General features: G+C 38.2%; 2 protein-coding genes across 2 annotated transcripts in view; both read left to right on the top strand.

The window, feature by feature from the left end:
- The window catches only part of LOC145994281 (protein takeout-like), a 10,274-nt gene extending 726 nt beyond the window's left edge, over positions 1-9,548 (top strand). Inside the window, exons 2-6 of the mRNA XM_083130385.1 lie at positions 3,684-3,779; positions 4,795-4,942; positions 6,637-6,770; positions 7,206-7,355; positions 9,273-9,548. Coding sequence (XP_082986511.1) covers positions 3,684-3,779; positions 4,795-4,942; positions 6,637-6,770; positions 7,206-7,355; positions 9,273-9,439 — 695 coding nt within the window. The 3' untranslated portion in view covers positions 9,440-9,548. The remainder of the gene's footprint in view (positions 1-3,683; positions 3,780-4,794; positions 4,943-6,636; positions 6,771-7,205; positions 7,356-9,272) is intronic.
- A 3,606-nt stretch (positions 9,549-13,154) lies between these two features.
- On the top strand, positions 13,155-71,826 carry LOC145994039 (protein takeout-like). Its single transcript, XM_083130122.1, has 6 exons — positions 13,155-13,356; positions 31,443-31,538; positions 59,514-59,661; positions 64,291-64,424; positions 69,420-69,566; positions 71,660-71,826. Exons 1-6 carry the CDS (start codon positions 13,155-13,157, stop codon positions 71,824-71,826), a joined length of 894 nt encoding a protein of 297 aa, XP_082986248.1.
- The last annotated feature ends 263 nt before the right edge of the window (positions 71,827-72,089 follow it).

Raw genomic sequence — 72,089 nt, 5'->3', positions numbered from 1 at the left:
ATCCGTGAGTGGTATGTGGCTCTACCCCACAAACCATTGACGGATAACCCCAAAAACCATTCACGGATAGCCCCACGAACCATTTCCGGTAAGGTTAGGTTAGGTTCAGTTAGGTTAGGCAAGCATAGTTTAAAAATCTTGTTCCAAAACAACGGAAACAACGGCGTGGTTGGAAACACTGACAGGGAGTTACGTCATGAAACGTACGCAACATCCGGTACACATAGAGGAAGCAAATAAAAAGAACGTCTATTGTGCGTCTGAGACATATTTTTCTTGAAAAACATGAATTCCCGGTTACATAGATTCCACGACGAAAGAGAACACCTCCATGAACTTTCAACATGCTACAGAAACTCATTTCCGTAAGTAGTTTCTTCTGTAAAAATGATGGAATACGTTGTGCCCATACAATACTGTTACCAAAAATAAATATCTTCGTGAGAGTTTCTTTTCTCAAAATATCAGTTTATTACAGATACTGTTTTTGAACGAACTTCCCGAATATGTAGTGGTAAAGCTATAATTTTGTAATAAAGAGGTCCCGGAATCGATTCCCACTTTAAACTCTATATCGCCGACCTCCGTGACAGAGTGATTAGCACAGCGCGCTACGAAGCCAGGGGACCCGAGTTCGAATCCCGGTCTGGTCATGGTCGTTCTTTATGAGTGTCTCTTCATCATATTATCAAAGTGTTAGAAAAGTAAAATGAACCAATCAATCAGTAAATCAACCACAAAAACTCTATGTCCAGTCTTCCTATTAGCTAATCTCTGTACAAAGTGGACTTACAACAAACGTTTGCTCTTTTTGAAATGTACGTAACTCGATTAACGTTGCAATACTTTCAAAGTAAGCTTTAAAGTTATTTCATTCTAGATCAGCAATAACTCGTAGAACGGTGTTCCATGCATGAACTTAAATTATGTTAATCCTTATTACCTTACAATTAACCTCATATGTTTAAATATGAAAAGAAAAACACTATCAACGTTGAAAACAAATTATTTTTGTGCCACAGGCTTATGAGGGGCAAGACCTGCCAAGGGTCTTTTTCACTGAGCGATCAAGTCTAGAAAGAAATACTGCAGATTAAATTGAAGAGTTCCATTTTCCTTTACATTATCTCTGGTCAAAGTCAGATATGAGCCCCATCTAGTTCGCAGCACTTTTTGACTCTCTTTGCACCGAAGCGTCTTGTTGGTTACACGGTCCAACACCGAGTCGTTTAGTTCGTTGATTTGATGCCAAGTTGTGTATTTGGTGTCTGCTCCGTTTGCACTACGTTCTGGGTCGGTGTATGTGGTCACGTGGTGAGTGCTAACTAATGAAATGACCGTTTCAAGCAGCAGACAGGCATTTGTAGAATATTCTGAACTTCAACACCGCTTTCCGTCTACTTGCTTGAACGTCATTTCCTTGCACCACCATGACACTGGAATACACCTGCACTACACCGAGTGTCAAAAGGTGCAGCGAGGTAGATGGGGCTATAGTGATGGGCATAATCGAATTAAAATAAACGATTAATTAGATTATTTTAATATTTCGAGATATTCGATCTTTTTTTTCTTATCAATAATCGATTATTCAAAAAACCTTTCGAACTGTCCGTAACGATTCGGTTCATCGGTTGATCCGAATCTGTTACAGACATCGATCACAAATTCATTCAGTTGCAATCGCAGCCGAATCGATTTGCATACATTTCGAGCGATGATTGTATTGCGATTATTCATATAATTCGATTATGCCCATCACTAAGCTACGCGTCAAGTTAACTTTGCAGCAGGTTTTCGCGTATGTAGATCCAAACGTTCGCGCAGAATATAGTTCCACTGAGATGGGTTCTATTCCGACACAACTGCACACTTGCAACTTGCAAGAAAACAGTTATTTAATTTGTAATATACAGACAAAGTAATACATCCATTATCAGATATGGACTTGATCGGTTGCAATCACTGTGCAAACGAACTTGGAACCGCAGATTCGCCAACTGGGATGTCTATTGCGTTCAAGAGACATTGAAACTCCAGAGCGAGTCGAGAGAGACTGAATACGTTGCAGAGGGCGTGGAATCGGTAATACCAGTGTTGCACATCCCACTATTTTAACCCTTTTATCCTGATTCATTGCTAATCGTGCTATACAGCGGCGAGAATGGCTGAATCGAGGTCTCCTGTTCAGGGCGCGGTTTTGCCCGAGTGTTATTTTGGGCATCATCCGAAGAAAAAAGGCTGAAAGCAACCGACGGGAAGGGGGGTGGGAGGCCTATTGTTTCACCCACTAGCGGCAACGAAGGCTTTGTTGAAGACGCATGTTTACTGTTCCGTGCAATGAAAGGAAGGGTGATTATCACCAAGAAATGGATGGACAGACCAAGATTTGAATCCTGGTTTAGTGAAGTGATTCATAAATTGAAACCAAACAGAGTAAGGTAATAGTAGCAGACAATGCACTCCATTGTATATGTCAATCACCAATAACAAATCATGCTTTTTTGGTGGTATAAACTTGAAGTGCGTGTGTCTTACAGAAACGAATCTATGGCGAACGAAGCAACAAAGTTTTTCATAGATTTATTTCTTTCGAAACCAAAAACAAGAACTCGTCATTAAATATAAAAGGGACCCGTCGTTTACTTTTATCTTTGTTTTTCTTTTCTGCGTGCTCGAAATATACACACATGCCCTTGTGTTTCGAAGATATTTCGCGATTTATATTAAGTAATGACACATTTATTACATAATCTATGCGCAGAAAGTACTTTAAAAACTGTATGGTTCAGGAGATATAAAGGAGACAAAAATACATTCCGCTTTACATGCATGTGAGGGTTTTGATGTGTTGTGGGGTTGGCAATACTGCCGATTTTCTCAGACAGCTCGGCGGTTGAGGCAAGACTTTCACGAATGATTCTGAGCTCAGATCTCGCGCGGATTCATACATAAAACAGGCTGCAAACTTAACCTGCCGCGGGGTTTTGACGAACATATAGGAAGGCGTAAACTCGCAACACGCAACTCGCAGTTTCATTAAATTGAAGAACTGATTATGTGAATTTGTGAATTTGAGTTAAATATAAACTGCGAATTATCATTACCATGTAAATTACACAGTATATTCCTCATATGTTTTTGGGATCGATTATCTTGTATTAAAATGTATAAAGTATTTACCAACTTTTTAGCACTGCTTGACTTTCTGCACCAGGAGAAAATTAACATTAAGTCCTGCCATCTATGAACGAAAAATACAACCTTGTAACCAAGTAATGTTATTGTCAATCAAGAGCGGATTAATGGAGAGAAACAAAACATGCATTAAGATAATAGTATGATCTAGGGCTGCTCTAATGAAGTGGTGTCTCCAATGGGGGATGGTGGAGGTCATAAACCCCCTTTTGGCCCAGTATTCCTTTAAAAAGAGAGAAAGAAGAACGTCCAAGGCAGGAAAGGCCTGCAAAATGAGGATCGATTACTAAAAGAATATACATAACCCTCCTTTTCGAAAAGCATGAGCACGCCACTGCTGTAATGTCAAGAGTGCCTAACGAAGACAAGGCACATCGTGATTTTGTCGGTGTCCCGTTGTAGCAGCCCGCCCTAATTGACATGCTGCTTACTCATGGGATGAGGTTACTCGAAATGCAGTGTTTAATCTCTTGCTCCTATTTCAGCTGAATTCATTCAGATTTGCGACGCCAGCGACAAAGAGATCAACGAGTGTGCCCGGGCTGCCTTGCAGGGGATCTTTCACACTCTGTCCAACAAAGGTATGTTCATTATTAATTTCAATTGTTACCGGTTAAAAAAGATACCCTGATCACAACTCGTATACCCTTTCTATTTTTTTAAAAGTTTATACATTAATTAATATGTATCCTTGATACTAAAATATTGTCAAACAAATTACATCATACTTGTACGCAGAGGCGTCTCGTGAACGCATGCGGTACATGCTGCGCATATGTCAATTGTGGGAAAGAGGACAGCTTGCTCTGCGACGACATTTATGAGCATTTCTACATTCTAATTTCTTCATATAGGAGAAGTATTTATTTTACACGTGAGCGCTGAACTAAGCTTATGTTACATTTCTTGTATCTGAAGTGAAAGAAAGTAATAATTATTTTCCCACAATTGACGCATGCGTCACTTCAGATCCAAGAAATGTATAATAATATAAACTTAGTTCAGCGCTCTCGTGTAAAAGAAATACTTCTCCTATATGAAGAAATTAGAACGTAGAAATGCTCATGAATGTCGTCTCAGAGCAAGCTGTCCTTTTCCCCACAATTGACGCATGCGCAGTATGCACCGCATGCATTCACGAGACGCCTCTGTTTGTACCTAGTAATAGATCGATTATGTCTAGAGCTTTCGCCACGAAAATAGTCCAGTCAAGGCCACACCACCCATCTACAGTGTTGCCAATGAGCAACAATTTCAACCAACGAAATCAACCTCATACGAACAACGCGTGAAGTGTCGACCGAGCAGCTTAGAAGAAGTGTGGCAACCCTGGAGGGCCAGGGGTGTGGAGGAGCCAAGGGGAAGCTCCAACCTTGACTGGACTGTTTTTGTGGCGAGAGCTTTAGGGTTGTTGACAAATATGAAGTTAGATATAAATTAGATGTCAACCACTGGTCCCATTGTAAGCTTGTAATTCCCTCAGGCCAACATCAGTAAATTAATTCGACAAGTGTTAATTTTCTTTATTAATAGCTCAGTCGTTAGGGCGTCTCACTACCATTCGATAAATGAGTGAAACCTTTTTTCTTATCACAGGACTTCCACAGTATAGACTTCCTCATCTTGAACCGCTACTCGTGGACCAAATGACGCTGGACCAAGGAATGGGGCTGAATGGATTTATCGCTAATTTGACAGACACTAAACACATTGGCTACAGCACAACAAAGGTTCTCTCTGCGAGGTAAGTCATAGGAACTTTATACTCTCTAGCTCATACCAAAGGAGGGGGGAAGGGAGCCTTGCTCCCATCGAACTATGATATAGTTTAATGCGAAGCTATGAAAAACCTAAGAAAATAACACTGCAATTTATCAGATTTTTCAAGAATTCGATTTTGTCCTTGCATATGTGAATGGGTTGTTTATGGTGAAAGAAGTCTGCAGTCTGGAATATTTAGTAATTTTAGTTTCGTAAATATTGATGCATGGCTACCAGACGTCCCAATTTAGTCGGGACAGTCCATTCTTTTTAATACCTGACAATTTTAGAACTGCAATTGTGATGTGAGAGTGTCTATTTTTTTGGTTATCTCGCATTCAGAGATATTTTTCAATCATTGCTAATACGTATAATATAATTTATAGTTATATATTTTATAAACATAGAATTAACATGGATATTCAGTTATACTGGCACAAGAAATTCAAAGAACATTTATAAAACCTTTCAAATTTGCGGAATACGACATTATTCGAATACTTTTGACAATAGATGCACACCTTGTGACAATCTTTGTCTGTAAGCGACTGTGTTGCTGAATGTCGACTCAGGAGAATGGAGGGGGTCTATTGGAGGATCGCATTTTTGCTGTAACTGTGGGCCATAATATTGCAACTCTACAATTGTATGTCTAGCTACAATACTACACAGCGTTGGTGGTCACATCTAATACTCCAACAGCATTTCGGACCCTTTTTTTTCTTTCTTTTTTTTTAACATTTTCGGATCTGCTAACTAACTCTGTAGCCTTCTTAAACCCGAAGATTTATGGCTGGAGCAACACAAATCTTCCATCTGTCCATATCCTGGCAAAATTAATCCTATCTTCTCCATCCTTACTGATTTCCTTTAGGTCCATCGCAACGTTATCCCTCAGTCTTCGTCTTGGCCTTCCTACAGGTATCTTACCATCAGGTTTCCCAACAAGAAAGAACTCTTCTTTCCTCTCCCATTCGTGCCTCATCGCCTTCCCACCTAAGTCTTCTTGATTTAATTATTCTAATAATATCTGGACGTGAATGCAAATTGTGCAGTTCTAAATTATGTAACCTTCTCCACTCACCTGTCTCCTCATCCCTTTTAGGTCCAAATATTTACCTAAGGATTTTATTTTCAAATACTATTAATTTGTGTTCCTCTTTTAATGTAAGGGACCAAGTTTCACATCCACATAATACTACAGGGCAAATTATTAGGGCTGAGCAGATACCGGTACCGATGTATCGATATTGGTCGATACCAGGGGTATCGGTTGATATTTATGCACAGATACTAGCCGATACCATTATTTTTGAGTCACTAGAAGCGCGGCCAAAACCAAAATTTGTTCCTTTTCAAAGGTTCGTTCAGCTTTCCCAATTACCTTTGCTTTGAAAAAAAACAAACGAAAAATAGTTGTGCATTTGTTAAATGAACCTGTCCATAAACAGCAAGTACGTGACACAAAGATCCATACGCAGATCAAACTCACACTTAAAGTGAAATTATCCCCATAGTTCTGTTTAGTTCTCTTCTAAGTCTACCAGGCTTTGTTCGTACAGATGAGGTCTCGTGTAACAATAACCCCGATGAGATCCCGAAAGCCAACGTAGTACTTAATCCTTCCACTGCGGACACTATTGTGAGAACTGACATAATTTTATCTTTATGTTGCAGAGTTCGACCCAAGAGTTACAGAATGGAATTTGAGTTGTTTATTCCGGAATACCACGTGCGTGGGACTTATGAGATCGACGGTAGAATTCTTCTGCTCCCCATATTTGGAAGTGGGCCGATTAACATCAGTGTCTGTAAGTATCTTATACAGGGCCATTCATGGTGAATGGTGAAAAAATTAAGCTGATTGAAACACCTGTGAATCAGTGTTTGAAAGTAACAGTTACTTTTTTGAGGAATTTTAACTGTAACTAGCTACTTTTAAAAGTAAGCAGTGAGTATCTCATACAGGGCCATTCATCATGAATGGTGCAAAAATTAGGCTTATTGAGACATCCGGGAATCAGTGTTTGGAAGTAACGGATACTTTTAAATGTAAGTGGCAGTAACTGTTACAGAGTTACTATTTGTTATGTGATCGTATGAAACGTGTATGTTTGAAAAACCAAGTGATTAAAAGTTCAAATAATTTACCAATTGCATAATTTTATTCTTTTCTTTCATTTGTTACAATGTATTCTAGATATGTTCACTATGGTTACTGTAAATAATATATACTTATGTTTCAGACGATTCGAAAGAGAAATGGATAATAGACGGAAGACCAGTAGTTAGAAATAATGTTACCTACATGGACTTGAAAAGGTTTCAGATTAGATGGAAATCTGAGAAGGCCAGCTTCTACCTTGGAAACTTGTTCAATGGAGGAACATACCTGGGTATGTAGATAATACCTCATTATATTCCATAGTAATTCTATAGTTTCAATGTTTCTACATGAAATCTTTGCCTGTGGATATTAATGAAGCAAGTTCACGTTTGACTGTTACAGAATTAAAAATGCATCAAATCAAAGTTGACTCACTTGTGATGCATTAATTGATACGGTTAAACGTGTAATTTTTGGCTTCTTTGAAATGATCGTGCTTCACCTTCTCAATTAATCCATTTTAGTGCAGCACACTACTCATGTGCTGATACAGCTAAGTGCCCTTTTGTGCACTTTCTGTGTATTTTGGTTCACTAAAAATACAGCGTCAGCAGTTGATGAATGTTATTATGTTTCTGGAGTCATCATATTTGCCAGTGGAGGCACATTGATCAAGTCCCGATTAGCTTCTATATGCTTAAACTGGACTTCAAACAAGAATTGTTGGCTATTGTTGCAATTGACACATTGTGGATTGATTTTAAAAGCTAACTCATTTTGTCACATGTTTTAAAAAAATGTTTGTTTTCAGTTAATTAATTCGAAAACAACTTGGTTATTTTATGGCAAAATTGCTCAGATACAATAACTTACTTAGGCCTTTTAAAAGCAATAACTACGGTAGCTTCTAGCCAATCTTTACAAAATGGAATTCAATCTCATCGATAAAAAAAGAACAACAATTTCATGCATAATGAACATTAATGCGTTGCAGGTTAAAAATAAACCAGATTATGAGATGTAGTGGTTAGCGTTACGAGTACTGAATTCAATTCCTGGCCAAGGTGTGAATGTTTCTTTGCGTTTTACTCTACTTTACTTTTATCATATCAAAATCATACTGATGTGAAAATGCAACAAGTTAAAAAAAAATAATTGAAAAAAGGTTAAATTAACACTAGCAGAGAACATAATGTCGATAAATAAAGCAATTCATACAGAGGTTGATATTTACAAGGAAAAAAAATCATGATGATAACGTTTAAAAACTGCAACCTGGAAAGTTTGATATCTTGCTAGCCTAATCCTGGTTCGAATCCAAATTTGGCTAAGGCATCGTCCCTTCATGTATCTCACCATCGTCATTAAGAGGTCATAAAGGCGTCGCAAATAAGAACACATACAAATATTACATAGAGCACAACTAGTACAAAACATAGCTATGTTGCTCCGCAAATAAACCAAAGTAATATTTGAATAAACCTTCGGGTTTAGGAATATCATAGACAACTCGTACATCACAATTTACTCGAATTAGAGTTTATTTGTACTTTTTTCAAAAATATTATTGTATTTTTCTATTTCAACAGTTTATTATTGTTTAAATGCAGCCCATAATTGATACACACGTTGCCTAAACTTAGGACAATAATGAATAATTATCAAATAAAATTACTTATGAGCCAAGGTGGCTCAAAACCCAAGTTTTTCAACAATAGCCCGTTAATGTTCCTTAATTTCTCTGAACTCTAATTAATTATATTTGTAACTTTCTCTGCTGGCTGAGAAAGGAAATAACGTTGTGATAATGCAGAAAAAAAAAAGTAAAGTGCTCCCCTGTGCATAGCACCACGCCATGAAGGCGTATAGGGGGTGTGGGGGTAACGCCCAACACTTTCTTGATCCGGTTATGAGTGGGGGTGATGTGATCAGCATCACGCCCCTGACAGCCTTTACCCCCCAGGGTTTCCCCCAGGTACCCATGTTATTCGACGCTGGGTGGACGCCGGGGCCGCTTCCAAATGCAGAAAACAAGCGAAACGAAAATATTAAAGCGAAACGAAAATGTTAAATTAATTTTTTAATGATTTATCATAATTGAATCTAAAATATAAGCATGTGCATGATGAAGAAATGCTTGAAGATTCTGAAATTAAATACTTTTTTTTTTTTTTTTTTTTTTTTTTTTTTTTTTTTTTTTTTGCAGGATACCTAAACGGGGACAGGATGAACAGTTACCTGAACAACAATCACAAATCCGTTATAGCCCAGATGTTGCCATCAGTTGAGACGGCATTTGGCAATATATTCTTCCGCGTAGCAAAGAAGTTCTTCGACACAGTTCCTTACAATCAGTTATTTTATGGATTATAGATATTGAAAAGGTTTAAAAATGGAAAGTTACTGTTTCAATTAAAATATGTTATACATTGTTGAACATTAACAATGTGTGATTAAATAAAAACATTAAAGAAACAATATCACTTCTCATGATTTCGAATATTTTGAATGAGAGACACGCAGTTTCGAACTAATTTTCACAAGCCATACAAATGATAATAAAGAATTACAATAAGTAATATTTTATTAAAATGTACTTTGACACTATGCTTGTGTTATTTGCAAACGTTTATTACTTTAATCTTTAAAATATATGCACGTTAAAAAATATTATCTTCCAGTGGTAGGTTGAAAACTAAATTTTTCTCTGTTTATCAATATCCCTTTTTTCTCAGGTGCGATCACCGAACCAATGTACCTCCATCGGGAATCGAATCCGGGACCACTTGAATATAAGGCGGTAATGGCATAGAACAAAGTTATGTGAACATTTGTACTATGTGCTTGCCACTTTCAGTATTCTTTCATAGGTTGATTCAATCTTAGAAGTATACAAGGTGAATATTTGCGCTTCAAGAAGGTTTCAGACCGAAGTGACAAGCGACAGCGAGTGTTCACACGGAAGAGACAAGCGACACATGTTCATTCAGTGTACAAGTAAAGCATTCACTGCACATGCGCGAACAACAGACCGAGGCGATACGATGAACGCTACTGAGAAAACTGCCCAGTCCGAGCGACACGCAAGCGACAAGCGACACGTGTAGCTTGTGTCGATTCGGATCAAAAGGCTTATTTGATTGCTGAAGGTTCGCTCCCAAGCGACTCTCCCTGTGGGAGTATTCAGACCGAAGTGGAAGCGACAAGCTACAGACGACACGTGTCGCTTGGAAACCAGCCAGTCAGCAGTAACGTTTCACACCATAGCGGCATGAGAGGCCTTACAAGCCTGCGCTCGATTGGTGAAATCCAAACAACAGACCAACGCGATACGATACACAGTAGTGAGAAGGCGGCAATCCCAGTGGCACCTGTAAAATGTCGCTTCGGTCTGAAAGCTCCCTTTGCTGTTTCACCGTTCAATAAATTATATATTGATTCCATTTCTCCGGGAGACAATTCTTTTACGTACTTCTATTTATTATAATTTTGGAATTTCTTTTGGTTCAATTTGTTGTTTTTTAAGTCCACTTTATGCACAGAAAGGCTAATGGAAACTGGACCTACAGTTTCAAGTGGAAGTGCCTTCATCAGGTATCGAACCCGTATAATTGAGGCGGTCCACAGTGTGGCATTTTCGTAATCTAGCTGGACAAAATTATTTATCCTTCAATATGTAAGTTATATATGCTGTAAAGTATTGTAGATGCAATTCAAATGCACTGCCAAGGGTTGAGACATATATTTCAAGATAATATCTCATACTAATAATAAAATATTTGACTGATTGGCGTTACATTGGTTAAGAATATCAATGAAACCAAAGCACAGAAGAAACGAAAAGTATTCAAGAGAATATATATAAACAAGAACCTACAAAGTCGTACAATATATAGAAGTACAACAAATAATAATAATAATAATAATAATAATAATATACAAAACTATAGAAAATTCAGAGAAAATATAGCAATTAGTCGGAATCACTATCAGATTCCGCGAAATCACTTTCGATATCTTCTGCAGATTCCTCTGAATCGCCATCAGATTCAACTGATTGGATTTCGTCCTCCTCCATAGCTGGAGCTCTCATTTCTAAGAGCTGGCATAGTTCTGGAGAAATTGTTCCACGTTTAGCTTTGGAAGGAGCACGTAAACTTCCAAGAAATGGATCTGAGGTAATGTCTTCTTATATGTCTTATAATGTCTTCCGAAATGGACGAGGAACCACATTCTTCCCTTATATAATTTAACAAAGCATCCGTTCTTTATTCTTTGGCGTTGGTTGGTATACCACACGTCGAAAATATTCCGCCGTGAAATTTGCGTAGTCATTCTGTAATTTTTAAAAAAATATGTATGAGTGTCTCAAACATTCGCAAACATATTAACTGTAGGAAACAAGTAACTCTTTCAGAAAACTAGGATAGCAGATCTGTATAATGCCATATAATATATTAAGATTCTAGTCCAAACTGACTTATACGTTTTCTCATACAGAAATAAACGTGACTTTTTCTGATGGTGCTCATGCTTAAACTAAAACATATAATAATACACCAACAAATGTAACCTTACGTTGAAACACGAAAGAAAATGAGAACATCACACAATCACCACTAGCACACCGAAACAGACCGTATTCATCGAGCAACTCAGACGAATGACGCGATCGCTTTCAGCACTTGGCAGGCGGAACTCAGGTGGTCGGCTAGTGAGACCCTTTTTTCTATTGTTCAGTGTGATTTCTTGGAATACAGAGCCTAGTTTCATGTAATATGGTTCAACTCCCTTGCAAATTAACAAGTATTTAACCCATGTAGCCAAATGCGAAAATTGACTTTTGTCCAGCTAGATTACGAAAATACCACACTGTGCGGTCTATGGAAAAAGGGCATATACGAGAGAATGGCATTTTCAGAATTCTAAAGGTATATATATATATATATATATATATATATATATATATATATATATATATATATATATATATATATATATATATATATATATTATTTGCTTGGTACGTTAGAAATCGAGTTTATACCTAGGTAATTATGTGCTGGAAGAAACATGTTATGTGCCCTTTTTCCATAGACACATTATGAAACTATAGAAGTAACGATATGTATTTGAATGTACGAAAATACACCTTATACTGCTTATTGTCTTGTATTTTCTTTTCTTCCTTGATTTGAAAATATTCTGCCAGAAAATAAATGACATGAAATGAAAGTATATGTAGCGGCATGACAATGAGATACACACACCGGACACTGATATTTCAGCGATCAAATCACTATTTTCACCACCGCTTCCACACTACATGATGTTGTTAACGTCTACGTGCTCCAACAAAAGCCAGGAACTCAAGTAACGAGCTTCTCCAACCGAACATCAACTCCGCAAGCGTGCAAACAAACAAATGTACCAACCCCTGTGTTTGACGTATCGTGTTCAAATTTTCAGCATTTCTTCTTCACACTTCTGGACATTAAGTAAACTGTTCTCCGGAAAATTTCCATAGACCGCCTCAATTTTGATATTGTTAGAGTCCTAAGGATCTAGGAATAATTACTGATTCAGACAAAGTTTCCTATCTTAAATACGTTAATGCATAATTTAAATAATGAAGAACTAATTGTAGAAATATTGGACGTGGTGCTGTATGTGGCCATTGTTGTTCTCAGCGTGAGATAACAATAAACGTTTATTATTATTATTACATCCAGCTACTTGAAAGAAGGTTAGAACTCATTAAAAGAAGTTCATACAGGTATTAACCAAATCAAAGAAACATCAAGGTATGTGGTGGTTAATATGCATGGATGAATTAATAAAAAATAATTTCGTAGGTCAGATTGAAGAACTAAATTGATTTATTTCATATCCTTAAAAGGATAGTAAACATCTATTTGGATACTTACTTCATATAACCTGGATATAACGAAGGTAAAATATTTATTGATTTTGATTTACCGTCACGCACCGTCTACCAATACACCAAGAGATATCACTGACGCAAAAGATTTATTTTTAAGCTTCTGATGACCGATGTTATAAGAAAAACTTGAAAGAATGTCGCGAAATGAAGCAACAGGGCGCTGGAATCGAAGAAGAAAAGTGCCTCGAAGGCAGAAGGTCTGGAGTTCTCCCAGAACCAGTTCCTGCCCCACTAAAACAGTTCATCACACAACTCAGATCCCAGCGGTTGGTCATGTGGCTGTTCCCAGTAACTGCCCTAGTGGTTCTGTCAGATATCGTGGCCTTCTGTTCACCGAGGAACATTTGTGAGTATTACACTGCGATGACTAAATCAGTAGATATGTTCTGTTTAGGTTATTGTTACGTAAGTGTTGGGAAATAACAGTTAGGCCTACTTTGTTTTCTCGAGTAACCGTTACTTTCTGAAACTAGTAACTGTAACTGAGTTTCTTTTTCAAGTACCAGTGAGCACAATTATGGTTTGGTAAAAAAGAATAATATAAATAAAAGTTTATCTTCATATCCACATTTGTTACTAGCAAATATTTTGGCCCACGTAATTTTTGCAGAGTAGAATGACAGCACTTCGTTCCTACGCGTCAGCAAAAATTCGATGCGACTGGTGTTATGTTACATCCGGTGTAGCGGGGTACGAGCTGTTTTATTGTTGAGTCAGCAGAACGTGTCTGATCACGTTGAAGACATCGGAAGCGGTGGGGGAGGGGGTCAATGGATTTGTCACGTTGTTTCTTGATGTATGCTAACCTAACACGTGCCGAAGGTGCTGTACCCCCGAAAGCTTAGCGGCTAAGGTTATTGCTCTGTAAAACAAGAGGCGTCGAGGGTTCGATTCCTGGTAGAGTCAATATTGATTGATTGATAGATTGAGTTAGTTTTTTTAAGTCCGTTTTATGCACGGCAAAACTAATCAGGATTGGAGCTTCAGTTGAAAAGTGGTGATTCGGACCACTATGTGCCTCCACCGAGTATCGAACCTGGGACCCCTTGATTGCAAAGCGACGATGTCAATATTGAATGGTCTCGATTAGCCTGTGTGTAAATAAAGGCAACAAAATGGTTGAGTTCGAAAATCGAGTTGGGTTAGTGGTTAATGTTGTCACCTGGCAATGAAGAGGTCGCGGGTTCGATTCTCTAGGTAGTTAAATTAGGCCAATTGTTTAGTCCCGCCATTATAGGTCCCCGATTAGTCCATCTGTGCATAAATATTGTTTGAATAAAATCAATATGGCGGCCTTGGGTTAGTGGTTAATGTTGTCGCCTGGTAATGAAGAGGTCGCGGGTTCGATTTTCTAGGTAGTTAAATGAGGCCAATTGTTTTGTCCCGCCATTATAGGTCCCGATTAGTCCATCTGTGCATAAATAGTATTTGAATAAAATCAATATGGCGGCCGCGTTTTGTGTTTAGCGGCGGCGGCGGCGGCGCGGCGCGGGGGGTGTTTTTTATTCCGCGAGATGTTTTAACCAAGTGGTTGAGGGTTCGATTCCCAATGTTGGTGAAAATTGGATATTCAATTGTATTTGTTTAAAAGTTCCGATTAGCTTTTTGTGCACAAAGAAAAAATGAACTAATTGGAAATAGGATGTTTATGCTGTAATGAAAAGGTCCCCGGGTTCGATTTACAATGTCAAATTGGCTGATAATGATGTTGTTTTTAAAATTAAAAAAAAGAAGTGTGTTGAGTCCCCATTAGTATTTATGCAGGAACAGATATTAAAAATCAAAACAAAATGGCTGTGACTGGTGTTTAGTATTCGAAAGGTTCCAGGTTCGAGTTCCTAGTTATAATTTTTTTTTTTTAGTTTACAGAATTAGTTCCCATTTATTGCATTTTGGCGAGCACGTCCTCCCCCTTTGTGGCATTTGGACATGTTGGAGATATACATAGAAATTGTTGTCAAAGTGCCTAATAATGATTTTCTGTTTAAATAAAAAAGAAGTGTGTTATCAGCCCCGATTAGCACGAACAGATATTCAAAAAGCAAAACAAAATAGTTGATATTGTTGTTTAGTATTCAAAAGGTTTTGGGTTCCAATGCTGGCAAATTTGCAGAATAACATTGATTTGTTTAAAAAGTGAGTTACTATCCCCGATTATTTTTGATACACAAATAGAAAATGGGGTGATTTTTGGAGTTTTGCAACCAAGGGGGGTCGAGGGTTCGAGTTTCACTAGGGGCTAATGTTGGCGTTTTTAACGCAGTCCCGATTAATCGTAATGCATGAAGCTGTTTCAACGAATATCGAACCTGGAACCTTTTGATTACAATGCAAAGACTTTACCACTAATGTATGCTATGTTTTAAAACCAAAAATAAATAATAGTATCGAATTTTTAAAAAAATGCGTTACCAGTCTCGATTAGCCATTATGCACAAAGAGATGTGTTTTGAAACCAAGGGGGGTCGAGGTTTCGATTACAACTGGGTATGTGTGTTGAGGAAACTAAAGGTCAACAGGCATGGAAAGTTTTTACTCGCCATCTCAAAATAAGTTTTTGGGCTTGGTACAGGTAGCTTTTTGTAGAAAGCCCCACAACGGCATCAACGTGGCTACCATCTGTGGGGGCCTCTTTTTTTTTAAGTTGGAGAGGGGCACAAAGCCGTTTGTACCATACAACGTTGCACCGAAGAACCAACTTGTCAACTAGTCACTCACTCCATCATTAAAGTGCACAACATAATATCAGATTTGCACTGATAATAAGCAAAAAATTATAGCGGCTGCATAATTATATTTCAATGACAGCAAATGGTTTCAAATGAATGTTTTTCTCACTCCATCATTAAAGTGCACAACATAATATCAGATTTGCACTGATAATAAGCAAAAAATTATAGCGGCTGCATAATTATATTTCAATGACAGCAAATGGTTTCAAATGAATGGTTTTCACTTTATTTTTTACTAAGTAACAGATTTGGTAATGAAAAGCTTTAACATTTGCATATAATATGAGATTTCTTTTGGTATCCAGTTTGTATGTTGACCAAATCACAGATATACTATTACTAAGGATAGCATTAACTTAATCTAATAAAAATATATTCCACTGCATTACAAAATTAACTCATTCTGTTTTCTGTTGTTTGAATCCATATGGTAAAGTCTCGAAACTTGATGCACATCTTTTTCTTTTGGTATATACCACCTGAAAAACCCTTATTTCCGGCTTACTAACAACGGAATGTGTTTTTGTGCGTACGATTTTGTTCGAGTTTAGTAAAGTTAAAGAGGAGGTGTTGTCGAGAATAGCATTGGTGAGTGATTCGAAATTGATTGTGCTGCTGTTTTTATGGTTTAGACATATGCCTTTCACCTTGCAAACAGTAGTAACATTAGTATTGTCTGGATTTACTACCTCAAATGCATTTATAGGTATAACTTGATGTACTTCAACATTGGGATTTTCTAGTTTATCGAAAAAATCCTTAGGATTGTTGATAATACTAACTTGACCAGGGTTTTATCTCTGTCCAAATTTACCCCAAAATGAATTCAGCAAAAGTTTTGCTAAGCTTCGTAATCCAGGATTAGCACATATTCTGTTTTCATCCAACAACACACCCTCCTTTTCAAAATAGTCAGCTATGTATTTTTTTTTTGGATTCTTCATCAATACACCACAATGGCCAGCCGCTTGCTTCAACTTTTGCTTTGAGAAATGTATTGATGTACTCTGCAAAAACACCACCTGATTTTTTTGCAGGATCATATTGTTCAACATTATATTCCCATACCTCATGTAATTCTAAAATTTTGTATTTCTTTTGAACTGCCTTCTGAACTTCATCCACAACCCAGGTTCCAGTTATAGCTCTTTCCCTAGCAGTATGGTTACATTCCGCCTGGTTTATTTCATCGGCACAAGTTCTACATAGAGGGAAAGTTAATTTTGAATTGGTTCGATATGGTAACACAGGATGGTACAGATCTCTCGGTAGAAGTATTGTTGCTTTGACAAGCCCTTCAAAAGAATAAATATCGGGGCATTCTTCCCCCACATAAATTTTCACCGGATGGCCAACTGGAAACTTTTTAACTTTGCAACAATAAGGGTACAGGCTACATACATCCTTATATTGAATTGTTTCATTTTCTTTCACAGTGTAATGTAGTTTGGTAGCATTAGTTCTACCACCATAAAACGCCTCCCGGGGAATTATGGGGGCTTTAATTGATAACGGATGTTTTTCAACATAATGTTTCATGGTTTTGTTATTTCTCAACTGCTGGTGAAATTCACACCCCCCCATCTCATGTACAATGTAGTTAAGTGCTTTTAATCTGGTAATTTTATTTTCTGTTCTTTCATACCGAAAAGACAAAGTATCATATGGGTCATCATGAAGAGGTTCTGTACGTGAAGTAGGGAAACATTTGACACAACCATGTGTTCTGCATCCTTGATATTCAAATACATGCTCTTGCCCCTTTTGATCTTTAAAATATCCATCTACTTTCAAATTTCCTCCAACTTGTAGTTCTGGTCCTCTGGCTGCATGTTGGATTTCGATTTTATGTTTTTTTTCCTCCCATACCAACCATTGAATAGCCTCTATAGACTGAATATCACACCATCTGTATCCGTTTTTAGGAATAATTCCTATATGTTCTGCTTTCAAAAATCTTTTATGGAATACTTTATTACAAGCTGAAGCGATGGTGATGGCTTCCAATAATGGGTTCACTGTTGTTTCTTTTTCAAAAGTGGTCATGAATTTCAAACAGGCAACACGTAGTACATTAACATCTTCTACACAGTATTTTCTCAACTCCTTCTGCATATCGAAAACTACCCCTGTTTTCTGTTGTTCACTATGCCATTCCAAAAAACTGGTTCTCTGATTCTCCATCATAGAATCAACAGCGTAAAATTCAGTACCAGGGATACATCCGACATATTCTTTATTTTTCAAAGTATTAAAAAATTGAGGAAAATACCCTTTGGACATTGGGAGATCAAATGCTTTCGGTAATTTGTTGAGCGCCATTGGAATAAAGTTGAGAGAATCTATGAAATGGATATTGTGCATCTTCAAAGATAATATTTTGGCTCCATTCATGATAACAGACGGTGTCCATTTCATTTTTTCGATCATAGTTTGCAGTACAAAGTGCGAATCATACCCTCTACTATTGTGTGCAATACACACAATTTCAGCGGTGAGCTGAAACAAATTGCAGAAAATTGTAAACAGGTTCTGTACTATCAAAAATGTGCTGTTTTTTCCCGCATACACTGCACCATTGAGACATATCTTTGTTCTCAATGCAATTATAGCATACATTTTGGCACACCAAAAGATTTGGAATATGCAGAAAATTGTTTTCAGTGCCTTCTAGTTTTGTGTCCTGCCTCGATTCAATATTGTAGAAAACAAGCATTGCTTTTTTTGATATAAGAGAAGATATTTGTTTGCTATAAATTTTTTGGATGTGACATAGATGTTCAGATGGTACCATATTTTTACAGCTGACACAGAATTTCTCCCCACATATATGAGGATTTCTGTTTGTACGGATAGCATACGCTTTCAGGCATTTTTCACAACATTTTACTGTCTGACAAAGAGAGTTTTTTCTATTGTAACATGTTTTTTGATTATTGTAACATTTTTTACTATAGAAAAATCTGTTACAATCAGTGCACTTTATTTTGGTTTCTGAAACAGTACATTTGGGCTTTTCTTGGCATTGTGAACAAACAGCTGTACAGGATCCTAGATGTCTAGAAACATGATCATATTTTTTATGGCAAGTTTCACAATAGAAATTAGCGGAGAATGCAGCTGTAAGAGATGTTATAACATTAAAATGATTGTTTATGTACACCAAATTTAAAGTTTCGCGCCTAGGTAATAAAGAACCTTCATATATCACATCACTCCCGGAAAATCCATTATATACGGTAATCTTGAAATCAGGCGCGTATATTCTAGGCTACCTAGGCTATCGCCGAAGCCCATATTAAAATACAGGAAATAATCGACTAGCATATTTAACCGATGCTTCACTCTCACGTAACGACCACGGGGTAAAGCGCTAGTGTAAGGTCGTCTTTATTTATCGCCTGGCTTCTTCGTCTGAGGGAAAAGTCTTTGAACCAGCAGGCGGTCCTTTCAACCCATGACGTATTTGTGCTGGCAGGGACGACCTTGGTGGTCCCTGGTGCTGGCTTCCAACCCCAAGCGCTGAAGAGTGAAGACTTCGCTGCATCCTGGCGATGTTTGTAGTGTTGCCAACAATGGAAATACGAAATTCGCTACATCGCTGGAAAAAAAATATATAGGCGGGGGTGCCAATGCAAATTATTCAAGCTAGGGGGATGCCTCATGAAAATTACATCACCTCCCCCCTCTCCATCCCTTCGAGCATTGCCCGTCTCTCTTCCAGTTCCATGAATTTCGTCACATACAAGAATTATAAATCCGCCAAATTTAGTGATTTTCCCCTGAAGGTGGCACTCTGCTTCTCCACGAAATTCGACTGTGGTCGCAGCCGATCGCAGCTATATGGGACATTCTGATGACGTCAGCCATGTTGCCATCCTGTTTACTTCTGTTTCAAGCAACCCCCCTCCCACCTCCCCCGCTGTCAAAATGTCAAAACCTTCGCCCTCGCGGAGGCGGTTTCGGCCCGAGTCATCCCATTACGTTTGGCAACATAAACAATCCATGTTGTCATAGCAACCATTCAAGCACGTGTTTTCAACCACGCGGGTCGGTGGTAGTTTCCGCAAGAGGAAGGGATATATGGTCAAACTTGTTGTGTCCGAGATCCGAGTTCTTTGTGTCGCCCGCGTATCGTGTTCATGGATGCAAATCCTTTTTAAAAAAAAAAATCAGTGACCGAGGCCCTTTTGTTGTGCTGTGTTGTTCTGTGTTTTTGTTCCGTGGGCGTGTGAAAATTGATTTAATCACCGAACTTGTCTCCAAGACGACATTCTTACGGCTTCCTTACGAGGATAGGATGCAAATAATAGAGACAGGTAGGCCTCTTCCACCTCTTCCGGATCTTACAGTCGTGCAGAAAGACAAAAACAAAGTATATATTAGGCGTTTTCACGAGACCAGTTACAAAAAATATCTTTGGTTGACTGGGTCGAGTGCACTTAATAAGTTGTATTGCTGGGCATGTTTGCTTTTTTCTACCGACAAAAGTCCTTAGAATACAACAGGATTTAGTAATTTAAACTATTTGGTAACTGCTTGCGATAAACACCAAAAATCACTTAGTCATATACGTGCGTTCAGTAACTTACAGACATTCGGTTCTCAAAGAATTGATCATTCCTTAAATTTGCAAAAGAAGATTGCTGACAGTTTGCATAATGAAAAATTGAAGGAAAACAGAATTATTATAAGAAGAGTAATTGATGCAATAGCATTTCTGGGGAAGCAAGAATGTGCATTTAGGGGCCACAATGAGCAACACAGGAACAAGCGCGGCTTAGCAATTTAGCTATAATGTCTATTGAGAAAGGGGTTCTAATCAACATCAGAAATTCATGTGAGGACACATTCTTCGATAAAGTGACAAAAAAAATTTACGGAAAAGGAGAGAGGAATGGAGTTTACCTTCAAGTAAGGTAAGAAGTTAATTATTATTTCATACTCGCATGTAGGTCCTACATATTGCATGTTATAGACCGCTCCTCTTTATAAATAAGCACGAAATAGTTTATATCCATTGCCTACTATTGTTGTTTTTAATGGCAAGATATCGATGTAAACAATAAAATCCAAAATGAATGAGGAAGAGCCCCCCCTCCCCTCTTTTTTGCCGGACACATTTTCATTTAAAATTCAAACACTACTATATTTGGAGATAGACCTGATCTTGGTCTCAGCATACGCCACTGCTTGAAATCAGATAAATAGTCCTGAAATTTTTGAATTTCGGTAGTTCCTCCACCACCATTCAAATTTTCCCCAGCTTCTCTGCACAGTTTATCCACTTCTTCTTCCATAACACATTTATGTTGTCTAACATACTGATAACGTTTTTTAGGTTCATTTTTGTAAACATTAATACCTCTTGCCACAACCAACGCATAAGCCAAACACCTGCTATCGGATTTTTTAATAGTTATAATTCCTTTTTTTAGTTTACAGAATTGTTCCCCATTCATTGCATTTTGGCGAACACGTCCTCCCCCTCGTGGCATTTGGACATGATGGAGATATACATAGAAATTGTTGTCAGAAAGAAATGTTGTATTGCTCTGCAATACTTTTTCCAATGCTGCCCACAATATCTCCATATTTATCGCCTGTGCTTCCCGAAAAGATAACCAAAAAGGGCGATCAGGGTGATCTTCATTTCTGATAGTAATACCAACTTGGTCATGCTCGGCCACATCACGTAGAACATGTTGGATCAGTTCTTGCAATCCCTCCTGAACCCATATCACCGGATTCTCATTGTGTGGTGCCCCCCGCAACCGAGCACGCACCATTCGTCCTTCCATATTGAATCTTTGGTAACGCCTTTTTGTCTCTTCTATAACTTCAACATGATGTAACACTGAATCATCGCCACCGCCTACCTGTCTGCACACTTCCGCTTCCTGAATACAATCCCGAAGAACCATTTGGTATAACGCTGGCGAAATATGATTTGTACATTGCTCCAATTCTCTAGTCTCTAAAACAGATTCTAAATGGAAAATATCTCCACATTTTTCATCGGTTGTTCCAATACACCCAAATATCCCTGTATCCTGGTTGTTATACTTGTTAGAAAAGATTTCAACATGTTGGTTGGTCTCACTAGAAATAGAGACAGAGGGTCTGGATTGATTGCTGTTAATAGCAGTAGAGGTAGAGGGGGTAGATTGGTTGAGGTCATGAACAGTACTATGAACAGTAGGAGAGACATTTTGTTTGTGCTTATTATGCTCTTGTGAATAATCAACCCCCGTTGATTTATTAGCATTATTTTCCCCCAATTCATTGGCAATAGCAACAAAAATATCCTGAGTATCAATGTTTACAGATTTGTCTATGTTGTCAATCGATTTATTTGCTCCATCTGTACCCAAGGCCAAATCCAGATCACTGAGCATACACTGAGTGGATATACAGCTACTCTGACTATATTCACCAATTTCATTTCTGATTGTATTCAAAACCTCTTGGGTGCTTATTTCAATACCCCTCTCAAAATTAGCAGTGCCTGCATTTTCCATTGAGGTGGAGGGCGTAGATTGGATGTAGTCACTATAACTACCATAACTGTAAACAGTAGAAGAGACATTTTGTTTGTGCTTATTATGCTTTTGTGAATAATCAACCCCAGTTGATTTATTAGCAATGTCTTCCCCCAATTCATTGGCAACAGCAACAAAAATATTCTGAGTATCAATGTTTACGGTTTTGTCTATGTTGTCAATCGAATTATTTCCCCCAGTTGTACCCAAGGCCAAATCCAGATCACTGAGCATACACTGAGTGGATATACAGCTACTCTGACTATATTCACCAATTCCATTTCTGATTGTATTCAAAACCTCTTGGGTGCTTATTTCAATACCCCTCTCAAAATTAGCAGTGCCTGCATTTTCCATTGAGGTGGAGGGCGTAGATTGGATGTAGTCACTATAACTACCATAACTGTAAACAGTAGAAGAGACATTTTGTTTGTGCTTATTATGCTTTTGTGAATAATCAACCCCAGTTGATTTATTAGCAATGTCTTCCCCCAATTCATTGGCCACAGCAACAAAAATATTCTGAGTATCAATGTTTACGGATTTGTCTATGTTGTCAATCGAATTATTTCCACCAGCTGTACCCAAGGCCAAATCCAAATCATTGAGCACACCCTGGGTGGATATACAGCTACTTTGACTAAATTCTCCGATTTCATTTCTGATTTTATTCAACACCTCTTGGGTGCTTATTTCAATAACCCTCTCAAAATTAGTAGTACTTCCAGTTTCCATTTTTCGAAGATATCTGAAAATTATAAAGTTCAAAATTACCTAACAACATGTGTTTTTATTTTCTATAAATACACAATAACTGTAGAGTCACCCCTTTATAGCTTATCTGTGAATAATATGTATTTACATAAAAAAAAACCCTCAAACTATATGGTTTACAGTTCAACAAGAATGCGTTGAAAACATACTTTAAACACACTTTAAACTGTAGGACCAACCCCAGTTTGCCTATTTGTGTATAATATGGCTTTTTTAAACAATCATTTATTTATTTATTATTTTTTTTGCACAAAGGCTGATTGGGGGGTGGAGACAATTTTACAAACACGGTTTTATATAGATAAATAGATAATATCGACCCCGCTTCAAACTGTAGTTCCAGTCCCAATTAACCTATCTGTGTATATTATGGCTTTTTAAACAAATACAGAAATCCAGTTCCGATTACCCCATCTGTGCAGAGAGCAGCCTTCTAAACAATTTTTTTTTCTGCATACAGCGGCTGATTGGAACTGGTGACATTTTTAAAAAAATATATAGATACATATAGCTCTGCTTCAAACTGTGGGGTTCAGTCCCGATTACCCCTTTTTGTGCATAAAACGGTCTACTAAACAGTTCATCTTTTTTGCGCACAATAGCTGATTGGGACTGGCCTTCTAAACAATTTCTTTTTTACGCACAGCGGCTGATTGGGACTGGTGACACAGTTTCTAAAAACTAATATAAATAGATACATATCACTTCGCTTCAAACTGTAGGTCCAGTCCCGATTACCCCATCTATGCATAAAACGGGGCTTCTAAACAATTTCTCTGTTTGCGCACTGCCGCTGATTGGGACTGGTGACACAGTTTCTAAAAACTAATATAAATAAATACATATCACTCCGCTTCAAATTGTAGGTCCAGTCCCGATTACACCATCTATGCATAAAGCGGCCTTCTAAACAATTTCTCATTTTGCGCACAGCGGCTGATTGGGATTAGTGACAGTTTTTAAAAACTAATTTAAATAGATAGATATGATTCCGCTTCAAACTGTAGGTCCACCCCCGATTACCCCATCTGGGCATAAGGCGGCCATCTAAACAATTTCTCTTTTTGCGCACTGCGGCTGATTGGGACTGGTAACACAGTTTTAAAAACTAATTTAAATAGATATATATAACTCCGCTTCAAACTGTAGGTCCAGCCCCGATTAACCCATCTGTGCATAAAGCGGCCATCTAAACAATTTCGCTGTTTGCGCACAGCGGTTGATTGGGGCTGGTGACACAGTTTTTAAAAACAAATTTATATAGATACATATAACCCCGCTTTGATTCGAACCCTAGAATTTTTTATTGCAGTGTTAATTTTATTCCATTTCAATTTGGTTTACATCTTATCGTTGGTGAATTCTACTGTTGGTTGAGCTACATTGGTCAAACTACATACCAGACACACACGCACTAGAGATTAAAATTAGTAACCATTAGAGAAGTAGGGTAAGCAGTTTGAAATAACAGTTAACTAGAAAAACAAATTTATATCACACACTTACCTCCAGTTGCATTGTGGGATTGCAGCAGAAATAAAAAGGTATAGCAGCGAAACAATCGGCTTAACTTTTTCTCACTACAGAGCACAGCAAACTGAGTTTTTAAAATTATTTTTGAACTTAAAAATACTGAATAATCACTTTCTGCTGCATGGGGGCAAAAGTTGGACTTTACTACCTGTGACTCGGGGAATTCTTAAATACGCCTTTTCTAACAAATGAACTAGAACTCTATGGGGAAAATGCTTATATCAGAGCATTTTCATCCAGTGGGCCGAAAAGTTATGCATTTGAGGTAGTAAATCCAGACAATACTAATGTTACTACTATTTGCAAGGTGAAAGGCATATGTCTAAACCATAAAAACAGCAGCACAATCAATTTCGAATCACTCACCAATGCTATTCTCGACAACACCTCCTCTTTAACTTTACTAAACTCGAACAAAATCGTACGCACAAAAACACATTCCGTTGTTAGTAAGCCGGAAATAAGGGTTTTTCAGGTGGTATATACCAAAAGAAAAAGATGTGCATCAAGTTTCGAGACTTTACCATATGGATTCAAACAACAGAAAACAGAATGAGTTAATTTTGTAATGCAGTGGAATATATTTTTATTAGATTAAGTTAATGCTATCCTTAGTAATAGTATATCTGTGATTTGGTCAACATACAAACTGGATACCAAAAGAAATCTCATATTATATGCAAATGTTAAAGCTTTTCATTACCAAATCTGTTACTTAGTAAAAAATAAAGTGAAAACCATTCATTTGAAACCATTTGCTGTCATTGAAATATAATTATGCAGCCGCTATAATTTTTTGCTTATTATCAGTGCAAATCTGATATTATGTTGTGCACTTTAATGATGGAGTGAGAAAAACATTCATTTGAAACCATTTGCTGTCATTGAAATATAATTAAGCAGCCGCTATAATTTTTTGCTTATTATCAGTGCAAATCTGATATCATGTTGTGCACTTTAATGATGGAGTGAGTGACTAGTTGACAAGTTGGTTCTTCGGTGCAACGTTGTATGGTACAAACGGCTTTGTGCCCCTCTCCAACTTAAAAAAAAGAGGCCCCCACAGATGGTAGCCACGTTGATGCCGTTGTGGGGCTTTCTACAAAAAGCTACCTGTACCAAGCCCAAAAACTTATTTTGAGATGGCGAGTAAAACCTTTCCATGCCTGTTGACCTTTAGTTTCCTCAACACACATACCCAGTTGTAATCGAAACCTCGACCCCCCCCCTTGGTTTCAAAACACATCTCTTTGTGCATAATGGCTAATCGAGACTGGTAACGCATTTTTTTAAAAATTCGATACTATTATTTATTTTTGGTTTTAAAACATAGCATACATTAGTGGTAAAGTCTTTGCATTGTAATCAAAAGATTCCAGGTTCGATATTCGTTGAAACAGCTTCATGCATTACGATTAATCGGGACTGCGTTAAAAACGCCAACATTAGCCCCTAGTGAAACTCGAACCCTCGACCACCCTTGGTTGCAAAACTCCAAAAATCACCCCATTTTCTATTTGTGTATCAAAAATAATCGGGGATAGTAACTCACTTTTTAAACAAATCAATGTTATTCTGCAAATTTGCCAGCATTGGAACCCAAAACCTTTTGAATACTAAACAACAATATCAACTATTTTGTTTTGCTTTTTGAATATCTGTTCGTGCTAATCGGGGCTGATAACACACTTCTTTTTTTATTTAAACAGAAAATCATGTTAGGCACTTTGACAACAATTTCTATGTATATCTCCAACATGTCCAAATGCCACAAAGGGGGAGGACGTGCTCGCCAAAATGCAATAAATGGGAACTAATTCTGTAAACTAAAAAAAAAATTATAACTAGGAACTCGAACCTGGAACCTTTCGAATACTAAACACCAGTCACAGCCATTTTGTTTTGATTTTTAATATCTGTTCCTGCATAAATACTAATGGGGACTCAACACACTTCTTTTTTTTATTTTAAAAACAACATCATTATCAGCCAATTTGACATTGTGAATCGAACCCGGGGACCTTTTCATTACAGCATAAACATCCTATTTCCAATTAGTTCATTTTTTCTTTGTGCACAAAAAGCTAATCGGAACTTTTAAACAAATACAATTGAATATCCAATTTTCACCAACATTGGGAATCGAACCCTCAACCACTTGGTTAAAACATCTCGCGGAATAAAAAACACCCCCCGCGCCGCGCCGCCGCCGCCGCCGCTAAACACAAAACGCGGCCGCCATATTGATTTTATTCAAATACTATTTATGCACAGATGGACTAATCGGGACCTATAATGGCGGGACAAAACAATTGGCCTCATTTAACTACCTAGAAAATCGAACCCGCGACCTCTTCATTACCAGGCGACAACATTAACCACTAACCCAAGGCCGCCATATTGATTTTATTCAAACACTATTTATGCACAGATGGACTAATCGGGGACCTATAATGGCGGGACTAAACAATTGGCCTAATTTAACTACCTAGAGAATCGAACCCGCGACCTCTTCATTGCCAGGTGACAACATTAACCACTAACGCAACTGGATTTTCGAACTCAACCATTTTGTTGCCTTTATTTACACACAGGCTAATCGCGACCATTCAATATTGACATCGTCGCTTTGTAATCAAGGGGTCCCAGGTTCGATACTCGGTGGAGGCACATAGTGGTCCGAATCACCACTTTTCAACTGTAGCTCCAATCCTGATTAGTTTTGCCGTGCATAAAACGGACTTAAAAAAACTAACTCAATCTATCAATCAATCAATATTGACTCTACCAGGAATCGAACCCTCGACGCCTCTTGTTTTACAGAGCAATAACCTTAGCCGCTAAGCTTTCGGGGGTACAGCACCTTCGGCACGTGTTAGGTTAGCATACATCAAGAAACAACGTGACAAATCCATTGACACCCTCCCCCACCGCTTCCGATGTCTTCAACGTGATCAGACACGTTCTGCTGACTCAACAATAAAACAGCTCGTACCCCGCTACACCGGATGTGACATAACACCAGTCGCATCGAATTTTTGCTGACGCGTAGGAACGAAGTGCTGTCATTCTACTTGCAGGCATAAGCTTTCAATTTGAATGTGCTTACCTCCATATTTTGATACATAAAAAAAAACTTTAATGAAAATTAGTGTTAATATTTATTTGGGCTGTAGTTACTGTAAAATGTACAGTTAGGAATAATGTTTTAGATTCCAAAATGATAAACTGTACCTTCACCAGTTATTAAACCTCTAAATATCGTTAGAATACGAGATGGATAGTGGAGCTATTCTGTCATTTATTTACACTTCTGAAAATTACACTTGTGAGAAACTTGCACAATTGGCAAAAAGTGAATTTGAAGGTGTGGAGAAAAGTATTCATGTAATCTTTATTTACTCCTAATATTTATGGGTGTATCAATGAATTGTCGAAGTTTACCTTAACTATAGAGCGTTTCAACCTTAAAAGTCAGTATGGAAGTAAATGGAGTACTTCCCTTTCTCTCTAATACATGAGTTTTGCCAATAGCTCTGTCCTTCTCTACCACCGCTGCGTTGCCAGATGTTACAAAATTTATAAAATGTAAAATAAAAAAATTCAAACAGTGAAATCATTATCCTGTACAGTTTTTTTATGCTCTATTTACTGACCAGGGTGACCAGATATTTGTTGACCAAAAAGAGTATAGTCTATAGGTTGAAGGTGCGCATGCACAAATCATAAAAATAAAACGAAAATAAGGGTGGATATTTGTTATTGCTTCTATCATAGCCCCTATAAAATAGGCCTACACACTACAGATCAAATTACTTATAGGTCTAATGTAATTAGCTAATTACAAATACTTCCTCCCCAGTGGGCACCATCATTCATACTTCTGGGATGTTTTTGCTTTCTTGAGTATGTTTAAATCGTCCTTTATTGCCAGTCTAAACTCTTCACAGGCCATGTCCACATTGAATTTCACTAACATTACTTGTTCGAGTGTTGACACCAGGAGTGTACTTTTTTACTCTCGCCAATAAGTTTTCATAACACTAAAGAGTCTTTCACAATCAACATTTGTACCAGGCAGAGTAAACAAGAATTTTATAAGAGGCACAATCATTTTTAAATTTGACTCAGCCTGTACTGACCTCCACTTACCCATGATTGTTTCTTTTCTTTCTGTGGATTTTAACGCATTTTTATGCGTAAAATAATGAATGAAATGAAATAGCAAGGAAAAGAGTATATTTGGGGATTTTTGCAAATTGAAAAGAGTATAGAGTATATGAACCTCTAAAAGAGTATAATACTCTTAAAAAGAGTATGTCTGGTCACCCTATTACTGACGGCATTACATAACCTGTCATAAATTCATGTGATCTGAATTTTTCATAATTATGCAACTTTGCAAAACGCTTAATTTTTTCTAGTAAATACTTCAAAAGCCATAAATATCAAACCGCTTGAACAACTTCGCCAGTTTTTTTTCTACGGGATCTATGATGTTTGTAGATATGATATTCTTCGCCTGAGTGAATTAATTTGCTTACAAGGAGAGTTATATATATTACATTGGATATTTTGTATAAATCATCAGACCGTAACACGAAAAAGTTGGTTACCGAGAAACTTTTCGGTTTGTCGCGATACACATGCAGACCAAGCGAGAAAAGTGTTGACCATTGTTTGAAGTTATTTTTAGAATGCATTGTTACTCCACAGCACCGTTATTTATTCCGCAATCGTAGTTTGTTTATACGGGCTATCTGGCATATCAAATTCATTGCGCGCCACCGAGGTTACAATTCAGTTGCAGGCAGGTGCCCCGGTTCGTAGGAAGTGCAGTGTGCTTTATTTTCCGTAAACAAATGTATCTTAATGTTTGTTTTTGCATTTATTTAATTCTGTTTATGTAAAGGATACAACATTCAACGAAAGAAGTAACAATAGTTGCGTGTATTACACATATAATGCAAATGTAAAATAGTAAATAGTTACGACGAAATATAACATGCAAATCTTGAGGTAACTATAGTTTTTTTTTTCCAAAATGCATCAAATACATAGATTTTGATGATTTCCTATACGATATTTAGGAAGTAAATTTGTCGCAATCATTAGCGATTAACAGCGACTCGATGCGACTCCGTTCGTTGATCTGGCAACGACGCGCTCCATTTAACCCATACTGACTTTTGAGGTTGAGATGCTCTATAGTGGAAACATGGCCCAGTTCTTCTTGAAATGTCTGTTTCAAGTTGTGTGTGCACCTGATTTTAATGTTTATTTTTAATCACATTCTAATTAAGTATAATGAGTGAAGATGTGCAATGTTATGAAACAATTACTATCGCAATTATATTTTGCACAGTTCCAGTCATCCCTCCACTCCTTCATGAAAAACGAGTGATAAAAATGTTCATTTGCTTCATTGTGCATTTCACATTGGAAAATAAAATAAATGTATTCCCTTTTCAAATAATTCAGAATAATGTTTCGACATCGTTTAGAAGTTATCCCTCTCCTCTCTGAGAAAGTATTGTTTGCTGTTTGAAGAAATGAAAGGAGAAGGTGTGTGGAATGTAGTAGAAGACTAAGATTAACCAGAGGGTATGCGTCGTATACCCTTGAGTACAGACCTGGCTATAATAGGTGGGTGAAATATAGCCTCTAGTTTACTACAAACAGATCAAAATTATCACGAAATATTAGCAAAAGTAGCGGCCCCGGCGCCCACCCAGCGTCGAATAACATGGGTACCTGGGGGAAACCCTGGGGGGTAAAGGCGGTCAGGGGCGTGATGCTGATCACATCACCCCCACTCACGACCGGATCAAGAAAGTGTGGGGCGTTACCCCCACACCCCCTATACGCCTTCATGGCGTGGTGCTAAGCACAGGGGAACACTTTACCTTTTTACAATTACCCCTGACTAGGGAGTCTATTGTGCCTCACCTAATGGGTTTCCAAATGCCTGGGCTTCCCTAGTGTTGATGATTTCTCGGTGAATGTTTTTCATTTTTATTTTAATTTTTTTATAGGAATGTTCCCCAATGTTAGGACAACTCAAATAAAAAATGCAAATGATGGAAGCTTGGGAAAATCATTCTACATACGAGGGTCGGTCAATAAGTACCTGCACTTTTGTTATAATTTTCTTTAGGTTGGCCACACTGATTTCTGAACGGCCATGTCAATGGAGTGCTCATTTGTCATTGATTTAGTGTATATTTTACCTTCACAATAATTTTTTTCTTGGTGATTTTACAGGGTAAAAATGGCCGCGCCACCCTCCCATTATACCAAAGAACAGTGATCACTATAATTTTGCTCCAACCCGGAATTAAATACTACAGAAAATACCTTTTTCCAGGAATGTTCCCCAATGTTAGGGCAACTCAAATCCAAATTGCCAAATGATGGAAGCTTGGGAAAATCATTCTACATACGAGGGCCGGTCAATAATTATCTCCACTCTTGCCGTAATTTTCTTTACGTTGGCTACAATGCTTGCAGAGCACGACTCGAAGAATTAAGGAATTTTCCTTAAAGCCCAATAGAAGCCCTGTGAATTAAGTGGCATCAGTCTATTGCTTTTCCCAGTCAAATCTTGCAAAGTTAAATCCAAAAAACTACCCTGGTAAGTTAATGACGAACCGTAGTAACTAATTTTATGAATAAAGTCTTTTCATTGGGATTCAATTCATGTATGCCGCTCTCATCAATAAAACCACTTGTTTCCGGTACTCAGAAAGGGCGATTTGAGTACTTTCAAACAAATGTCCACCTCTACCTGTGATTCAGTTTGCTCTATGGGTCCATGAGTACATGCACAAATTCATTAATTGTCTTTTCAGCCGAATACATTCGCGTCTGTGACGTTAATGATCCTGATCTCAACAATTGCGCCAAGTCATCCTTGCAAGGAATCTTCCAAACGCTCTCTGTAACAGGTAAGTCGAATTAACTACTATCCGTGACAAAAATATTGAGCCCTCGGTTTACGCGCTTGTAAAATTGTACTCCGTGGGAGGAAAAAAGTAAATTATACCCCATTGGAAAGCTTCAAGTATCTACTTTTTAATAAGCGTTATCTGATTTCTTTTCTTAACTTTGTTTTCTTACTATAATGAAAAATTCACTGTAAAGTGTAGTTTTTCCTTCCAATTTTCACGAACGGGGAACTTAACACCATATAATCGACTGTACATATAATTTTGAGATTTTGTGAACTTGAAGTTTGATTACTTTTGCACCTCTGTAGAAAAAATCAAATGCATGTTTTTACTAGATACTTCAAAAATGTTCATTTTATGGAAACGTGCAAACTTGAAATGCATAATTACAAATTCAATGACATGGCAAAAAACTGTTGATATAACGCATTTGATCAAATTCCAGAAGTTTTTTCGTGTGTACACCCAACGGCGAAAGAAACAGTAGTCGAATTGTCCACCACCATTTTCATTCGGTCTGAATTACAGAATGTGATGACAATGAATTGAAATAAAGACGTCAATAAGCAGAGAACAATGCCTGCTTCGAACCAACATAGTTTCATTCCTTAAAACAGCACAGGATGTATAATAAAAAAGTAATTAAAATAGTGGTGGACAATTTGCCTACCATTATCTTTGCCGTTGACTGTACATCAAATATGGTTCCAGATATTAATTATTATTTCGCACTCCTAATATGGTAAACGGGTGCATGACGTATGGCGGAGTGCGGCCAATCTCAGACTCCGCGGGCAGCAGGCCACTTCCACAGCGTTGCCGCTTCGCTGCGAGAATCGCGGAAGTGCGTTCCGTTGAGCCGATCCAAAGTATTTTCGCAGCATAAAATAATGAATGAAATATTTATCATATTGCAAATGGTGTACTGCTGTACTGCAGGTTTTGTTTTTTTAAATTTGTTCTAGCTTTTATCTTCATATGAACATAAGTCTCCTTCGGTATCCTGCGAATGTACATAGCGGTTCGGACCCCACTTTAAACTGTAAGTCCAGTCCCGAATTTGGCTACCTGTCCATAAAGTGGACTTAAAGAGAACATCATTTTCCCAGAATTATTTTATGTCGCACATTTAAACAGATATATTGAGTGCAACGATGTTCGATGAGGACGATTTGAATGATGTCAATGAGAGATCCAGTCTTGTCTGTATACAATAATAACGCACCTGCTGCGGACAGCGATTTCATAACAAAGGGAAACAGAGAGAGGTGCATACTAGCGATAGCAAAGCATAAAAATTAAATTTTAAAAAATGCGCATTTGAAGCCTTCACGCCAACTACCATTTTAAAATATATTTCGAGCAAAAACGCATGTAAATTGCGTTTATCTCGCAAAATTCACTTAAGCATTGTATCGAGTAGTGGTTGTGGTTTCAGCATTTAACGTGTTGCTATACATTCCACCTGAAATATTGCTTTTATATTTTGGTCTGTTTCACAGCTGCAACTATTGTAATAAGCAAGGAATTGTGGGTTCATTAAGAGAGACAAAAGGACTAAAAACATTAATAAATTTTCAATAAATATGAGTGAAAGGTAAAAGTATAAAATGCTGTTCATAATGGATTCTGTTGAACTGGATAATTAAAGTAAAAGTCGTGTATCTTTCTTCTCCCCACACCTTGGAAAAACTCGCCCAATAAAATATTGGGTCAATGCAAATTTTTGCTGTTCCCTTTTTCTTTACATATCTTTTTCACTGCGCTGACGTAACCCCTCAAACACTCCGCCGTGCACTTGACACCTTGGCTTATGTCGTGAGATGCGCCCATTCGTTTCCCCTGGTCGAAATATCTCTTGGCACTGACTGTAATTTATTTTGCACCATTGTGATATTACCGTCTTGCCATTTTCATGCAACAAGAAAATCACTTCACAGTACCGCCATCACGCAACATAGGCGTGCGCACGGGAGGGGGGGGGGCAAGGGAGGGCAATTACCCTCCCTAATCATGGACGTCGACAGATTTTTCCATGGAGGGACAAGCAAGGTATTTTTCAATGGGACATATTTCCCCGATAACAGACTTGCCTCATCAAAAAACACCACTTGAATTTGAAACTATCGCATTAATGTAAATTACTGTGACTAAAATCAAATTATACGTGTGGAATATATAGACTAGTTTTTAGGGTGACATTCGATTTCTAAGGGGGAGGTGTGGCCATCCTTGTCCCCCTTCCAGATGTCCATGTTCCTACATTATTATACTTTCAGCTAGAAATTTAGTGTAGAGGAATCTTATAGCCGTTATTAAACGATATTATACTCTTAAAGAAAAAGCATTTTCAAGCCGATGAAAGTTCATATCAACTATGGGGAAAGGGGGGTGTAGTGCCGCAACCACAGGGGGGCAATGAGCATGGCCCTTCTCCAACCTTGGACAGAAATCAATTCTAGGGGGCAAGGGGACAAACATTGAGGTAAAAGAAAGCAAGACTAGCAGAATCTAAGAGTAGCAGGACAAAAGGATACTCAAGATGGAATTGGTTTTCACGTTTTTCTTGTATTATTTCTTCCAGACGGCCAAGAGCACCTGCAGTCTTGTCAAGTTCAGAGCCGTAGCTAGGGGATGGTGGGAGTTGGCGCTGGACGCCGAACGATCTAAACGAAAAAAAATGTAAAAGAGAATGCCATAGCGCCCCATGATATTTGTTGTGCCATATTAAATCAATATTGTTTTCAGATTTTTGATCTAAAAATTTTCTTGCTCGATTCGCTCGCAATTTTCTTCTTTTCTGTAATGCATTTTAAATTACCAGAGAGAGGAGTTATATCTACTAAGTACAACAGACTCTTGCTGCTAAACAGTTTTGTCTTAAATGCATGAACACAATTGTTTGGAGGAGCGTGGCAGATTTCAGAGACAATTGATTTATTTATTCGTTATTTGTGTGTGTATATAGAGATGCATACACATATATACCAATCAATGCAGTGAAACTAAAAACAATGAAATAAAGTAAGGTTTCTCTTTCCTGACTCAACTTTTATCAATGCTTTTGTCCCCCTATTCAGAGGAACTGCGCACGCCCGCACGCCTATGTCACTCAATACAGTGCGTACGAACAAGCACGCGAACTTGTGAGAGACCGACTGTCTGGATAGAATGCACGTAAGAATTATCATGGCTGTGTTGGAGTTCAGGCGATAATTCATGACAGGAATGTAAACACAAAAGTGACAAAAAGAAAATTTCGGCATCTCTACAATGCTTTCCTTCCTTTGCGCAACACATTGTTTCGGCTCATTTCCCGTGTCAAAGCTGCTTGGACGCGGATTTTAAAGGGCAACAGGCGACGCTTGACAACAAAGTTCACTTCCTCTACGTGCGATCTTAGCAACGATGTGAATTGCACGGGAACCGGTTGCCAAGAGAAACAATGCTCTCTGTTGTTTTCAATTTGCAAAGTGTGTAAGAATGAGATGACCATTGGGCTGACAATTACCGAGATTGCAACATCATAATTAATCATTAATTGTGACTGTTCCACAGATGATAGTACCATTATATTTGTCTGAGATATTTCCACATAAACAAGGTTAAATCACAAAAACAATCATATTTTTACAACGGTTTTACACGAAGCTACACACAATTGAATTCGACTTATGTAAAAAACACCCGAAAAAACTACACTTATACGAACACTTTTGTCTGAATAGAAAACAGACAGAGTTAAAATCACTTTGTCTTGCTTTTGTCTAAAAGCAGACACTTGTAGCTTTCCAATGAGGTATATTTGACTTTTCTCCTCCCACGGAGTACAATTTTAGAAGCACGCAAACCGAGGGCTCAATATTTTTGTCACGGATAGTAATTAATTTATTTATTGGGTGGCAAGATGGCTAATATATTGATAGCGTGTACCATTAAAATCACATTAATTTCACACTCCTTTATCACTCGATTAGGCGGAGTGTTACACCACTTTTGGTGGCAACTATGTTCCATATCTTTTACAGCGCAGTACAATGTATAGCAGTTAATACTTTAAAAAAAGGCCACGGTATTTTTTTACGGTGGTTTGAATGGCAGAGGAGATTGACGTTTTAGACAGTTTTTTCTATAAATAACTTTTTGCAGTGCCTCCATTCGTTCGGTCACCGAGGTGCCAATTGGATGTTTATTTGGCACTGGCAAAAAATTGACCTGGTTTACCACAACAATTCTTATTTATTGTATATACAGTATTTATTATACATCCAATCTAGATTAAATAGATGTAATAAAAAAAACCGCCAATGCAGGCATGCAAGTGAAACAAATACAGACGTCTGACAGCTTCAATTCTTTTGGTAATTTCTATATACTCGTATTTCATACTACCGTAAAACCTGTCTATCCCGGAACATGATGGTTCCGAGCAAAATTTTCCGTCTTAACAGTTTTCCTTCTTATGCAGGGTTGACTTTAAATACAGTATAGAGCGCTGCAGGAAATAATGGAAAGACAGATTTACTTATAATGTAGAGTACTAATGCATGCTCGTACGTGAATAAAAATGCGATACATTCATCAACTTCATCATATCATCAGTCATCCTTATCTTCGCAAATTAGGCAAAAGTGGCACAAAAAGCGAAGTAAAATGGACACTTACAAACATCCATGCCCATGCCAGGATTCGATCCCGGGACCCCTGGCGTCGTAGCGCGATGTGCATAGAGGGAAATAGAAAAATTGAAAGATGGAATAAGAGAGGTAAAGAAAGATTGAGATAAAAGTGAAGAAAAAAGAAAGAAACAAAGAGAGATGACAAGAAAAATAGAAAGATGACGAAAGAACAGAAGAGAAATAGAAAAAGAAAGGTGGAGAAAGAGGGTAAGAGATGAAAGAAAGAAACGGAATCGTAACAGCTATGAGTATTGTAGCGCATTCTTTCATATCGACAATGTTACCGATAAGCGAGTGGCAACAGAGGCGTGTTTCACTTACAGTATTGCATTGTTTTCTTGCGAGCGAACAAATAAAGGAAGAAATTTCCGTCTTAAGGAGAATAAAAACATCTCGTTGGTCTTTAAATGGTGTTCCGTTTCCGCGTTAAGGAGGTTTCCGCCTTAAGCAGGTCATTTTCAGGTATAAAATCGGTCCGTTCTGGGGACTTTTTTCCCCGTATTTACAGGTTTCCTTTTTATAGAGATTCCGGGATATGCAGTTTTTACTGTATTTCCATTTTTACCTAAAATTGGACCTCACTAAGGAAAAATTCCCTTCATATGGCAATACTGCCTCTTCCAAACGTTGCACAGAAATCAGGAAGAAACAGAGATTTCTCGCCAAAGCTGGAACTTACCACGCTGGCTTGTGAATAGCCACTCATCCACTTCTTTGGCTCCCTCGCCATCCCCTCGTACAATCGGGGAGGAATCCAGGTCGTCACAAGGGTGCGATGAAGAACGATGGGGAGGCTGTCGGGCCCACTACCTATATTTTTTCGATTTTTCAACTATTTTTTTTGTACAAAATATATAATAAATTACATCGTTCCCTAGGGTGCTCCCAATATATCCGTACTACTTTTGTTCATAAAGACATAAATTCAATGTAAATAGCAGGCAATTGCACTTGGTGGACCTATCAGGCACCATATTTGAAGTCGTGTCATTCGAGACACACAGTGTACAATTTGCTGGTAATGATAGTAAGTTTTGCAAATATTAGAACTTATAAACAACCAGGGGCGGCGCCAGAAAATTTTGACCGGGTGGACAGGATCCATATATTGATAAATTAGGGTGGGCTTCACAAACATGCTACTCGATTTCGTTTGTTTGTATTTCTTTCCCCAATTTATTTTTAATGGTGTACATTTTCTTATCTATCCTTTACTAGTGTTGCCCACGAGACGAGACGAGACGAGACTTTGGTCTGTCCCGTCCCGTCTCGTGAAAATGCTGTCTCGTCTCGTGTCTCGTCTCGAAAATATTCGTTTGTCCCGTCTCGTGTCCCGTCTCGAAGGGTTCTGTCTCGTCTCGTCTCGTCCCGTCTCGTTTTGTCCCGTCTCGTCTCGTAAAAGTGATCCGGCATATCATGCCAACAAAAGTCAAAAGTACCAGAAACACGAAATATTTTTCCGGGAAGTGGGATAAAGCTCCAAATATTTTACCCATTGCGTGGTGAGAATAAATAAGGTTCGTTAATCATGAGGACATTAATATTAAAAATGCAGTTTGTTGGTTACTGATTGCTAGGTATCTTATGAAATCTACTTTGTGGTTTTTCTCGCTTCATACAACTGTCTATCCATCGTACATTTATACCAAGTTTGTTAGAACCTGTCCCGTTTCCCGCGCTAGCGATCGCTCGACAGTATTGGTGCCAATGAGAAACGAGAAAAAAGTCGTCTGCTGGGCAGCGTGGAGCGAATGGAAGCCAGAAGAGAGGAGCTTACGTAGACGTTGTTGACACGTTGTGTATTTTAATTTGCTGCCTGGCTTTGGCTTTCCCACAGCACGGAGTTCAGGCGGTCTTCAGCAGCAACACCGCTTGGTTTATGCTAGAAAAGCCAGCGTTCAGCTACCGCGGGAAGCCGGACAGGTTGTAACAAACACGGTATAAGTGAGTGCTCTTTTTCATTACTACTATACCTTTTGGAAGTCTTGAAATGTTTTCCAATAGACCTTCTTTCTTTCTGAATGTCAAACTTCCGTGCACTATGAAAATGTACATTTTTTCTTTAAATTCTAAGCTTGGCGCTGGGGAGCAACAAAAAAGTTTTTAAATGTGTAGTACGAACACAAAAGACTATTTAAAATTTCAATATTTAGTATATTACAAGTAGAAAGCATTTATTGTTCTTAATATTGTTAAACATCTTCTATGACATAAGTCTCAAAAAGTGTTTCTTTGTGATATTGTGCTGTTTCTTATGCCCAGCTTATGACGCACATACTTCTTTGTTTACCCTTTAGCCTCTAAGTCGGGTACCACCACCGCTTGATCTAATTTATCCTTCGGCAGGCACGCATCTAGAAATATATGTCGGGGGAGGCTGTCTGAGCCAAGTGTTTCAGAAAAAATGATAATAATAACATTAACGACAACAATTAAGCAAATGTTTAAATTAATGCATTAATATAATTCATAGGTCTATTCACTTGAATATGTAAATTAATCAATTCTATTATTGTTATTGCATGACATGTTACAAAGATGGTAGAAGAATAGTAATATAACAGCACAAATATTAGCTAATATCTAGCTTACAGCTGTCCTGGCAAGAAAATTAATGTCAAAAAAGGTGATGAATTGAATATTTGCTGAATAACAAAAAAAGATGTTACATCCAGTTGACGAAAAATAAAGTTCCTGATTAATATTTTATGCTCATTATTATAAGTAGTAGCGTACATAAAACTTCATTGATACTGTCATTCAAAGCAGTATGATCCCAATAGAATCCTAGAATCCTGGCAACAAAATATTGTAAGGGGGCAGTCACATTAAAACGCCCGAAAACACTACACATATATATACTTATATAATAATAATTATTATTATAATTATTATTATATTTATGTATGGTGTTTTGTGTTTGTCTTTTATTTAGAGTGGACGTTTACTGCCTAAATTTACTTCTTGATTACGAGTTTATCTCCACATGATTCATTTTAATAAAGACATTAATTCTTTTTTATTGGTAAGTTGCGTTGTCTCTAGCGGCCTATTTCAGTATTGAAAGACATTCATAATTTTATAATTCATCGTCTTTCTTGAGATGAAACTACTGATATAAATATTTAAGTTATAAGATAATAATATAAATGATGAAAATAATGCTTCTAAGAGTTTAATTTTCTTGCAACATAAACGTGACGTTGGAAGAAATGAATCTTCTTAAGTATTAGAAACAATGTGAGGCACTTAGTGAAGTGCAATTCTCCTGTAGGAGAATTCTGCTCTATGTGCTTTGGAGAACACATTGCGCACCTTTGGTACGTTCAGGACTTGACATTTCTTCTCAATGGCAAGAACAGCCAAATGAGGCAGCATCCTGTTTCGAGCAAGCCTTTTCAAAGATTTTAAGGACAACCATCTTCGTAACGCTGAAGAGTTTTGGGCAAAATTTGTGTTTCACCTTTCAGGGAAATGTTATCACAGGATAAAAAATCAGACAAAGGTTACAGTTATCTCATAATTCAAGAAATATTCTGACCCTGGAAATACTTACTCTTACTCTACCACTCCAACGTATGTCTGTGCTACCCAATTACAGGCACCTATGGAGTTCGTGGGAAGAAGTTCTTCGATTTTGATATGTACGAGAAAGAGCGAACCTGCATCTAATGATTGAAGAGTGGCAAATCCTAATAAGCATTCTTTTACCTGGCCGCGATATGTTTTGAATCGGATTTAAGTGTAATTTGCATTTTAAGGTTCACGTTCAATACATTTCCAAATAATATCATTCCCTCATTAACTTCAAGAGTATCGAAGAAATTCCCTTTGTTAAGGTTTCCTCAGACTCATCATCTCAAAATTCAAGTCCCTGAATAGTAAGAAACCGCGATGAATCCACAACAACAGACATGTAGTGTCTGGTTTTCTTCGATCACCTTTGGTCCTGGGTTCAATACCCAGTGCAGGCACTTTAAACTATTAGTCCAATCTCGATTGGCTTTTCTGTGCATAAAATGAACTTAAAACACCAAATCAACCAAGCAACCAAATCTTGAATCAACTTTGAATGTCTTTTAATACTTAGCGTTGTGACTAACGACCACGATTAGAATAATTTGCCCGTACTACAGATGATGTCTTGTGGTCCTGAAAATATTCGTGATGTTTTAAAATCATCCACATTCAACACTTTTTCCCAGTTCTTAAGACTGGGTAAAACTTAGGTTAATCTCAGCTATTACAGGACATAAATGAATGAGAAATCACCTATGCCCGGGTCGGCGCTCGAATCTTGAACGAAAGTCACATACACATAGCTCTATATATATACACTAAACAAATTAATATTTGTTAATCAAGTTGGTATTATAAGCAGAAAAGTGATATCATGCAGAATACACCACTTTGAGAAGGTGAAAATCGTCATACTCTTATAAATTAACTCTCTTATTATTCGATATTTAATTAACTTCTGTTGGAGGGCCCGGGGGTGGGCGAAGTGTCCGACATGGGGCGTCCCCCTGCCTCCTCTGGCATCGTCACTGCTTCCAACCCTCTAATAACTTCGCTGCTGATAGCCTCACCTTCGAAATGGAAGCTTGTGTGTCGGCGAATAATACAAAGAACTTGTGTTCACTGTCCCTCTTTCATTCAAAGTCTGCCGTTTTCCTTTTCAGCTTTTCCTGCAAAACTTCCTGTCAGCAAGCAAAGCAAATTACAGAATTTTTATTGCCCCTCCCTTGCATCAACCTTCATTCCTAGGTCTGGATTTATGGCACTTACCCGCTACTGCAGGTCAACCTCGCCCCTGTGTTTGGTGTTTGTCCCCTGAAGCAACGGTGTCCATGGTTCAAAGCGAAACCTCTGTCAGTGAGGAACGGCGAAAAATAGTCTCGGAATACACCCTGGCCATAAACAGGCTCCCGCCCCCCTGACATTGGTGTCAGCTTCCCTCTGAAGTTTGATAAAACTACTTTGTGAAATGTGTTTAATAACGAGTGAAAATGTAGACAGTAGATACTACATGTATTTTGCTCATAAACTTAAAGGCTAAATTTACAGAATAAAAAGAACAGCTACAACGTTTCTTCATCTAATTCACAGAAAGGCTAATCGGGACTGGACCCACACTTTAAAGTGCGATTCAAATCACTATGTTCCTTCACCGGGTATCGAACCCGGCACCCCTTGCTTACAAGGTGACGTCGCTATCACTGTACCATCGGGGAGTCCCCATAGAACAAAGTTTCCTTCTACGACGATTATACAGAACTTAGTGCACTTCCTTCATTTGAAATCTAATCTATATCAGCCTCAGTATTTCGTTATAACAATCCAAGGAATAGTATTCTCCTTAAATAAGAAATAAAGAAATAAAAAAAAACAGTGGAAATAATCTTCAAACGGACGTAAAAAAATCGAATCCAACCACCTGCAGAATGCCTGAGGGAAACAGCAAGAATTTTCTCAACAAAGACATATCCGAAATTTCCATAACATTCTAATAATTTCGCAACCCGTGCAAATAATCATGTGGTAAAATCTTGTCGTGGTTCCCTGTAAACACTAAAATCACCAAATTAGTTCTTTCCAAATTTCCCGTATTTTCTCCTCCTCTTTAGCTCTCAGCTGTACGGAGTGGAATAATGCAAGATTATTTGTCCCTAATTATCTCCTTCTCTTAGTCTTGCTAATATCTTGGACTCCTTAATAACTTTCCCAACAACTCCTTATCAATTTGTACTGCCATGTTTCCCACAATACTTTTCCTACTTCCTAATAACATTCACTTATGTACACCCTTTGATGTAAAAATTAAATAATAATAATAAACCCTATCCGTCGGTCCGTTTATCTTTCCAACCTATAGAGCTGAGACTATTTTTACAAGATAAACCTCGGACGCAGACATTCCACGATCTTCTGGCCCCTCCTTCTACCTTCTCTACCTGCCCTTTTACTTGATGTTATTCAGAATTGTATTAGTATCTGGAGTACTATCGTTACATAAAGTTATTAACCTGGAATAAATTGAAAAACAAAAATGGGGAGTAATGCTATGTTTCGAAAGAGTATTGGAAATAAGTTTAAGTATTCATTCATTCCTCTCTTTTGACTTAATACACGTTTATCAACGTTTCTAATTGAAATACTTTATTCCAAGCAAACAAGTAGTTGCAACTGATTAAATATTTTGCTTTTATTTTTTCGAGACATTCGAGACGAGACGAGACTTTTCAAAAGCCGTCCCGTCCCGTCTCGTGTCTCGTCTCGAAAACGAGACGAGAAAGGCATTCCGTCTCGTCCCGTCTCGAATTTCAAAAGGCTTGTACCGTCTCGTGTCTCGTCTCGAAAACGAGACGAGACACGAGACGAGACGGGACATGTCCCGTCCCGTGAGCAACACTATCCTTTACATACCTTTTTCCTCGGCTTATGTCACTCCCCTTCTCTCTCTCTCACACACATGCATGCACGTAATCCTTTCATAATTTATTATGATAAAAAAAAAATCCTCATCTGAATTCTCTCCATTCACTCCACTGTAGAAGAGGTGTCGAAGAGACTCGATGCCGTCACCTATTCAAAAGACACTTGGCAGGTTTTGACCCAGGCCCGTAGCCAGGATTTTATTTAGTGGGGAGGGGGGATCATCTTTTATCAGCAGCGCCATCCAAAGTCGAAACAGTTAGGATGATAGAAGCCCTGTAGAAGAATTTCTCAGTTTAATCCTCCTAAGGAAGTAAAATTAATTACCACCATACACTATTTAAATTTGATATTTGCAGGATTTCGGGGGGCTTTAGCCCCCTTATCACTTCCCCTGGTGCTGTGCCTGTCTTGACTCCTCAAAGGTCTGCTTCTGCTCAGGGATTTCTCCTCTCTATCTTTTCTTCTGTGTCAGTCTTGATATAATCTTCCCATTTCTCTCTCATTTAGGTCCCCCTTCCTTTCATGGTATCCTTACATGCTTTCAACTGCTCACTGTGTACTTCGCTTTGTATAGTAAATATATTGTCTTGTGCCTTTAAGTTAAGAAGGAATTTTCCTCTACTACTTTATTAGGTGAACGGAGCAAATAAGGTACCGTATAGTCTACTGTTTAATTCATGCGAAATTTATGAAACGTATGAAGGAAATTCTTTACCAATACAAAAGCCAGCAAAAGTTATTAGGTTACAAGAAGTATTTGTGTTTGTGAAACCAGCACCTACCCTAGGAGAGGGGCAAGGATTCGCCCTACATGAAGCCTAGCAGCAAAAATATTTGAAATGTAATTTTTAGCATACCTGGCGTTCGCATTCCATTCTAAACTGAATGTCCAGTCCCATTACTTACAACAAAAACTCAAATGTAATTTTAGCGTTTTAGATTCGGAAATCAAGTTACGCCAAAATTCGACATTTACAGTTGCACAAGTTTCAACTGCCCTTAACGTCCCTTACAAAAAGAAATACCTTGTTTCTCCTTTCGATACAAGAAACATCCTGATTGTAATATATTCAAGGATGGCGACAGAAGATATGTAAACCCAGACAACAGTGAATATTTCTTTTGTTTTGTTTTCGCCATAATTCAAATAAATGATCTTGAATATGCAATTTTAATATTGTGAGATTTTTACTGAAGATAGTGCTGCTTCCTGGATGAGGGTCAATGAATGATCATTTTACTTGCCAGACGGGGGTTTTACAAATTGATAAGTGCATGTGAATCCTTGCATTTAATTAACGTCTTATTGGGAAAGTTTTAAAACACACAAGGAACGCACAATTTTTGTTCATTCTGCATTAAACTCTCCCAGCATAAAAACATGAATTTTCACATATCACTGAAAATGGTTAAAAAAGGAATTTCCGCAAAATGAATATCGAAAAAATTGATGACATTACGGAAGCGATCACTTACTGAAGTAAATCTTTACCTGGTCAATGCAAAAAAGAGATTTCTCTAAAGGACATTTATGGATAATTCTATTCTTATCATTTAATAATTAGAATCGTTAGGCATCACAATAAATTGCTTCAACCAACAACTCTGTCAAAAAATGGATGTTTGTGAGTTTTAAGCAAATCAATCAATTTGAAAAACCTGAATCGTTCTTATACTTCAAGAAATTAATAATATACATGCGGGAGGTTTTAAGATGTAGAAAGTATTTTGAAATAATTCTACATAAACGTAAATAACTTAGCTAGAACATATTTAAATCATTAAAGGTAAATACATTTCTTAACGTTATGCCTTTATTTCCATTTTTTTTGTATTTCCGAACTAAAAGAATAGGAATTAATTTGAAATTGCTCTCCTGCCATCTAGTGGTGCTCCAAACAACAGTCAACTTTACTGCGAGTCTGCAGACTGTGCTGCCATCTATGCGTGTTTAAAGATACTACTATAGCAGGCAAATTTTCCACACGAACCGGGTCAGGAAAAAAACGATCTGACGATGCTTGGGCAAGAAACTGTAATCGCTACTGAACAGGGGCGTAGGAACGGAGTACCCCCCATTGGCGGATTTATCTGGAGGGGTACGGGGCACGTGTCTGTCCCTAAAGACGAATCCGTCTTCTCACATTTGTGTCTTCCTTATAGACAATCCTATAATTCCTGAACTTTTCTCCCAAACCATTAATCTCCTGTCGCTCCTGACATCTTTACCACTTCTTCCCCAACAAGAATACTAACAGAGGCTTTGCATCCCTAGTTACATTTCCAGTAAGATTTTCCTCGAGCACGGTAGTTAGCGCTGCGCCAATTAAGCTTTTTTGCTTTAGGGAGGGGGCGATGCCCACTCGGTGGCGTATTTGTGAATTTATTTTGGGAAGTAGGTTTTTTTGAGGTATGCAAATATTTATATGTTACTAGCCAGTAAACTAAACCATTGATTTGCGGTTCTCAGTACCATAAAACAGTGGTTCTAAGGCAGATCATTAAATCTTATGATAACATTCATGTGCGTGCATGTAATTTAGAGAGATTTAGTATACTAACATCCTACAAAATCCCAAACCCGTACACAAAAGAGCTATCGAACTAGAGGCACCGAAACCTGGACCGAATTTCTATTGCCAAGTTCAAACTTAATGTCCATGTAACCTAGTTACAAGTTTCTTCTGAAGGTCCAGGAACCCTAATGGGTTCTATTTTTTCTCACGCAATTTAAATTCGGTCCAAGTTGCGTATTGTTTCATTTTAAAAAGGTTCCTGGACCGTATTATGGACCTGGACTGCTTAACTATGCCATGAAAAACGTAAGTGGAAAAGAACTTGATGTTAACTTCTCTCGATGAAGTTGGTCAGTTGCACAATGGTGTCCTTAAACGACCAAAAAAATAAATAAATTAAAAATATAGATTCAACCGCAAATTCGTGTCATCGTAAATAATGCAAAAATATAACTATAAAAAGACTTGCGGCAAAATAAAGCTAAGGAAAACAATCCATATAGACACTCTGCCGCAAATAAACATTCCGCATTAGGTAAGGTCCCCCCTGCATACAGCAATTTAGGGTATGTGAAGGTAGGGCCCCACACCCCCCCACTACATATTCTCGATATCGGTCAGTGGTGATCAGCACCACTCTCCGGCCGCCTTTACCCTCCAAGGTTGCTCGCAGGTACTTGCTCCCAAAGAAGTCCCAATTTTATAGAGTCTACGTATAGCTCCTCTGCAGGGAATGGGTTAATCCACAAGGCTGCACATTTATCGGCAGGGAAATCTTAGATGATTGGCCCACTAATGGACACGAATGATTCTTCAATTGTGCTTTTCATTTATTTTGCTTTGCTTTGCTTTACTTCGCTTTTTGTGCCACTTTTGGCTAATTTGCGAAAATGGGGATGAGCGATGACATGATGAAATCGATGAATGGACACTCACAAACATCCACGCCCAGGCCGGGATTGGAACCAGGGACCCCTGGCGTCGTAGCGCGATGTGCTAACCACTCCGCCACGGGAGCCTGCTTCAATCGTGCTTGTTACATACTTAAGGTATGCTTTCATTTCCTTTTTTTTTGAGAGGGATTACAAACACCCCTGGCAGGTATAAAACCCATTTTCTTTTGCCCGGGATAAAATTGTTTATGAGGGGGGAAATGCCCGGCAACCTCCCCCCCTCCCGTTAATTCGCACACTGGTGCGGTACAAATGGCCATCGTAGCACAGCAGATTACCAACAGGCTTTGCATGAAGAAAACACGGATATTTTTACTACAAAATCTTCACTGTAACATACAGTCCCGTCGTAAGGTATAGCCGGAGCTGGGACCGCCTTTATGGCAGTAACCCTCTGTTGCCGCGTTTACCTTTGCAGGAACTTGCGGTCAAACAGCCAATCGGACCTACCGCTGCCCCCTCTTTGAACAATAAACGGAAACCTTTCAAACACTCCTCCCGATGCAGCCAGCAGGGAAACAGGATTTTGTCAAAATAACCGTTCCGCGCTGTGAATGGACACCGGTTGCTACGGCGACTCCACTGTAGTTGTAAACAACTGTTATTTGAAGACTCCCTTTCTCTATGTCATAGGCAGCTCCAATGGCTTGTCTAGCTGCTCTACCAATAGGGTGTGTACTGGAGTACTGCATCGGACCACTTTCAGGGCCTAACAAGTAGGGCTCGAAAGTTGAGGAAATATCCTTTTCTTTCCTAGTGTCCGAAGACGAGGCCCAACATAATATATGTTCATTTTGGGTCATTGTAGGCCAGAAAAACGTTGGTTTCATTTGTCCTTTTTTGGCTTAGTGGTTCTTTTTTAGCCTTTTTTAGGTCTTAACGGCTCTTTTTGCAACTTCACCTTCTTTCGACTACGTTTTTACTGCCCATTCTCAATTCGAATCATCATCAGTTCATCACCTCTTAAACATCCTTTCTGTAGTAAAGAAATAAACAGAAAAACAAATAAATATATTTGAACCATCCCTGAAACGAGAGAAAAACATTTTTGGACTGAAAGAAGATGCATTTCATTCATATAGTTTTTTTCACACTGTGTGTTCCATACCACCAGAATCTTGAATATTTTTTATTCATTAAATATGTAATTAAAACTGAAGTTATTAATTAATTTGGATCACATTTTTACGTCCTTTTTCCGTTATTAGGTCCTTTTTTTTATATTTTTAGGTCTTTTTTTGACAATTTACAGGTCTTGAGCCCTACTAATAACCAACACTGTCAACCTTAAACCCACAAATGGAAGGCAACCACTGTATGCAATAGTGTTGCTCACGGGACGGGACATGTCCCGTCTCGTATCGTGTCTCGTCTCGAAAACGAGACGAGACACGAGACGGGACGAGACGGAATGCCTTTCTCGTCTCGTTTTCGAGACGAGACACGAGACGGGACGGGACGGCTTTTGAAAAATCTCGTCTCGTCTCGAATGTCTCGAAAAAATAAAAGCAAAATTTTTAATCAGTTGCAAATACTTGTTTGCTTGGAATAAAGTATTTCAATTAGAAACGTTGATAAGCGTGTGTTAAGTCAACATAAGAAGACTATTCTAGAGAGAGGCATGAATGAATACCTAAACTTATTTCCTATAATCTTTCGAAACACAGCGTTACTCCCCATTTTTTTTAAAAAAAAATATTCCAGGTTAATAACTTTATGTTACGATAGTACTCCAGATACTAATACAATTCTGAATAACATCAAGTAAAAGGGCAGGTAGAGAAGGTGGAAGGAGGGGCCAAAAGATCGTGGAATGTCTGCGTCCGAGGTTTATCTTGTAAAAATAGTCTCAGCTCTATAGGTTGGAAAGATAAACGGACCGACGGATATGGTTTATTTTTATTATTTAATTTTTACATCAAAGGGTGTACAGAAGTGATTGTTATTAGGAAGTAGGAAAAGCATTGTAGGAAACATGGCAGTACAAATTGTAAGGAGTTGTTGGGAAAATTATTAAGGAGTCCAAGATATAAGCAAGACCAAGAGAAGGAGATAATTAGGGACAAATAATCTTGCATTATCCCACTCCGAACAGCTGAGAGCTAAAGAGGAGGAGAAAATACGGGAAATATGGAAAGAAGTAATTTGGTGATTTTAGTGTTTACAGGGAACCACAACAAGATTTTACCACGTGATTATTTGCACGGGTTGCGAAATTATTAGAATGATATGGAAATTTCGGATGTCTTTGTTGAGAAAATTCTTGTTGTTTCCTTCAGGCATTCTGCAGGTGGTTGATTCGATTTTTTTACGTCAGTTTGAAGATTATTTCCAATGTTTTTTTTTTATTTCTTTATTTCTTATTTAAGGAGAATACTATTCCTTGGATTGTAAAAACGAAATACTGAGGCTGATATAGAATAGATTTCAAATGAAGGAAGTGCACTAAGTTCTGTATAATCGTCGTAGAAGGAAACTTTGTTCTATGAGGGGACTCGCCGATGGTACAGTGGTAGCATCGTCGCCTTGTAATCAAGGGGTCCCGGGTTCGATACCCGGTGAAGGCACATTGTGATTTGAACCCCACTTTAAACTGTGGGTCCAGTCCCGATTAGCCTTTCTGTAAATCAGATGAAGGAATGTTGTAGCTGTTCTTTTTATTCTGTAAATTTAGCCTTCAAGTTTATGAGCAAAATACATGTAGTATCTACTGTCTACATTTTCACTCGTTATTAAACACATTTCACAAAGTAGTTTTATCGAACTTCAGAGGGTAGCTGACAGCAATGTCAGGGTGGCGGAAGCTTGTTTACGACCAGGGTGTATTCCGAGACTATTTTTCGCTGTTCCCCACTGACAAAGGTTTCGCTTTGAACAATGGACACCGTTGCTTCAGGGGGCAAACACCAAACATAGGGCGAGGTTGACCTGCAGTAGCGGGTACGTGCCATAAATCCAGGCCTAAAGTAGGAATGAAAGTTGATGCAAGGGAGGGGCAATAAAAATTCTGTAATTTGGTTTGCTTGCTGACAGGAAGTTTTGCAGGAAAGCTGAAAAGGAAAACGGCAGACTTTGAATGAAAGAGGGACAGTGAACACAAGTTATTTGTATTATTCGCCGACACACATGCTTCCATTTCGAAGGTGAGGCTATCAGCAGCCAAGTTATTAGAGGGTTGGAAGCAGTGACGACGCCAGAGAAAGCAGGGGGACGCCCCATGTCAGACACTTCGCCCCCCACCCCCCACCCGGGCCCCTCAACTGAAGTTAATTAAATATCGAATAATAAGAGAGTTCATTTATAAGAGTATGACGATTTTCACCTTTTCAAAGTGGTGTATTCTGCATGATATCACTTTGCTGCTTATAATACCAACTTGATTAACAAATATTAATTTGCTTCGTCAAAGATTCGAGCGCCGACCTGGGCATAGGTGATTTCTCATTCATTTATGTCCTGTAATAGCCGAGATTAACCTAAGTTTTAACCAGTCTTAAGAACTGGGAAAAAGTGTTGAATGTGGATGGTTTTAAAACATCACGAATATTTTCAGGACCACAAGACATCATCTGTAGTACGGGCAAATTATTCTAATCGTGGTCGTTAGTGACAACGCTAATTACACTGGTCAACATGAAATTTGTTACAAGGAATGTGAATGGTGTTCTAATGTAAGTCGATGGTGCTGAATTCGAAAATGAAATCAGTTTTTTCCTATCGGGCTCAGTTTTCTTGTTACAAAATAACCTGTACCTAATGCAATTCGTGAAAATTCTGCCATTGGGCTGTGGTTTAAACTATATTTACTCTACAGATATTGTTGAATAAGAGTCATTATATGACCATAGAATGACCAGTACGTTCCTTAGGGCAGGGACCTTCCTCCAGTTGAAACACACCAAATCATGAATAAGAGATAGGCATGGCAACACTGTCAATGAGTCATGTCCGAACACGTAGAATCGCAGTGTCGTTTGTTGTCACGTGCGTCTTAGCATTGTGAGTTCTGATGGAGTGGGAAATGACATTGCTTGATTAGGTTGTGATTCGAAGTTTCAGAAGTCGTGTGTAGTGTTAATGCAAAAGAAAATGCCTCTTACCTGCGTAAATAGCCCCAATTCGTTTTGTTATATATGTGGAGAGTTGACATTTAAGTCACAAAAGCTACGAATTGCCCCTCTTATAAAGAAGTGCTACGAACTTTATTTTGGGTGTAAAGTTGGGGACCAAGACAAAACATTGCCCCCCTCCCCCTATGCTGTTTGACCTGTGTTACACTTCTGACAAGCTGGTTAAAAGGATCACGTCACATGTCGTTTGCTGTTCCCATGGTTTGGAGGGAACCATCAGATCACACAACAGACTGTTATTTCTGCCAGACCAAAATACGAGTAGCTGGAATCACGTCAAAAACAAGGAACACTGTGCAGTGCACAAATTTACTATCAGCCATGAGACCTGTATGTCACAATGAAGAATTGCCGGTACCAAAGCCTGCTGAGAATGTTACTTTGAGTGAAGATGATTATCGTGACCAAGATGGGGAAGAAAGTGCAAGAACTGAAGAAACTGCCGACCCAACATTTAAAGTGTCCGGTTCATCAATGGAGCCACATTTATTGTCACAAGGTGATCTGAACGATCTTACGCGGAATTTATTTTTTTCTAAGCAACAGTCTGAAGTTTTAGCTTCGCGACTGAAAGGTTGGAATCTCCTCGCTTGCGATACGAAAGTGTTTTTTTTTCGTGCCGCCATACTATTTTCTCAGAATATTTCTCCCAAAAAGGAGACATGGTTTTTTGTAATGACATCTCATTCGTTATGGATTGTCTTCGCCATGAATACAGTTCACACGATTGACGTGTTTTCATCGATTCCAGCAAAGTTAGTATGGAAGCTGTACTTCTCCATAATAGAAATAAATTCCCATCAGTACCAATTGCTCATGCTGTTAACATGAAGGAGACGTATTGGAACTTGAAACAGTTTCTGACAAATATCCAATATGAGAAATACAAATGGAATATATGCGGAGATCTGAAGGTAATTGCAACTCTCCTTGGCATGCAGCTTGGGTACACAAAGCACTGCTGCTTCTTATGCGAGTGGGACAGCAGAGACAGAAAAAATCACTATTGTGAGAAAAAGGCCTCCTTGCAGTGAATTAGTGGCTGGACAGAAGAATGTGGCGAACACTCCTCTTGTTAACCCCAAAAATGTGTATCTCCCTTCTCTGCACATAAAATTGGGACTAATTAAAAACTCTGTGAAAGCCATGTACAGAACTTCACGTGGATTCATGTTCTTGCAACAGAAATTCCCAAGAATCAGCGATGCCAAAATTAAAGAAGGAATATTTGTATGGCCTCAAATAAGGGAATTGATGAATGACGAGAATTTCATTCAACTATTAACAGATGTTGAAAAAATGGCATGGTTCAAAGCAGAGAACTATCGCAATACTGTACATGGACTAATTAGATCATACCAACGTATGGGATGTAACATGTTTCTAAAATTACATTTCTTGAATTATCACCTGGACTTCTTCCCAACTAACCTTCGTGCTGTTAGTGACGCAAACGGTGAACGGTTTTACCAAGACATTGCTCTAATGGAAAAGCGGTATCAAGGCAAATGGATTGCCGCAATGCTGTGCGACTACTGCTGGACCTTACGAAGAGATGTTCCTGAGGCAAAGTTTCGTAGGAAATCGGGAAAGAAACATTTTTAGGTATGTTTATACACTATTATGGTACTCATTTACTTCATTCCTTTGTAGTATACTGACACAGATTTATTACCTTTTAAGTTTGTAGCACTTTTGTGAAAGCGAGTCCTTTCGACCAATACATATAGAACATAGGCTAAGGTAGGAAAATACAAAAAAACATTTTTACAGGAAATCTGAGCCCGATGGAGAAATTCTGAAATTAGATCTGCATTCAGGGGCTCAGCAACTTCTAGAAACAGCTTGTTTTGTTCTTGTAACATTCACAAATATTTTTTTTGTTGACCAATTAAAAGACATTCAAAGTTGATTCAAGATTTGGTTGGTTGGTTGATTTGGCGTTTGAAGTCCACTTTATGCACAGTAAGGCTAATCGGGACTGGACTTATAGTTTAAAGTGCCTCCATTGGGTATCGAACCCAGGACCAAAAGTAATCGGAGAAAAACCGACACTACATGTCAGTTGTTGTGGATTCATCGCGGTTTCTTACTATTCAGGGACTTGAATTTCGAGATGATGAGTCTGAGGAAACCTTAACAAAGGGGATTTCTTCGATACTCTTGAAGCTAATGAGGGGATATTATTTGGAAATGTATTGAACGTGAACCTTAAAATGCAAATTACACTTAAAATTCGATTCAAAACATATCGCGGGCAGGTAAAACAACGCTTATTAGGATTTGCCACTCTTCAATCATTAGATGCAGGTTCGCTCTTTCTCGTACATATCAAAATCGAAGAACTTCTTCCCACGAACTCCATAGGTGCCTGTAATTGGGTAGCACAGACATACGTTGGAGTGGTAGAGTAAGAGTAAGTATTGCCAGGGTCAGAATATTTCTTGAATTATGAGATAACTGTAACCTTTGTCTGAGTTTTTTATCCTGTGAAACACAAATTTTGCCCAAAACTCTTCAGCGTTACGAAGATGGTTGTCCTTAAAATCTTTGAAAAGGTTTGCTCGAAACAGGATGCTGGATGCAAACTGCCTCATTTGGCTGTTCTTGCCATTGAGAAGAAATGTCAAGTCCTGGACGTACCAAAGGTGCGCAATGTGTTCTCCAAAGCACATAGAGCAGAATTCTCCTACAGGAGAAGTGCCTCACATTGTTTCTAATACTTAAGAAGATTCATTTCTTCCAACGTCACGTTTATTTTGCAAGAAAATTAAACTCTTCGAAGCATTATTTTCATCATTTATATTATTATCTTATAACTTAAATATTTATATCAGTAGTTTCATCTCAAGAAAGACGATGAATTATAAAATTATGAATGTCTTTCAATACTGAAATAGGCCACTAGATACAACGCAAGTTACCAATAAAAAATAATTAATGTCTTTATTAAAATGAATCATGTGGAGATAAACTCGTAATCAAGAAGTAAATTTAGGCAGTAAACGTCCACTCTAAATAAAAGACAAACACAAAACACAAAACACCATACATGAATATAATAATAATTATAATAATAATAATTATTATTATTATAATTATTATTATATAAGTATATATATGTGTAGTGTTTTCGGGCGTTTTAATGTGACTGCCCCCTTACAATATTTTGTTGCCAGGCTTCCCCCCCCCCCCAGTCAAATTTCCCTGGCGCCGTCACTGGTTGGAAGTAAATTTATTAGGACGAGGAAAGTAACATTAGCTGTTGACAGTGTTGCACCAAAGGACGTGATATGTGCTACTGTTTGTATAAATGATAGGAAATTTAATCAAAAATTTATAATTGTTGAGACTTGAGAGTTGGTTCCTTCATTTGATCTTAGGAAGAGGTTTTCCGAGACAGAGTGGGATTATTTTACACATACATGGGAAAGGGTGGTTGTTTAAAGATAGAGACGTATTTTGCACATTTTTTAAAAGTTCAGATAAAACGAGAATTTAGCCTTACTGTTATGAAAAGAAATAACGCAGTACGGGGAAATAATAACTTCACATTTTTCGCACCTGGTGGGATGCAACACAAGAGTATTGCAGGAAGTCTATGAACGAGGATGAAGAAGGATATGTGAAATTTGACTTACCTGCGGGTGAATTAGTTTATTCTAATATTCTTAAGGTTGATATTGTTTTTTTTTTGTTTTTTTTTGTTTTTTAAGTCCACTTGATTCGCAAATAGGCTAAATCGCGAACCGTCCTACAGTTTAAAGTGCGATCCGATCTACTTTGTGCCTCCATTGAGTATCGACGCGAGGACCCTTCATTACAAGACCTCGACGTTATTACTACGCCATCGGGGAGGCACCCAATTTACACAAATATGTTGATTCCAATAACACGTTATATGCATAATCTGATATGCATATATCTGATTTTGCAGGAAAGGCTTCTTGCATCCTCCTGGGGCCTTGCTCTAGCTAAACAAAAAATATATTTGTTTAGCATAATCGAGGGTTACATATTCCTGCCGAACTTACTAGAAAACAAGGATTCTATTGGGATCATACTGCTTTGAATGATAGTATCAATGAAGTTTTATGTACGCTACTACTTATAATAATGAGCATAAAATATTAATCAGGAACTTTATTTTTCGTCAACTGGATGTAACATCTTTTTTTGTTATTCAGCAAATATTCAATTCATCACCTTTTTTGACATTAATTTTCTTGCCAGGACAGCTGTTTTTATGCAGATTTTGACGATCTTAACTACACGTAAGCTAGATATTAGCTAATATTCGTGCTGTTATATTACTATTCTTCTACCATCTTTGTAACATGTCATGCAATAACAATAATAGAATTGATTAATTTACATATTCAAGTGAATAGACCTATGAATTATATTAATGCATTAATTTATTAATTTAAACATTTGCTTAATTGTTGTCGTTAATGTTATTATTATCATTTTTTCTGAAACACTTGGCTCAGACACCCTCCCCCGACATATATTTCTAGATGCGTGCCTGCCGAAGGATAAATTAGATCAAGCGGTGGTGGTACCGGACTTAGAGGCTAAAGGGAAAACAAAGAAGTATGTGCGTCATAAGCTGGGCATAAGAAACAGCACAATATCACAAAGAAACACTTTTTGAAACTTATGTCATAGAAGATGTTTAACAATATTAAGAACAATAAATGCTTTCTATTTGTAATGTACTAAGTATTGAAATTTTAAATAGTCTTTTGTGTTCGTACTACACATTTAAAAACTTTTTTGTTGCTTCCCAGCGCCAAGCTTAGAATTAGTGCACGGAAGTTCGACATTCAGAAAGAAAGAAGGTCTATTGGAAAACATTTCAAGACTTCCAAAAGGTATAGCAGTAATGAAAAAGAGCACTCACTTATGCCGTGTTTGTTACAACCTGTCCGGCTTCCCGCGGAAGCTGATCACTGGCTTTTCTAGCATAAACCAAGCGGTGTTGCTGCTGAAGACCGCCTGAACTCCGTGCTGGGGAAAGCCAAAGCCAGGCAGCAAATTAAAATACGCAACGTGGCAACAACGTCTACGTAAGCTCCTCTCTTCTGGCTTCCATTCGCTCCTCGCTGCCCAGCAGACGACTTTTTTCTCGTTTCTCATTGGCACCAAAACTGTCGAGCGATCGCTAGCGCGGGAAACGGGACAGGTTCTAACAAACTTGGTATAAATGTACGATGGATAGACAGTTGTATGAAGCGAGAAAAACCACAAAGTAGATTTCATAAGATACCTAGCAATCAGTAACCAACAAACTGCATTTTTAATATTAATGTCCTCATGATTAACGAACCTTATTTATTCTCACAATGGGTAAAATATTTGGAGCTTTATCCCACTTTCCGGAAAAATATTTCGTGTTTCTGCTACTTTTGACTTTTGTTGGCATGATATCCCGGATCACTTTTACGAGACGAGACGGGACAAAACGAGACGGGACGAGACGAGACGAGACAGAACCCTTCGAGACGGGACACGAGACGGGACAAACTAATATTTTCGAGACGAGACACGAGACGAGACAGCATATTCACGAGACGGGACGGGACAGACCAAAGTCTCGTCTCGTCTCGTCTCGTGGGCAACACTAGTATGCAATTACAATTCTAAATAGTAATTCCGTATATTATTATGTAAGACTCAAATACAGCACATATGAAAGAATGCAATATCTACAGACCGAAACGTAAAATGGATACACATGCTGACAGACCTGCCTAAGCAATTACAAATATCGTATCACAGTGCAAGAAGTACGTGTACATCATTGTACACTTACCTACAAGGGTAATAATTAGAGCCCGGAAGTTTGGCAAAATGCCTCTTTTTATCTACTGCATATATTGATAAAATTTTTCCGGATATACGTTTCTTATGTTGTTCCGAATGTTTTGGAAGCCTTTTCATTTTGCCTATTTGGGACCCCACTGCCTATTTTTAATTATATTGCCTTTTTTTGCCTTTTTCAATGAAATTTGACATTTTTTTTTAAAAAAAATGTGTATATAAATTATTTTTCTCCCAAAAAACGTTGTTGGCATTTATTTTTCTTCCGTTTATTATGTGAATAATTTTCGCCTTATTTAAGTAATATTGAACTCACGCATGTTTCAACATTGCTGAAGGAGAAAAGTGTGAGAAAAAAGTATTTCATGCTGAGTCAGGATATTGCCTTTCGGCTAACATCTCTTGTGCATGATTGACTGCTGAAGTGGACAGGTTGATTTCGAACACAAAGAAAATATTTCTGAAATCTCCCTCTCGAACCCGAAAATTTCAGGAAGTTGCGATTGAGCTTAGTTTACCTCAGCAACCAGTCTTGACGAGATAGGGAACCTGGATATCAGCAGCTATATATTATGCTAACAACCTTCAAAAAATCAGTGAGGTGATCGATGCTCTTCCAGAAAATGAAGCGGCTTCAATTCGTGAAGTGAAAAAACTCCTGTGCTATTCAAGTTTACTTTTGCACATTATGGTGCATTGCCAGTGACAATTACAATTATAGCATCCATGAAAATCTTCGAGGAATCTATGCAGCAGATGATGGAAGTGCCAGGAGAAAAGGGGTGAGCTGTTGCGGAAAAGTGCTAACGGGTAGTGAGTGCAAATGAGGACTTGAAACAATTGAAAACAATTTGTGATATTCTAAAAGGTGAAAATGCTGTTACCAAAATGAGTCCAGCTACATTAGCTTGTTATATGTATGCTCCAATAACTTCTGTCGAAGTAGAAAGATCATTTTCTATTATGAAAAACATTCTCTCTGACAGACGACTAATTATCAATGAATGTTGAGAACTTAAAAAGCACCTTGTAGTTATGTGCAATCAAGACGGAGAAAATTGAAATGCTCTTCCCAATTTAGATTTTAACATTTTGCCAGAAATTATAGATAAAAGTACAGCGCCTTGAATAACGTAGTGTGGAAAACGGCATGCTTCTGCGCTCTCAGGCTGGTTCCACTCGAAAATGATACCGCTAGAGGCGCTGGTGTCGGTACACGTGCTAGGCATTCGTCTGCTTATAATGGAAGTAAATGGAGTTTTCGCTGCAACGTCTGATTCTTTTACATGAAGCATTTCTATGAATGTGATAATTGCTATGATATTTGGTACAGTGGTCGCGAAGATATTAACGAACATTCTAGACAGTCGACCACGTCCTGTTATCGTCATACTTTCGTTAATAATACGGGAGAAAAAATACGCGTGGAATGTTCTTGGCAACTAAATTTTTGTGTATGAATTAGGTTCATTATTATTATCATCATCATCATCATTTCTTTTAAAGATATACACACTGAAGCATTTTTTATTTTGGATATTTATCTCTTTTCTTCTGCTTTAAACTAATCGCGGCGATGATGATAATGATGATTGCATGAAACGACAAGGGGAACCCCACAAAACTTTCTTAGTGCCATCGACATGAGTGTAAGGCAACTTTCAAACCAATGGGACAAGCGACACGGGATGTTCACACTGTCACACTAGTGACACACACTTCCAGATTGTAAAATAGCATTCATTGCACATGAGGGTCCCAACTAAGTGACAAGCGACATGGTGCCTTCAGTCTATTAGCAAGCGTTGCTTGCGAACAACAGATAGGCGACACGATAAATCGCACATTACAACAACAGATCTAGGCGACACGATAAGCCACACGTGTCGCTTTGTCGCTTCTGCGTCGCTCAAACTGGGCCATTTCCTCAATAGCTTGCAACATGTTGCCGTGGTTTGTTGTTCGCGCATACGCGATGCAATGAGTGTCTTGCTTTAGTGAGATTGCGCACCAAAGCGACAAGCGGCACGCGACACTTATCGCTTGAGGTTTTCACCAACCGAACGCTGGCCTGTGCTTCCCGTCATGCCGCTACGATGTGAAATGTTGCTCTTGATGGGCTCCTTTCCAAGCAACATGTGTCATTTCGGTATGAAAGTTGCCTTAGACCGAATGACCCGTGTCGCTTTGGTGTGAAATCCTCGTATCGTTTGTCGCGTGTCGCTTTAGTCTAAAATCTCCTTGAGGAAACTGTGCAGTCAGAGCTGGTGTCCCTAAGGTTCGAAAGGCTGCATTGATTACAGACTGCTCGCTTCCAAGCGACACTTGTGGTTTGTCGCCTCGGTATGAATATCTCTCAGGATACTATTTATATTCTAATAACATAGAAAAATAAACTCTAATACACAGTCCAAGACCTGACGTCCGGAATCACATTGCGATGTTTCTTCTTGTGTTACGCATGCTATTTATTTATTAATTTTATTATACTTTTCTCTCCAAATTAATGCCATTTCTTGACTGCAAATCACTCCACAAATATAACTGTTTCCATCTATTCACTTACCGCCTTTCTAGAGAAACAAATCTACACAATATATTCCAAAAACTAACTAAGCCGCATTACTTTCATAACAAAATTAGCAGCTGTGTCGATCGCACTGCCATCTACTTGTCATCGTCTCGGGGAACCAGTTTCTTGGGTCGTTTTCCACACTACGTTATTCAAGGCGCTGTAGATAAAAGTAAGCGACTTCTAAATGTGCCTTTTTTCGGTTTATTTTGCCTTTTTTTTTTCATTTTTAGTGCCTATTTACCACATTATAAATGCCTTTTTGCCTGCCTATTTTAACGAAAATAAATGCCTGAACTTCCGGGCTCTAGAATATTCTGCGAAATAATAGAATTCACAAACTACACTTCTATGAACAAGAAAGTATTGATGAAAAATTATTGTTTTTTTTTTGTAAGTCTTAGTGAATGGTACAATACGTGTGTGACACTTATGCAATAATTGATTATTATTTTTCATTAAAGATAAGTTTTGTAATTATTATATTTAATAGACAACTGCACATATATAATCAACAAAGAAAGCAGTGAATCAGTAACAGAATTAAATGGTTTATTGAATTTTAGTGATAAAGAAAAGTGTGGCCTTACGAGAGCCCTCTCTAGGTAAGTTTCTCGGACGACACGGGTAAGCTGGGTTAATACGTAGATACAGAGGGTCTAGTGAGCAATTACCCCCATATTAACGCTAAATGTAAAATAAAAATAAAAATATCTTTAAAGAGTTTGATTAAAATTTAAAATCCGGTAACATGGAAAATACGCCACTTGGCAGTCAACTCTGAATGAATCGGAGCGAAGGGATGGTTTGGTGTTCAAAATCTTGGTTGTGGCGGTAATGGAACTCTTTCCTTTTCAGAGCTGCCCGAGTTGAGACTCCCCCGTCTGGACCCCCTCAGAGTGACGGAGATGACATTCGACCAGGGGATAGGGTTGCTGGGCCTCACCGCTCAAGTCACGGCCTCAAGGCATTATGGGTTTGACAGACTGAAAGTAATATCTGCTCGGTAAGTTCAGTGGCACCTATAGTGTATATCGAGCAAAGTTGCTTGGCGTTGGTTGAAGTGAACTTTGCTTAGCGAGCAAAATTTCGTTTCGCTCAGCAACGTGTTAAGCTGCGGTAGATAGCTTCACTATATGATTGTGTTGTGGCAAATATGTTGGTTTAAAATATGTGCAGATTCTACCATTGGGTGGGCATAATAGCCTCAGGCTGAGTCTCGTACGCTTAATGAAGCTATTATTATTATTATTATTATTATTATTAATAATAATAATGTGTGATGGGGGATCGAATAGTAAATACTCGGGCATAAGATATTTACATTGGGACCCAGAGTGGCAAATGATTAGATTTTATATTTGATTTTTGTTATTTCGTCGGTTTTCTGTCACTTTTCGTTAATCGCAACGATGAGGGACACTCGCAAAAGAAAAGCCATGCCCAGTCCCGGATTCGAACCCAGAAGATGAGCACCTACGTGGCAAAACAGTTACAAAATGCCATGATAATAACAACAGGGCGGGTTCGAAACTTCGTGGAGGCACATAGTGGTTCGGATCCAATTTGAAATTATACAGGTCCAGTCCCGATTAACCTTTCTGTGCATAAAGTGAACTTGAGAAACAAAACCCAAACCAAAACAAATAACAATACGAATAATAGGAATACGAAGAACCTAATTTATACTGTACGACAGTGGTTCCCGAAGTGTGCGCCGCTGTGCAGTGGCTGGCTTACAGGAAAGCCGAGAAATGTTCCAATATTTTCACTGAAATGATGTGATTGTTAAAAATATGTGTTTATTTAGTATACTTTTTACATGTAAAATGTTTCTAAATTTGAAATAAGTATGTGTTTATTTTTAACTTAAGGCAAGCAACCTAACTTAACTTAAGACAAGGAACCTAACCACACTCTGCTAGGCGTTTCAAGTGTTAGATAGGCCTACATTCTGACTTGGGTTACGCGCAAAAATCTTGAAACACCAAGGGCGCCTTGAAACGAAAAAAGTTTGGGAACCCCTGCTGTAGGATATTGTACTACATATATTGTTTAAACTCGGGTACGCTCGCATGCGTGACCTTCGGCAACGTTGTGGGTGCAATGATATTAAAGATGGGGTAACATGTCTGCATGTTGTATTGGATGAAGGGGATAAAGTGTATAAGTTTGCAAATTTGAAAAGTTTAGAAAATAACTTTATGTGTGTACTCTAATATTGTACAAATATTCAACACATTATTGTCTATTTTCATAATAATAAACTGGGTGAACATTGTTCGTTTCAAAATAGTTAGATATTTCATTTAAACGAATTGAATAGCGACACTATATTGGAAAAGCAGTATTTGCGTCTTTTGTCATTTTCACATTTGTAAACGTAATTGAAAAATAATTGTCTTCCGTCATTCCCTTCGAATTCCTACCTTGCCCCTCTGTAATAAATCTTGACGCTCGTATTTTGAAATACGAAAAGTCTAGTATAATTCACTTACAGTACATTTCGGCAGTTGCGAAGAAATGTTTTTTATTTGGGGGGGGGTACAAAAATTCAACCTTACACCCCCCCCCACACACATATATATATATATATATATGTGAAGACCCGTAGCTTACAACACCAAGACCCCACCCCAATCCCCTCCACAGTTTCAGTTATAACTTTTCGCAAAGCTATACGAGGTAGTTCGTTATACGTATTCCTACGTTTTATTTTATCACATCCGAAGTACCTAATTTTCAAAGGAGTTTCTTCCCCAGTAAAGGCCCGGAGCTGCAGCCCTCAAGCTCACCCTAAAGCCTGCATAATTTTGCGCCTCCTAAGCCCACTAGCTGCTTCTAATCATAGAAGTATTCAATTGGTCACAGTTATCTTGTTTCAAGATCTCCAGTAATGCCTTATTGCTTTCTAATGACAAAGTTAAATCAGCTTTTTATGGGATGATGATATGTGAACATTTTCTAGTATAGATAATATTCATTAGTAAAATATACATGTAATGAACACCAGAATACACTTATTTATTGAAACATTCACATATCCCCAAGTATATGTACTTAGTGAATTTGATTGGGTGGGCACTCGGGTGGGCACAGGAATTTTTGGGTGGGCGCTTGCCCACCCCTGTCGCCGTCCCTGCTCGTCATCTAGTTCTGTCAGACGGGAGAACTGATCACTTCTTGAAGGCTTGTCCGCACCACAATTCAAAGAAACAAGCAAATCTGGAATACCCCATTATGCTTGAAAGGTGGAGCACCGAAAATATAAATTTGTGTCTGATGCTTTAAAATTTCTTTAAAAGAATTGCCATGATGATAAAAAAAGCACGTTGGTTATTTACAGTAACAATATTAAAGATGATGGAATTATCCTAAGCCTACTTTTCCTAAGCCTATTTGAGATTGATTGCCTGATATCGGGTTATTTTACGTCGCCTTTCTGTCACTTTTTACTAAGACCGTGAGTGATGATATTATGAAATCGATGAAGTGACACTCACAAAGAGCAATCAATGATCCCAATACCGAGATTTGAACCCGGGACCCCTGGCGTCGTGGATTGCTGCGGTAACCACTCCATCACGAAGGTCCGCTCTTAGGCCTACCTGAATTGAAATTGGTTTATTCTGGGAATCTCAAGTTATGTATAGCAAGAAAGTTATGTTATAATACAAAATCGTTTACTAACATACTCTTATTGCAATATAGAAAGTGGCGTGCATATAGGGGGGGTGGTTGGGATAATAACCCCCCTTTGGACCAGTAAAAAGAATGTCAAAGGCAGGAAAAGATGGCAAAGAGATGGCTGCCTACTAAAAAAATGTATAGCCCCTCCCTCCTTTCGAAAGTCCTTGGTACGCCACTGTATATATTCACAGGAAAGCTAATCGGGACTGGAGACTTGCAGTTTAAACTGCGATCCGAACATCTTGTACCTCAACCTTGCATCAAACCCGGGACCCCTTGATTACAAGGATGCGACGTTACCACTATGCTATCCATCAAAGAAAGAAAAACTAAAACTGTCCCATAACTTGGCAATACAGGGGCTGTTCCATTTCGAACAAAGAAAAGTAGGAGAAAGGTCTGTTCCACTTTCTGATAGGGGAGGAAGTGTGATAATTTACATTGACATTTCCTAATATTTTTAAAATTATTTTCACGAAAATGGGACGAGGCCTCAAAGTTTTTTTCATTCCTGGTGTTAGTACATAGCTATATTCACCTACAAGTTGGCATACTTAGTGTATTTTTACCTTGATGCTGTTTTGAGATAGGTCTAATTCTAAAGATGCGGATTTCGCAATTTTCGAGTATTCAAAGGGTTATTTATCTGCTAACAGCATCAATATTCCAGTAATGTGCTATATCAGGTAGCCTGTTCTAATAGTGAGCATCAATGCCCAGTAAACAAATCTTTGGGGGTACTGTTGCTTAACCAAGTGCCGAAAACAGGAAAAAACTGCATTTTGTACCCTCTTTGATGTCGCATAACAATAGAAAGCAACAATGTCCCATCAAAACAATTGAATGTATATAAGCAACCAGTCTTATATTAACAGTATATCAAAACAAAAGTTTGGGATGTTGTTGATTTCCAAAGATACAGCATTCCGAACTTACCCATGTTTCACTTTTCATGAAAAAATGGGCGGCCTGACCTTGAATTTTGACATTTTCTACAGGGGAGGGAAACATTTTTCAAGGTCTCAAAATTTTACAATATTCATTTCTCATGACCTAGTAATGAAGCCAATTAAAAAATACAACTATCTCACTTTGTTCGAATTTCAAAATAATGTCTCTTTAAAGAAGCTCGATGTAGACATTTTCGCATTGAGTATACCAATATCTAATTGTATCTGTACTAAATCTCCTTATAAAGATGTCACTCTTGTGACCAGGAGTCGATTCATCTGTGAGTTATTTATCTGTGAGAAATAATGTAGTTTGATAATGAAGACATGGATGACATGAATCAAACAATGTGTGCAAAAAAAAACGCCCGTGGAAACTGGTTGCTAAGGACACGAAGAAAGGGCATTTTCACCCTAAAAAAGGGCTAATTGAGCGATTTCTTAATTTTTTCTGCCTTTTGGGACAATTTTCTTTTGGAAGGGAGTTGTAATCGAGCATTTTTTGCCTCCGGGGCTTCCTTCATGGAGAACATTTATGTCAGTGAGTGGTGGGATATATAGTCCAGAATACATCGGAGACTTTTCCTATTATCCGATGGCATTACGACAGGATTGAAATAAATACGAGTATGTACAGTGGAATTCATGAGTACTACCGTGCAAATTGTCCAGCACCATGTTCGTGCACTTTATTAACCCAATAAGAGCTTCAAGAATTAAAAGAAAACTCAAAACAAGCTGTTGACAACTTCTGCACAAGCATACATAAAAATCCATCGCTTGAAACCACTTAGGATGTAAGAGGAAAATTAATGAAAATAGTCATGGACAATTTGCACGGTAATACTCATGGATCCCACAGTACCTTGCAAAATTACATTTCGTGCTATTAACAAAGATGTTGCCGATTTTGTTAAAACACAGTCATTGTTAAGCGTTACCAGGCATATCACTCATACTGTTGTCTCTAAATTAAATTAACATTTGCATTTCAGCGTGGATCCAAGGAGGTATTTCATGGAGTTCGACATATTTGCTCCTGAATACACGATGGTGGGCAGCTACGATTGCACAGGGAGAATAATCTTCCTGCCAATATACGGGTCAGGACCTTGCAATGTTAGTGTCAGTAAGTATTGGATTTCATATACTTTAAAAGTTAAATAATATGGTTATTTTTGACGGCGTTGCTGAAGATCTCTACTGTTTCTCACCGGGCGTTCCATAAATAATTGTGGGGTTACAAAAAATTATTCCAAGTAAAGTATTGAACTTACGTTAAAGAAACCACTCCTGAACGACCGAGGAACTCAAACAATTTTTCTTTTTCACCTACAAATGTTCAATGCGTGCACCATGGGTGACACGACACACATCGGCACGAAAGTCTAGGTCTTGCCACACTCGCATCAACACAGTCCCTCAGGACTGCGATATCACGCGGCATCGATGAGACGAATGCCCTGTCTTTAATGAAACCCCACAAGGAAAAAATCACACGGTGTAAGGTCCCGTGATCTTGAAGACCAAAACATTGCACAAAACACTGTTGAGTGATGTGGGTGATTTGAGAGTCGTCTAGCGACAGGGATATGAACATACATGCACAAACTGAGTTCCTCGTCCGTTCTGGACTGGTTCCATTACGTATAAGGGGTTGGGTACCCTATTCTACATCTTCGAATTTTCAATTATTTTTTTTTATTATGAAGATTATGTGATCCTAATTGTGAATAAAAAAATGGAGCGCGGAAAGAAGTATTTACAACTGTACAGCCGTTTAAAGTTGAGATTTTGTCGTTTGAAATTGTTGAGTCCAAATTTCCCACCGATTCCGGGCTCCGCCCCTGGGGTAATTGACTTACCGCTCCCCTACCGCTACCGCGGCCCCGCCTTTATCTATTTTCACGAAAATATTTGAAATGTGCCTGAAATCGAGGGTGTAGAAAGGGTAACCGGAGCCAAAATTACTTTCAGAATTTTCTCTAATTAGTTCTCCCTTACCTCTCTCTACTTTTAGATAAAATAATAATTGGCTTAGTTCTTAGTAAAGGATGAAGTTTGAATTTGAACCAACCAAACAGCAGCCAATCGAGTACAGGCGCGTTCGGATTAATCCGATGGTGTTGCGGTAACGGAGTTACTTTGTAATTAAGGGACTCCTGGTTCAATACCCCGTGGAAGCATATAGTGGTTCTATCTCAATACAAACTTAAAGTTTAGCCTCGATATCTTATCTGGGCATAAACTGGACTTTTAACCAATTGGAAGAGTGTATTTGTTTTCTATCTTTCATATTTAGTTTTTATTGTGGATTACTGGTAATATTGAGAGCAACGATGGTCCAGTCTGTAGGGTATCTGACTGCCTCACCGGGGATCCGGGTTCAATTCCAGGAATTGAGATTTGAGGTGGAAGTTTTTCCAGCAATATTCCTTCGAATCTAGGGCAATTGCGGTGGCGGACAATTACGATGAGGCCAAAATGACGGACAATTGCGATGATTTTAACGGCGAAGGTCATTTTACAAATTAATGGTAGGACAATTTCGACGATCAGGATCACTAACGCACAGGTGGACCTAACCTAACCTAACCTAAAAGTGGTTGTAATGCAAGAACGTTACAGAGCTACCTTGCCAGTCTCAAGCCTGGAGAAAGTATGAGAGCAAGCAGTGTTCTATTCGAAAGTATCAATATTTCACATAATTGGACGGGTTAACGTTACAGTGGTGTAAGTCACTTATATATAAAAAAAGACTTTGACACAGAAACCAGATCTATATAAGTCAATCTGTTAACAGAAAACGTGAAGTAAGTCAGAGATTCATTCAACTGTCAACAGATGACAGTTTAAGGTCTAGTGATAAAGGAAACAGCTGTTGTGTTGATCAGCAAAGTGCTGTGAGTCAGACTCTTTTTTTAAAAACAAAAAGTGACTTACACCACTGTAACTTTAACCCGCCCAATTCTCTTGTACTCGTAAGATGTATTGTACGGGGTATTAAGTCACCCTTAAATTTGATAGAAGATTTAAAATTGTCCACCCGCCCTTTCACTTCTATGTTCATCGCCATTTTCCGTCATCGCAATTGTCCACCCGTCCTTCCACTTCTGTGTTCATAGCAATTTTCCGTCATCGCAATTGTCCATCCGTCATTTCACTTCTGTGTTCATCGCAATTGTCCGGCTACTGTTCCTTCATGTAGCTCTGGGGTTCTCCCAGTCTCTAATGGAATAAACACGGCCAAAGCTTGGTGCAGATGATATTGTCGTGTGAGAATCAGAGTGCCGTAATTCAAATCTAGATTTATCCAAGTTACAGGAGAGCGGAAATAATGTATTCTTAGGAATATGCCTGACTGTAAAAAAAGAGTCAGTGAATTGGAAATACGTGACTCCACCTTACTGCTAACGATTACAAGTGGAGATAAGTCGATCTCACCCCCAAATCGAGCTCTTTAGAGGAGATACCTGGAACGTGTGGTTCACGTCATGGTGCAATGGACAGTAGAAGCTTTAACTTTATTGGTATTTGTAACTTGTTATTTTTCGTAGCTTCGCGACGATGAGGATGAGTGATATTTCATGTCTAGGCCGGGAACTTCGAAAGTCGTGCACTTAACGCGCTCGGACACCAAGCCGGCAGCTTTATCTTTACTAGTGATTTAGCAGAGAGAGCAAAGTTGAAACTCCAATAGCTTATCTCGTGAGGAAACATAACAGAAAGAATGCCGAGGAGATGTGCCGTTTCATAGTATCCATAAGTGTCCTTATTCCCTTCGGAGTTCCTCATGGGTTCCTTGATATTGTCCTTCTCCACCTCAGAGTTCGTCAAAGTTCTTTAAACTGCCCTTGTCCATTCTTGAGTTCCTCGGCGTCCTTTTACAATGTCCTCGTTCTTCCTGGAATTCCTCGCAGTCTTTTCGACTTCTCTTAATTTTTGTTCTTTAAGGATATTTTATGTGCAGATAGGCATACCCAGGATTTTTTTGATGGAGGGGCCAGATCTGAAAATGTCTTATCTATATCACACACCACACCGTTACACACACACACAAACACACATATACATACACACACACACAAACACACATATACATACATACACACACAGGGAGAGAGAGAGAGAGAGAGAGAGAGAGAGAGAGAGAGAGAGAGAGAGAGAGAGAGAGAGACGGAAGCTACAGTTGAAATGTTTTTATTAAGTGTTAGATTTTATGTGCAACAAAGAGAAGAACATAAATGCTGTGAGGTTAATTGAATTAGGTTATTATGCGTTGCTTTTCTGCCAAGCTTGTCTAACCGCAACGATTATGATGAGCAATGATATGAAATTGATTAAGGAACACATATTAATATATGCAAGGATTAAATCGAAATTTTTACAAATTTTAAAATTCCCGATGTTATTTTCGTAATTTTTTTTATAGTTTAACATCTAAATATTTCATAGTTCGAAAAGGGGGCATGGCCCCTCCCCTCATCCGGGTATCGAACCCGAGCCTTTTACTTGATAACAAGGTGACGACGCCATTGGAGAGACTGCAGAGACCTTTTGCCATTGTCTTTATTATTCTTTGTCGGAGTTCATCCGAGATCTTCACAACTATCTTCAAACAATGTCAAAGGACTCTCACGATCTCCCGCACGGAGTACTTCCAATGAAGTTGCATTTTTAAAACTACTAATTTTAATGAAAAATTTAAACGGAACAATAGGTAAACCCTAGCTATGTTCATGTATCGCACACCAGATTTAACTCAACACAGATTCAACATTCTAGTTCTCAAAGAAGACTAAACTAAGACTAAACTAAAATAATTGAAGTATTGTTTAAAAACCTATTATTTGCCACAAATACCAATAAATCCAGAGAACATACTTATTTTCATTACTGATTATAATCACGGTGACACGAGACATAAACGGAGTTATTTATTATTGTTGTAAATACAATGTTTGCACATGTGTACGTATCTTGGAGACCATGCAACTGAACCATTAAGAATTCTCTCCATAAGTCAAATAAGACTTTTTTTTTTTTTTTTTTTTACACAAATAATACACTTCAACCTTCCTCTTCCCTTTCATCTGTCTCATGTTTTTGAACAATTTTGCCTGCAGTTCGTAGTACGAGTTGTTCCTGGATGTCTTCATAGGGAGTTCAAGGTAAATTTTATTCTACTGTTCCGTTTAAATTGTTAATTCGAATTTGTAGTTTCAAAAAAATGCAACTCGATTGCCAGTATTTGCACGTTTTTCTGTTGTTTTTTTTTTAAAAAATCGTCGCTTATTTCTGTAGAAGCACACTACAGGCTTCTGCTCTTCTATAGCAAATAGAATTAAGATAACTTGTACATCACGTTAGAATCCGGTTGAACTGTTGCACCATAGATTTATAAAGCAAATGATTGATGTAATTCAATGATACACGGGTGTACTAGCTATGTATGAAAATAAGAGAAGTAATCTGAGAACAAGAGGTTATATTGTATTAATTTTAGGAAAAAAAAAACAGATGACAGGTTTCTGCCATACCGTGGCATTGCTCTACTTCCGTGTCAGTGTAGTTATCACTTATCAGAGCGTGCTACTACCCCAGGGGTTCCTGATTCGAATCCCCGCCTGGGCGTGTGTGCTCTCTGTGAGTGTCCCTTCACCAATTTCATCATACGATTTACCATTCTCATGATTACCCGTGAGATAGAAAAGCGAAGTAAAATAAACCCAATGAATGAATCATCTTTTCTGTGATTGCTGCACTCGTTTTGATCAGATTTCGAGCCTTTTTCATTCATTAATCAGTTAATATCTGAGCATTTCTGCAAAGTTTTCTCCTAATTTTAATCACTAATTTGATTACTAATTCTCAAGTTAATCACTTGCTGATTAACCTCAAGATTTCTGACGTAACTGTGCTGCCATCTTTTATCATTTTCTTAAACTCGTTGCTCTTGTGGCTTGTAACAACTTTACTGCTTGAATATAATTATGTCAACATTTCGCTAACAGCTTTGTGTATTTCGCATACTTCCGTTTAAGATAGTGCTATATGCTGCCCAGTATTCTAATAAAAAGACTTGAATAATCTATAGTGACAATTAACTTTTTTCCTGTTTCAGTCGATATGAAGGTCACGTGGACGCTTGAAGGAAGGCCAAAGATGAAAAAGAACATAACTTACATGAATCTGAGAAGATTCCAAGTGAGGGCGCTTCCTGATAGGGGCAGATTCTATTTTGGAAACTTGTTCAATGGCGGAGTTCTTGGTAAGTTTCTGTGACGTCACCAAAGAATTTTTTTCGGGTTGGTTCAAGGGTGTCGGGAAATATTTTCTGCTGAGCTCTTCGGTTCCTACTATAGCTCTCGCCACAAAAACAGTCCACTCAAGGTCGGAACTTCCCCTTGCCTCCTCCACACCCCTGGCCCTCCAGAGTTGCCACACTTCCTCTAAGTTGCTCAGTCGACACTTCGAGCGTTGTACGTGTTCGTTTGATTTCGTCGGTTGAAATTGTTGCTCATTGGCAACACTGTAGGTGGGTGGTGTGACCTTGACTGAACTGTTTACGTGGCGAGAGCTCTAATATATTCTCTCTTCCTATTACGCTCCACTCTCTCTCTTTCTCTTCCTTCCTCCGTTTATCTTTTGATTTTCCTCTTTCTCCATTCAATGGTGCAGAAACAGGACTATCTGGGTACGGTCACCGGCAATAAAAATAGGACGCCTAAATCTTGAAATATCCGCTTCCCCTGCAAGCCGTTGTGTGTGTTGCCTATCTCTACGGCGTTGATAGAAGTTGCCGTTGAATGAGTTAGGCAACACCCATAACGCGTTGCAGGGAAGTGAGTATTTCAGGATCTAGGTGTGCCAGTTTTATTGCCGGTGACTGTACATTAAACTCCCATCTTAAATAATCTGACAGATGCGAGACACTAACGTTCAATTATTTCTGCCGTGTTTTTATGTACGTCATGTACATTTATGAACTATTCTGGGTTATACCTAGACCTCAGATTTTTAGGTTCTAAAAAGTGTGCTTTTAGGTTCCTAAAATAGACTAAAAATCCTAAAATAGGTTCTAAAAAACCCTAAAATAGGTTCTAAAAATCCTAAAATAGGTTCTAAAAACCATAAAATAGGTTCTAAAATCCTAAAATAGGTCCTAAAAATCTAAAGTTAGGCTCGAAAATTCCTGAAGTACGTTCAAAATAACTTAAAATAGTTAAAAATTCCTGAAAAATGCTGATAGGTATAGTCACCGGCAATGAAAATGTGACACCTATATCGTGAAATATCTTGCATAACGTTGTGTGTGTTGCGTTACCCTACGGCGATGGCAGAACTTACCATTGGAAATTTGCTATTAGAATCCACTCTTCGCCGTGTAGTTAGGCAAACATCTTTCATTATGTTATCCACTCCGCAATTTTGTCTTATATGCTGGAAATAATCTTTCAACATAAACATAGTCAGTGGTGCAAACTTCAATGCTGAAATGTTAGTTTGCAAGGCGTGAATTGCCACAAAGCTCCAAGTGACGCGAAAGTGAACAAGACCACACAAATCAGACCACTTTGTATTGTACAGTGGCACCAGATATTTTGCTTTGTTTAGAGCTTTGAAAAATCACCATCCACTTGGAGGAAGGGAAATCGACAGAGAGTACGTTTCAAACACGTTTGTCATTGGATTTCTTCGTGACCAAACAAAGCAAATGCATCCTTGTGACAAAAAGATCCTGTAAAACCTTTAGAAATATATAAAAACCTTAAGAAAGGCTTGTTTTAGGCGCTAAAACCTAAAATAGTTTTTTAGGGACTATAAAACTTCATCAGTTGTTGTATTTTTTAACGAAACGCTTACATAACTTATTATTTCTTACATACATGTAAAGGAAACAAAAAATTAGGTTAAAAACCTAAAATCCGAGCTCTACTTATAACTACTTGGAAAGAGCAAATAGGCCATATTCGGTACTAGGCCATATTGGGTTCAGGTATCTTACATTTCCTTACATTTACCCGTTGATAGTAAATGGGAGTCCACATAACCCAGAAATGTCAGTGACTGTACTAAACCAACAAAAAGCATCACAACCCCTTCGAACATTACAGTGTTTGTCCGTTTTTTTGTTCTTGACTATTCTATTATAAAATTAATGCAAAATGTTTACTAAACCAATCGGGGATTTGGATTCATTGAATCCTTATCTTATACTGGCACGGACAAAGGTAAAATGTGGGGATGTGATCAATAACATAATGTCCCATCATACGAATTACTGATTTGTTGTCCTGTTTTGAAGGCGACTACAAGGACAATCTCCAGAAATTTAAACATTTGTCCTTAATTGTATTTCAGGATTCATATCAGGAGACGACATGAACAGAATCCTGACGGACAACAGCAAAGCAGTTCTGTCTCAGATGGCGACTACGATTGACGACACGTTCGGCCAACTGTTCTACATCATAGCAAAGAGGTTCCTAGATAAGGTTCCCTACAAGGAACTATTTGGGGGACTGTAGGAAGTTTACTCAGGAAAGTACGTTTAAGCAACAATACTTCATTTATTCGTTTACGTATTTCTTTATTCATAGTACTGTGTAAATGAGACAAATGTTCTAGGTGGCGAAGGAACCGGTTTTAATTCGCGGGTTATCACTCTGGCCGTTTGCCTCATGTGCAAGCCGAAGCGAGGAGGACAGATCTCAACTTAACCCTCATGAGTACTTCCCGAACGCTCTCCTTTAAATCGATTTGCCAGTGCATCTCTGTTGTACCGTACGTA

Source organism: Lepisma saccharinum, chromosome 10, assembly GCF_977018435.1.
Source record: "Lepisma saccharinum chromosome 10, izLepSacc3.1, whole genome shotgun sequence".
Classification (NCBI taxonomy): Eukaryota; Metazoa; Arthropoda; class Insecta; order Zygentoma; family Lepismatidae; genus Lepisma; species Lepisma saccharinum.
This window is presented reverse-complemented; position numbering and strand designations above follow the sequence as displayed.

Coding starts and splice junctions, on each gene's coding strand:
- LOC145994039 (XM_083130122.1), top strand. CDS start 13,155: ATGAAGCAACAGGGCGCTGGAATCGAAGAAGAAAAGTGCCTCGAAGGC. Junction 59,662..64,290: donor CTGAAAGTAATATCTGCTCG/GTAAGTTCAGTG, acceptor TTTGCATTTCAG/CGTGGATCCAAGGAGGTATT. Junction 64,425..69,419: donor ACCTTGCAATGTTAGTGTCA/GTAAGTATTGGA, acceptor TTCCTGTTTCAG/TCGATATGAAGGTCACGTGG.